The 55,300-nt window shown below is 40.6% G+C and overlaps 1 protein-coding gene across 1 annotated transcript; it reads left to right on the top strand.

Moving 5' to 3' along the window:
- The first annotated feature begins 14,927 nt into the window (after positions 1-14,927).
- On the top strand, positions 14,928-49,031 carry TUB (tubby bipartite transcription factor). Its single transcript, XM_008944762.1, has 10 exons — positions 14,928-15,042; positions 35,481-35,648; positions 38,589-38,660; positions 39,591-39,712; positions 40,456-40,647; positions 41,222-41,334; positions 42,436-42,550; positions 47,248-47,346; positions 47,728-47,899; positions 48,453-49,031. Exons 1-10 carry the CDS (start codon positions 14,928-14,930, stop codon positions 48,584-48,586), a joined length of 1,302 nt encoding a protein of 433 aa, XP_008943010.1. The 3' UTR covers positions 48,587-49,031.
- Positions 49,032-55,300: the final 6,269 nt, after the last annotated feature.

Below are 55,300 nucleotides of genomic sequence, written 5' to 3'. Positions count from 1 at the left end.
ACTCTTGCATGTCTTACACATGTTGTAGAGGAATATTTTCTGTCTTGGAAGGAGGGATTGCTGTATCAGTTGACTGCCCGATGCTGAAAGAATCCAACATTTGAGTCATATTAGTTAATGACAATAGTTTTCCAAACTGTAGTTAAAAAAAAATAGTAGTTTTCCAGATTTTTTTCTCCCCATTTTATATATATATATATATACACACACACAGAGCTATGTATATATAGTTAAATATGAGGAAATAGTGTCTTGGCTAGTTACCTGTTGAGGCCCTTTTGGTTTTCTTATTTGTTGAAATATTATTGGCATGTCCCGTGTGTGGAACATGGGGGAAAAGCTCAAGGTGTAACATGCTCTCTGGGCATTTTCGGAGTTGACAGGTATTGTTTTGCATTGTGGTTTTGTGACAGAATTTTCATGATGGAAGTAAGCAATTTAAATAGCTGAAATCTTCCTGTTGCCTGGTACAGGCTTGTTTGTACTTCCTGGTGTCATTTCCTCTAGTACACTTACTTAGGTAAAAGTTGCCTCATGATTGTCAGATGCAACAAAACTGGTCACAGAGTAGTCAAGAACTATAGATAGGACTCTGGTGATTCATAGTGAAGATTGAAATAAAAATATTCCAATAACAAATATTTGATCTGTTTAAAATTTGACTAATGTATTTTAAATAGTTCAAGCTGATATGCTAAACTAGGTGTACAAATTCAAATTGGTGAACACAGTTAATATTGATAAAAATCAAAGATGATTAAAATTTATGCAATGTACATATATATCTTATATAACAAAATATATAATATTTTATATATTTATATTTTATAATTTTATATTATAAAATATAATATCTTATATATAACAAAAAGAGGTATGTTGTGTAACAGTGCTGAGACTGTTACTTGATGTGACACTTCCAAGTACTTGTAAATGTAGTGAATGTATTTTTCTATTAAAACTTATTTTTTCTCAATTTGAAACACAAAAATGGATGCCAGCATATTTATGGTTAAATAAAATATGGTCAGGATACAGAAATATGGGTTTAATGGGACAAGTTAGGCTTTTTCCTAAAATGTGTGAAAAAGTAGTATTTGTTCCTTTTCTATATACGTCCTATGACATGAGATTCTATATAGTATTATTCCTTGTTAGGCTTTTCCCTCCACCTGTTTATTTTCTCTCTCTGATTGTATTTACCAGAGAAAGTCGGAGGCTGACACAGGCTGCGCTCTGCGTGCGGCAGTTCAGCTTCCTTGGCTGGGAACTGCCCACAGGTGTGGAGGAAATAACCTAACGTAAAATCAAGGAAAAAAACTGATTTGCCTTATAATAATGCACACTTTTCTCCTTCACCCACAGAGAAGGATTTATCACAGAGGTAATTCCACCAACTGTGTGCCAGAGCCGCTGCCCTTTGCCTGACAGGAGCCCGACTTCTGTTGCCTTCTTTCCAACACGGCCCCTGTACCTAACTCCCGGCCTCTCTGGACAGGAGATTCCCTCGGCCAGCCCGGGAATGTTTCCAGGGATGGGGCACGTCAACCTCTCTAGACAGCCCGTTTGTGTTTCACCACCCTCATTGTAAAGAACTTCCTTCTTATATCTACTCTGAATCTCCCCTCTTTCAGTTTAAAACCACCACCCCTTGTCCTATCGCTACAGGCCCTGCTATAAAGACTGTCCTCATCTTTTTTTATAGGCCCCCTTTTAAGTGCTGAAAGGCTGCAGTAAGGTCTCCTCCAAGCCTTCTCCAGGCTGAACAATCCCAACTCTCACTTTCCCCATAGCAGAGGTGCTCCAGTCTTGTGATCATCTTTGTGGCCTCCTCTGGACCCGCTCCAACAGGTCCATGTCTTTCCTGAGGACTCCAGAGCTGGAGGCAGTGCTCCAGGTGGGGCCTCACCAGAGCAGAGCAGAGGGGCAGAATTCTCTCCCCTTAACCCTCTGGCCAAGCTGCTTTGGGTGGAGCCATTTGGCTTCCTGGGCTGTGAGTGCACATTGCTAGCTTGCGTCCATCTTTTCTCAACCCCTTCATCCCTCATGTCTTGATACTGGGGCTTGCCCCAGCCCAGGTGCAGGATCTTGCACTTGGCTGTGTTGAACATCATGAGGTTCACACAGGCCCACTTCTTGAGCTTGTCCATATCCTTCTGGGTGGCATCCCCTCCCTCAGCTTGGAGTCATCTGCAGACTTGCTGAGGGTGCACTTGATCCCACTGGCTGTGTTTTCGATGAAGATATTAGACAGCACTGGTCTTAATATGGAACCCTGAGGGACACCACGTGTCACTGATCTCCATCCAGACACTGAGATGTTGACCAGTACTCTGGATGTGAGACCATCCAGCCAGTTCCTCATCCATCAAGTAGTCCATCCATCAAATTTGTGTCTCTCCAATTCAGAGAGAGTGATGTTGTGGGGTCTGTGTCAGAGGCTTAGGTCGTGTTGGTTATGTACCGGTGCCTCTTGGTAGCTGTTTGCTTCATGGCTGCAGAAAACTCTCTGACCGTGTTGTAAAGCTTTCCTGCCGCTTCCTGAGTCTTGAGAATGGATTCCACTTACCCACCTTAAGTTGCACTGAGAAGCAAAGGAAAGAAATTGGCTTAGTTCTGAAATGGGGAATAATGCTCTTCAGGTTGTTTACTCATAAGATCATCTTTTGGGAGGTTAAATTAGAAAAGATGAAATGTGTGGTTCTCTTGAAATTATCTTTGAATAGACATTACCATGTTTTAGAAAAGAGTGAATACCTCTGTGTCGTTTAAGAAAAAAAAAAAAGGAAAAAAGTCACCATCTCAACCTTGCTATTACTATGCTTTTCTCAGATTGCATTAATACCTGGAAGACTCCATCAGAAAAAGAGACTTTTTATGTGCAGGCTCTTGTGTATGCACATTGTGAAAACAATTTTCTGTCTCTGGGAGTTTATCGTTAAAGTTCCCAACCTGAATGGGTTTATGCACATGCATATTTTCGTGCCATGTGAAATTACTGGGAACATTTCCATGAGATTGAATTAACATTGTTTGGGATCAGGGCCCAAGTGTGCAGATCAGACAGCGTGGAATACCTCATCTGCATAGAGTGCTGTTAGAAATAATGACTTCGTTTTTATTGTTGGGTACAAAATCTAGGCCAAATGGTGTTTGGTTCTTTTGGCAGGCATTAACATCTTACTGGTCTTGAAATCTGTATCATGTACTCAGGCACCAGGACCTAACAAACTCATTTTCTACTGAAGATGTTGTCCAGGATTGTCAGAACTTGCTGCTTGTATAGAAGGGAGCTACAGAGAATGAACTGAAAACAAAATGAAAAATCTGCTTTCTTCAGTTCCAGCAAAGAATACTACATTGGATTGTAAAGAAAGTATGTGTGGGGGGAAAAAGTGACAAAATATTTTGTTTCAGGGTTAGTATTTAACATGAAATGACATGTCTTCTCTCAGAAACTGTATTCCATAGAAACTGCAAAACCACCTGTAAAAAGGAGCTTGGCAGTTTCACTTCACTAACATCTATCAGAGCTGTAATTCTTACTGTATTTTTCTTTGGTTTTGATTGTTAAAGAAGCTAAGAGAGACTGGATTGTGCCTTTTGCCTTCACATTTTCAATAAATTGATAGCTTAATTTTACTGTTCCTTTAAAAATCCAGTAATTACAAGTGTATCTTTTTCCTATCCTGTCCTAAACATGTGGGTGGGTGGTGGGACCTGTTAATGAGTTGCTGCATTAGTGAATGACCTCAGGTATCATCTCTTCCAGCAGCAGTGTACTCGATGTGCATATCTGTGCCTGCTGCAGGGAGAAGCCTCACTGAGCACTCGCCCCACCGCTGGGATCAGGGCTTGGTTTGTGAAACACTTTGTGATTGTACTATTCTATTAAAGGCCGGCATTGTTTTTAGGTTAGTTACTGTACCTGTAATGCTTCATTCTTGCACCGTGAAGGTGTTTCCAAGAGGAGTCAAGACTTGAAGACTTGTTTTTCTCATTTTACCGGATTGTGACAAGGTGTCTTAGAAGGTTACACTGTTTGAAGTAAAATAGGTCCAGTATGCTGCCAACTGGACAAACCCATGTTTCATAGAGCAGGTATAGGAGAGGGAGGGAAAGGAGCCAGCAGCCATCCTGTGCAGGTTTTCTCTCGCTCGCAGTGGTTCACAGTGTTTCCTAGATCAGAATCACAGGGGTCTGTTCCAGGTGACTTTCACCAGTGCAGCAGCAGTGGCATGGGAGAGGCAGTGTGGTCTTCTGGGGTCCTGTTCTGCAGTGTGTGTCTAAGTGCAGTCTCCTTGGGTAAGACAATAGATAGCTCTGAACAGACAATACTTCTCCCTAGTTTCTGCTCATTTAATTTAGTGTTTGTGGTAGTTGGATGCTTTTTACATTAGTGAGTTGGTTTTGTTTGTGCATATATTTTACTGCCTTAATGACTGAGATTGGTTGAGTCTTTGTACTGAAAGAGAAATCAGACTGACTGTCAGAGCTGGAGCTTTCCTGTGGCTGACAGCAATGTGTTCTCAATAAATGTGCTTCCTGAAAGTCATGTCATTTGTCATCTGGATCCATCTGCATTGCAGGTAGTGTATCTCCAGGTCAGGGGGTTGGGTTTTGGGTTTGTTTTTTTCCCCTTCTGAATTTGCTCCTATTCAGGCACTTCTCACTGATGTACTTTGAATGTAATTTTAGCATATCTCACATAATACCCAGAAGCTGTTGTATATGCTCCATCATTCATGTGTATTGCACTCATCTGTCTCTTTTGGGACGCAGATTTTCTTTTGAACATTGAGTTCAGAGTTTGTGTGTGCTGAGGAATGGCAAGAAATAGCCCAGCCATCCACTCTTCCCTTCGGTGTTCTTTTCATTACTTGCTTTTTACTGCTTTGTGCTATCTTATTCACCTCTGTTAACTGCAGAGAATGAATCTGTACAAATATTAGCTCAGCTGATCTTTCCAGGGCAATAGTGGCAGCCCTGTGGCTTCGGTTATTTAAAACATGCAGTGTGCTGTAGGGAATAATTCTGCTTTTCTTCTCATCAGATCTTTTCCTGGCTTCTTACCATCCTCACTGAAAGCTGTCAGCCTAGACATTTCAGATCCTAAACTGTAGTCTCTTTTTCCCAGTGTCTTCAGTTTCGTTCTCGGAAGGTGAATAGCAGTTTTCTGATTGAACTCAAAGTTGGATCTCATTAATACAAAGCATATCTACAGTATCTGTAGAGCTCCATTTGTTCCCTTCAGCACTGAGAGTCTGTTGGGCTCTTTGCTCTTGGTCAGTGTGTGGTTGTATATGTCCTGTAATACACCCATCTTCCAATTTATTTTTACCTGACTCTGATGGCTATTTTTAAAAAAAATAAAATTATTCTGAGTGAAACATTTAGAAGACTTAATATTGGTGTCATATACCCCTCGAGTCATAACAATTGGAGATCTGTTTTGATGAAGAGTGCTAATTAAAACAGAGGAAATTGTGTGATCATGCTGAGGATTTGGCTGGAGTTTAGCTTAACAATTATGTTCATGGAATTAAGAAAAAAAATTATGAATGTGTGTTCCTGTTGTTACATTTTCTTTTAGTTAATCTGCGTGTATAATCAGCCATGTCACTCAGTTGAGACACTGATGTTTTAGTTCTGTGTGACATCCAAAAGGAGGACACTATTCACAGAATCTGGAAGTGGCTTCTGGAGGCTGGAAGGGACCTCTGGAGTTCTCCAGTCCAGTGTCCTGCTCACAGCATGGTCCCCTGTGAGGTCAGACCAGATTGCTCAGGGCTTTATTCATTTGGGTCTTGAAAATGCCAAGGATGGAGACTGCACAACCTTTTTGGATTGCTTGGTATTAGAAGACTGTGATTAGGTCTCTCCAAAGCTGTCCCTTTGCCAGGCTGAACACAACTAGCTCCCTCAACCTCTCCCCACAGGACAAGTACACCAGCCCCACAGACCTTCCTGGTTACCCTCCCTTGGGCTTGGTCCAGTTGATTCATATCTTTCTTGTACCAGAGGGGTCTCAAAACTGGGTACACTCTTCTGTATGGATTCTCACATGTGCAGAGAAAAGGAAGGATGTTAAACAGTTCCCTTGATCTAGTGGCAGTGCTTGTGTCAGTACAGCCCAGGGTGCTGCTGGCCTCCCTTGCTGCCAAGACACACTGGCCATGTCCAGCTCAGTAATCAAGAATCCAGGTCCTGTTTGGCCAGACAGTCTTCATCCTGTATCATTGCAGGGGGAGTCTTCCTTCCCAGGTCCAGAGCTTTGCATTTGTCCTTGTTAAATTCAATAAGGCTCCTGTTGATCCATTCCTCCAGCCTGTCAAGGTCCCTCTGGATGGTAGCACTGCCCCGAGTATATCGACTGGTTCCCCTGCAATGTGTTATCATCTCTGCAGATGTGATAAGGGTGCACTCGGTTGTCTTCTCCAGCTTGTTGATAAAGTTATCTCTTGCCCAGGTGCAAATGCTTATCATATGATTGAGAGAAAGCAGAAAAAATATTAACAAATAATGTTCTGCAGTGACTTACTGGAAAAATACAGAGTGCTCAGAAGGTGTTGTTATTTTACAAATCCCAAAACAGAGCTCTTGGGCAGGTATGACGAGTGTCACAGATCTTCCTGTACAGTGAATGTTTAGATGAACATTACTGAAGCGAACAGGACCAACAGTTCAGGAAGGTTTAGTTCATGTACTGGTTTTTACACTAGTTTGTCAGCTAGGAGTTGAGAAGAAAATAAAGCATTGGCTTCTGGAGTTATTGGTGCAACTGCATATTCAGTCTCTGCTTCCAGCCATCTGCCCTGCAGGCATTACATGAAGTGCCATTTGGATCACTGGCACAGTGTTCAATCCTGCAAACGCATCTTCCAGCATTTTTTGTATGACTTGGTGCTGAAAATTCTGATACAAATATCTGTGTTCATATTCCTGACTTCCTCCCCCCCATCCTTTTGCTTTATCAGTTTTAGTCTTTTTAAGGGTCTTCAGAACAGCTGCCCGGGCAGGGGAATGCTCAATGCTGTGTTGCTGGACAGGCATACTTTTATTGACTGTGTGAGATTCACAGTGAAACAGGTCTTTTTTTGTTTGTTTTGTCATTATTTCTGTGAGGCTTCACATAAAGAAATGCCATCTTCATTTCTGCAGCAGTTCCTGGTGTCTGTGCTTTACCAGTGAGCTCAGTGGTAACTGAGAGGGGTACCAGTAATGGTGGACTCTTGCCCTCTCTGCCATATGAACATGGCATGGGAGAAATTCAAGGGCCTCTCCTGCTGCTGCTGTTGGCAAGCTAAGATTGAATGTCCTTGGGCTGCTCCTCAATGAGGAAGATGGCCAGGCTTCTGCTTGCTTAGGTGGCCCAGGAGAGAAGTTACTCATTTTACAACAAAGATAGTAGCTCCAGGTTTTACTCTAAATCAGGTAACTAAGGAACTGCTATGGGGTCACAAAACCTTAATGATTCCTAGCAGGAGGGGAGCACTCTCAGTCTATCAGAGTGATTTGTTTCATTTAACAGTCTTTGATGAGGGTGTGTGTCTGATACTGTGTTCTCCCAAGTGGCTTCTGGTGAGCTCAGCATATAGGGAGAGCAGACCTTATGTTGTGTGGGGACTTGCAAGTGTGGGGCTTTGCAGGCGTTGGCACTTGACAGTAGGGACCACTGGCTTCACTGGGCAGGAATTTCTTGAATGTTGAAGTTGTGTGAGGAACCTGACTGTGCCATGCCCTCTGGAGCATGACTTCAGCCTGCAGGTCCCTGACTGTTAATGGGCCTTTACAGTAGTGTTTCAGCAGTGCTGCTGGGAAGCTTGTTCCTAAAGGCTTAGCAGTAACAGATCCAGAGCAGTTGGGTTTTATGGAACTACAGAGGCTTTATGGAAGTATAGAGATTATAGAGACATGTAATTGGGTGAATATGACAGATGGTATCCTCTAAGCCAAGTGCTATCTCTTTGCAGGAATTTTATTTCATATGGTTTTTGAGGCTTTGTAGTGTTCAAATGGCACATTACACCCTTTCTTGTCCTTTTGAGGCAGCTGTGCTCTAAAAGGGCCCATAACCTGCTTCTCCTGACACAGCAGCGTACCAGCTTTCTTCCCAGCAAGAGGACATGGGAGAGATCTGAGTGATCCTGAAGACGACTCTGTTATGATGTAGATTTTTTTTCTTTCCTGTCTGGTTTAATCATCCATAGTTTTTGAATTGCAGGTGACAATATGGCAGAAGAAAATTGAGATTAAAATATCTCCTCTGACTTACCATTGCTTCTGGTTTAGTGTTGTCAATGGGAATAATATTTTCTTATCAATTCCTCATCATTTTATAATGTGAACTGTTTGTCTCAGGAATTATCCCTGACTATGTGCATTTGTTTTGCTTGTCCAAAGTTCTCTGATTTCATATAGAGTTTTTGGGTGCTACAGTTAGTAATACATTATCATGAAACAGCAGAAAGAGAAAAAGCAAGGGTGACACTTCTAAACATTGTATGACAATTTAGTGGTCATATGTCTTTGCTTGTTTGGCTTCTCACTGCAATTAGTGCTGGATTGCAAGGATGTCATAGACCTGATTTTGAAACTTTGTTCTGGGAAAAAAGTTATTGTCAGGGAAAATGTTCCCTTATGAAGCAGTGTCAGGAAGGAACAAAAACATTGCCTCATTTATCAGGCAGAAACAATAGAGCTGCTTTACTATGTCAGACTTTTTCTTTAAGAAAGTAAAATCAATGACTACATGCTTCTTGCACATTCGAATTGGAAACAATTATATTATTTTTAATTTAGGCTTTTCTGATTTTACTTAAATTGAAATCAGTCCAGGTGGAGTAACAGTAAAATATAGCAAGATGCTCATTTACTGAACCTTGTGCCTTCATTTCAGAAATGAATTGTGGAGCTTCAGGTAATCATGAAGCTTCATCCTTAAAATCTGATTGGTCTTGGGTTTCTCGCTAAGTGGTTTTTAAGAAATACAGATTATGAAGAGGCTGGAATACTAAATTTTTTTGCCTATATTTTTGTCTTCATTGTGATATGCAGCACTATAGAAAGCCTGGTTCTTTCAGTGTAAATTGAATTTAATGTTGAAACAATCTCTATAAAATAGATCTTGTCTTAAAAAGGTGATGTGAAAAGTACGACTGACAAAAAAGTGGTTGTTCATTTAATGTATTTCCGTTTAGAAAATAGGAGGTGGGGATATTTGAATCAAAGACTGTGTTTAAAATTTGAAAATAATGCTATCTAAATGTAATGCTTCAGTTTCTGTGGCCTTTGGTCCAGCCTGCTAATAAGAATATTTAGAATGTATAGCTTTACAATATATGGCTTGACCTCATCCCAACATCCAGTAAGCTCTAAGGGGTGGGTTGCTCAAGTTCTGTATAGATGGATGTGTTTTCCCGGTATAATTATCTTCAAGGAAGTATATACAAGCTCTGATTTGTTAGCTGCATTTGAACAAGACTATTACTGCAGACATGAAGCAATTTTTACAATATTATATATAGTCCTGCTTTTTAAGTCTGTCAAAGCCATAGCCAAGATGGCAGGTGAATATATGATACTTGATCAAGTAGGAGTAACAGTGAACCTTGCTGGATCTTCAGGATGCTTCAGCATGCTTGGCAGATTGCTACTATGTATGCATTCTCTTCAGTAATTCAGTGTGCATTAATTACAAAGTCATATTTCTCCATTAATACTGACTGAGCTTCATGCTGCTGCTGGGATTTTCTAGCGTCACCTCAAATATCTAGGCAGAATTGTTCTAACAGCCTTGCTCTCAATGAGGTGCTTTCCTGTAGTGGTCCTGACTTACTCCAGCCATAGTTTTTCCACTGTACTGGGCCTTTAGTCTCTGACTATCCCAGTTATTTGGACCACTGAGCAACAAATCCATGGTCACTTCTGAAACAGGGCGGGATAGGCTGTGTCCTCACCAAGCACACAACTCTTCCAGAGGAAAGAGCAATTGATTAGTGTTCTTTTCAAAGACCAGGAAGGGCAAAGGCTGTGCTTCAGCTCAGACTTTTGTTGTTTGTTTTGGTGTTTGGTTTTTTTTTCTAAAGGAAGAAAAGGGTAGGTTCTCTGCATTTCAGCCCTTGGACCCTGGAGCGTCTGTCAGAGTGCACAGACTGCCAGATGCTGGGGCAGGATCATCTACTAAATCTTTCTGCAAGGCTTCACTGAAGTGTGAGAAAAAGGGTCAGTGGTGGTTACACATTTCCCTCTGCAGATGTTTTTCAGGGCAGCAAGCACAAGAACCTGATGTAATTGCTGTTTATTTATGACTATTAAATACATCTTATTGTATGTATGTATGTATGTATTTATTAAAACTCTGATGTCCTTTAATGGCAAATCTTGGGAGTCAGCCCATCTCAGGAGAGTTCAGAGAATGTGAAATATTGGCTGCTAATCAGCAGCTCCAAGGTCCACTACTCCTGTAGAAAATATTAACAAAGTACACAGTCTCAAACTGGAGTGCTCTGTTGTTCTAGCAGGAGGATACACAGGCTAAATTACACCCTCTTTTTATTTCAACTCGCATAAGCATTATTTAGGCATCAAAAAAGGACAGAGCTGCAGCTTTTCAGTGATATTACTCAGCGTTGAGTAGCTGTTAAAATAGAGTTAGTGGTAGTCAGGCTTTTTTTACCCTGTGAAGGGTTCAGGAGTGGTGTGGCTGTGTGGTGGGAGGAAGGCATTCTGATACAGGAGGAGATTCGGATTCCTCTGGAGGAGGAGGGGACTGTTGCATTGAACCTTGGTATCAGTGAAGAAAGCTGGAGTTCAATTTTAATTTCTGACTGTTACAGCTTAAATGGTGCAAGGCTTGTAGTTAATGTGTATTTACAGAAGGATTGTGAAAGACTACCCAAAACTTTATAAAAGTTGAAGTGGGAGAATGAAGGACCTGGAAGTTGCAGACAAGCTTTCTCAGCTGTTTTTTAAAGCGTGGTGCTCTTGGGGTCAGCTTTGTTTGCATATATTTAGAGGCTATAAAAACATCATCTTGCAGTAGCAGGGCCATATGGAGAGGTGTTTTAGTGTTACAGCATCCATAGTTTTGGGATGGAATTTCATGTTTTTGGCAGTGCTCTGGTGTGTCTGATAGTTTACTTTGCATTCATGGAATGGTGAATGAACTGCAAATCTCCCCCTGCCTCTGACTGGTGTTTGCTGTGGTGTTACTTAAACTGCCATGTTTGCTGTGGCAAAGTTGGGCATAAAGAGACCTGAGGGAGCTGTGTTGGTTTGCCTCCACTTTAATTTAGCTTGTCGTGGCTTCCCAGGGAGTCACAGGTATGGTTTAGGAGCTGGCAGAGGATGATTCCCTGCACCCTTGTTCTGTGCAGTGTCTTATGCCAGGATGTGGAGTGCTGGGAAAGCAGAGGAAGGCAGAGCCATCCGCAGCACTTGGGCACCTTGTCTGTGGTAGAAAATCTAGAGTTATAGCCAATCTGGCATATTGCAGAAAAACATCATATTCATGTAAAGAGAATTACTGCACTGTTGTTTTATGGGAACGTCTGAGAAGTGTATATATAGCTCATTTAACATATGTGAGGGAGGCAGCACAGTCTGATTGATAAAGCAGAAGATGAGAGAAGAGATGAGAGTTTTCTCCTTGGCTCTGAAGTGACTGCTGGAGAGGAGCAGTAGTGGCTCTTGCCCTCTCGGGTGCTACAGCTGTATGTGCCTTGCTGCCTCTGCAGTTCTTGTGGGCTGTGTTAGCATCATTACGTGGGTTTGACTTTTTTTCAAGCATTGTCTTCAACGAGGATGATTTATGCAAGCCATTAAGCATGAAACTTTATACTCAGGCATCTTTTCCTTAGTTGTTTGGCCAAAAATATCCATCCATACACGTAGTTTTACTTTCCAGCAGTGCAGCTAATGTGCATTGCAGTTGCAGTGAAGCACTCTTGAAAAAATCCTGATATTGTATAGCATGGGGGAATGTGTGTCTTCTTTTTATAACTTGTTTCTGTACTTTACCAGACAAGAATGCTTGGTGTAAGTCAGGACATTTTTTGTGAGTCTGATGGTTTTTTGTTTGTTTGTTTGTGTGTTTTTTTTGTTTGTTTATTTGTTTAGGATATGAGCAATGCATTAACTCTACAAGAGACTCTGTAATTTCATACCTGAGGTACTTGTGCAGCATAGTTTCATTCTGTGCAGCGTAAGCCTTTTGTAACATATAACCTCAGTATGAATTGCAAAAGTTGATTCTACCAATAATGCTTAATTATAGGTCCATTTTCCAATGCTGGCATTGGAAAGTTGGCATGCTGCATGCCTTTGTTAGCTGTCCTATCTAATGCTACTGTAATGGTGCTGTCTCATAAAGAGTGGACACTTTTAAAATGAAATTTCCATTGCAATACTGTTTGATAGTATGTAGGTCAAAGTCCAGGTTTGTTTGTCCTGGATATTTTCTTTCTTTCTATTTTTTTTTTTCATTTTGAGTGTTAAGAGTGATTATAAAAAAAGGGACTAATCTTGTATAAAGAAGTGTTTAAGAAAAAATGAATTTTTGTAAGAGAATATACTTGTAAGAGGCTATTTTTTCATTCTATAGCACTGTTTTCCATGTTGACTATATATTACAGTTTAAAAGATTTAACTATGTTCAATTTTTAACCATAATCTTCTTACAACGGAGACCTTCGTTCTCCAGAAAAAAAAAGTGTGCATTCAATAGCTCTGTCAAGTACTTCACAAATACAATTTTCTGATTCCAGCACCATTAGTTTTTAACACCTAATTAATGAGAAAGATTGAGTGTGCAGGAGTTAATCTCCCACCTAGCAACAGTTAGCAGAAGGCAGTATGGCACTGTGCATTACTGTTTGTCTTGCAATAAGTGCAACTTTTCAGATACTCAGTACATTTTGGGCTTCAGCGTACAAAAGCTTAGACAATTAATTTTCTTAATGTAATTTTAAATACTGCTGAGTTGCTAAGCAGCTCTCTTACACTCCTCACTTTTTCTATACTTTGTGTGTGGTTTTTCAGCCAAACCCCGTGCTGTGTATGTTGTCATGTTGCATTAGAGGCACTGGAGAAGAAAACAAGCCGTAGACTGTGGATTTTACATTTCTTTATGAACTGGCTGAATATGTGCTTTTGTCGAAGTTTATGTGAGCTAAAATTTCCTCAGTTTTTCATGGACTGGATTTAAATTCTCTTGAGCCAACTGTTGCGGGTTAGGACAGGGAGACTTCAGTGGAACAGAGTGGGAGTTTTAAATGGAGAAATCCTGCAAGAGTTTGCTCCAGTGATTGCTGTTAGGTGTTGTTTTCAGTGATAACTCTGTTCCAATCACACACTCTTTGTCTTTGCAGTGTTCTGGATGATGAGGGGAGCAGCCTGCGTCAGCAGAAGCTTGACAGGCAGGTAAGATTTTGGAAGGGGACCTTCTTGGTCTGTAAAGTCTAGGTCTGGGAGTAATGAAACCATGGAGACACATAACTGGTAATTTATATTTAGAGAGAATGAGAAACAGCATCCTCTGATTAAGGAATGCAAAAGAGAGGTCTGTGGAGGTTACAGCTTGCTTCTGAACTTCCATTAAATTTTTTCTGCCTACTGTGGTTTGAGTGATTCTCATTTCCACTGCCTTGGACATATTTTAAGCTGACTTGCAGTGTATTTGTTGCTGCTTTAACGAAGCAGAAAGGACAAGAGGTTCTGGCAGATACGCCATCCAACAGAGATTTACCAAAAAGTTTTTGTATCTTTTACTCTTCCTTCCATGGATTTAGCCCTTGTGGCTGTAAACTAGTGGCACTATGTGCTATCCTGCCTATTTTTCTACTGTATTTCTACATGACTTATACAAGAAAGTGATACAGAATCTCTCTCATAAAAAACTCAGGGAATTTTACCATCATGTTTTAATGGGGTTTAAACTTTTCCTTTGTCCTTTGTTTTTTTCTGTGGTCCCTTTTTCACAAAACTGTTATGTTTATAGTTAAACCTTGAAAGTTTAATTTTATGTTTTTCTATACATTTCTGTTCCCATTGTTTTAGCACCCTGCATGTCTACCAGCATCTCATTTGAAAATTCCAATCTATTTAGGTCATAATCCTAGTATCCACTAGAATGGATATCCAGGCATCCAAAATCCACTAGATTCTGATTTTTTTGAAGTCATGTTGAGGTGTTCCACAGAATTTAGGAAACTGAAGGAGTTCACTCAGTTCAGTTCTTCAGTTTTGGCATATCTCCTTTCTAGAAGCAAAACATCACTGTGCAGGAGCAGAGGAACGGTGAGGCGATGGATAAGTGAAAGGAACAATGTGGTTTTCTAACGCTGTGGAGGAGGGCTCAGAGAGCGGGGCCTATGGTGCCATTGGATGCTGAAGGATTTGGTTTTCAGCAGGTCTAGTTGACAAATTCAAGTGTTTAATTAAAGTTCATCTTGTATAGTTGTTAAATTAGGCTTGTGTCCAGCATTATCATTTCATTCTAGTTTGCAGATTACCTGCTTTTAATTTACAGAAACTGAAATTGGCATCTCTGGCACATGCCCTTGCTTACCCTCCCATGGCTTCCCAGCCAGTACTCACACGCTGTTGTTTTCCCAAGGGTTGTTTCCAGGCAGGCTCTTGACAGCTGGTAGACTGCTCAGAAAGATCTGTTTTAATTATTTTCTGTTTTTCAGCAGAAGGTGTTTTAGCAGTGGGTTGGTTGTGGTTTTTTTGGAAAGATTTCCTATAACCCAGTATCCCACTTGCCAACTGCTGCCACAGGGAAGCTGGAGAAGGTGTAAAGATACCCAGTGTTTTGCACGGTAGGTTGCTGCTGTTTGGAGACCAGTAACAGCTCCTTTTCTTCGTGCCTCCCTCAGCGAGCACTGCTGGAACAGAAGCAGAGGAAGAAGCGCCAGGAGCCGCTGATGGTTCAGTCCAACGTGGACGGTCGCCCCAGGACGCGCAGAGCGAAGCATTCCGAGGAGCAGGCCCCACTGGTTGAGTCCTATCTGAACAGCAACAGCAGCACCATATATCATGGTATACAAATAGGGCCTATTGCCTGTGTGTTTGCTGCCAGACGTGGTATATGCTCTCAGTTAAATTTGTGCTGATGATAAGAAAGGTGGTTGTTTGGGATTTTTTAGTAAGTAATTCACTTGTGTTTGGAGGTAAAAGTATCAGAACTTGCAGTGCTAGCCAAGGGAGGTACCTAGCTGCCATTTCAGTGCTGTGAGGAAGAGATGGCTTCTCTACCATGAATATTTAAGGGTCTTCAGCCTTTGGTTCCTACTGAAGTAAAGGTTGTGCTGTTCCATGCTCTATATTCCTCTGTACATAATTTTGCTTAAGCGTGACAGTGTTAATGATAGATTTGAAACCTGTTAAGTAATTTCAGCTAAATTTGAATATAATAATTTCAAAGATACTATACTTCTGCAAGGTTCATTAAGGCAGATGAGTAGGTAGAGAAGAATATTTCAAGCTTGTACAATGTAGTCTACACTTCCTTATTAAAGGTTACAGAATCCAGAAGGGACAGAGGCACTTCAGGTGTCACAGCTACAGGGAAAAAATTATAATGCCATTTCTGTATTGATAGACTTCAAAGAATTTAATCATCAGAAAAAAATCCAAAGGAAACCAGCTGTTATTTAGTTCTGTGCTCATATGACTTATGGTTGTTGCCCCCCTAAAGAGGGCATCATTTTACTCAGGATATCCCAGGGGAAGCTTGGGTAACCCTGTTCAGTATTGTGTCTCTTGTAGATCTCATTCCAGATTGCTAATACCTCCAGGAGTTATAGAGAACAGAAATTTTCAAATTTTCTTGTTTTGCAGATTGTTAAGTTGAATTTGATTGATAAGGGATTCATAAGTGTTGCTAGCAAAATGCTTCCTTCCCTGAGTATGGATGGGTGCTGGCACTGGGAATGTGGTTGGCTGGTTTCATGTTGGGAGGCTGGCAGTGCTGCTCGGTGGCAAAGTAAGGGGAAATGTCTAAAACCCAAACCCCAAGATGCTTTGTGAATCTACCTCTGGAAAAATTCCAAACCAACCAGTATCCAACTCTTAAACAAACAGATGAAAACTGAATCCATCATTCAGTTCGGATCTCTACCGAGAATACTGCAGGGGCTGCACTTGTCATCTGCCCTGCCATTTCATTTTAAGTTGGGGGTCACATCTTTCAACAAGGCAGACGTTTATGCCCTAACTAATCGTGCTGTGAGAAGTGCAGGGTTCAAAGTCTCTGCCCCTGCTTCGCAACTGGAAACTGGTGGAATTTTTTTGTGTGTTTACAGCTACAGAATTTGTTATTAGAAACTGGAAATGGCATTGATTAAATGTTAAGGTTTCATTAATAATGGGCCTTTTTTATCTTGTTCCTGCAAGCAAACAGACTACCACAGATTATTTAATATGGAGAACTATTCTTTCTCTTAGTAGTATTTTGATTATGTTTTATGCATAAATATTAAAAGCATTAGTAATTTGTCTTTCTTCACTGTCTTTTTCCCAAGGTCTGAGAGGAAAACCTTTAAGATGAAACTGAATTTCTAGTCTGACATAAGAATTTGATTTAGCACAAAATTTTAGTTTGTTTTTATCAGAGAAAACAGAAGTTTTATCTTTCCTCTTTCACTCAATGGCTTATCAGAGGTACAGAACTGTTCTAAGAAATAGTATGTCATGGTACAGAGGTGTTGCCTTATACCAAACCTGTATTGTCAGCTGAACAAGGTTTTAATTTTCACAGATGAGAGAAACAAACGTTATCATCCTGTAAGTTTCCTATCTGCACTAACTGAGCTAAACCTTGCAACAATTTGCACCTCTGACTTAAGTGAGATTAACTGTGCCCTTTAAGGTAAAAGTGACCCTTCCTGTAATATTGCACCACACCATTTACTGGAATACTTACTAATTCATTCTCCTTAAACCAGTTTGTTCTAAATTTCCCTCTCAGACCCTTTCAATATTTCACAAGGTTTTAGAGAAGCAAAATAATGTAGTAATGTTTCTCATATTCAACCTGGAGTTTGCTAATCCCTGGGGACAGCTGTTCATGTAATAAACTGTGTAGTTAGCAGAAGCCAATTTAGGAGAATTTAATTACCTAGTAAAGTGTTTTATTGCCTTGTAAAATCCTTTGTTAGGAATGTTTCTTTTGAAAATATTATAGGAACTCCAGAAGTGTCCCTTTTCGGTGTGATGTTCTCTGGGAATGTATTTAGTGTCTTAGGCTACACTGTTTGCATGGTATGTAGTTGGGCTTTGATGGCCATTTTGAACTATGGTATTCAGCCTCAGGGTTGGCACTTTTTTCCCCTTCAGTGAAAACATTTGTATGTGGCAGCGTCGGATGCATGAGACAGCTGGGATGTTTCTAAAGAACTATTCTGCTCTTTTCCGTTCATTTGTTTCAGTTATGGGCATGCTGATTTTAGGTTAAGAATGGCTCTTTGATGGGAGCTGACAGTCTACTGAATGAACTACATTACTTGGATGAGCGTGTTTGTGAAATCAATTCCTGTACTGCAAATGCTGCAAAAAGAACACTTCTTTCCACCTATCATCCTCCTCTACTCGCTTTTTTTTTTTAGCTTGTACTAATTCCGTGTAGCACAAAAGTACTTGTTGATTTCAACACATAATTGGGTGTCTGTGTGGAGCTATCTCTGTGGTACTTTGAGCAAAGTAGGTCAGAGGTAGCATCTCAGCAGTTCTGAGATGTGAGCCTTTCTGTGCTGGGAAATTTCCTTTCATAGACGGCCATGGCTTGTTCTGATGCAGTTATCTGTGCTGCAACGGTTCCCTGATGGGCAACTCTGCTCAGGAATAAAAATTCATTTCATTCCAGAATAATTATCAGAGTGTGGAGTGAAAAATCAGTCGCTTCTGTTCTGGAATAGAGCATTGGCCTGGTGAGCTATCTGCAGGGAGATGCAGTGGAACAGCATATTTCACGAGTTAAGCTGATCGTAAGTTTTTCCATATAAAGGAGCCCTTGGCTGCTTTTGAGCCTCTGCAGGGAGTTGCAGGGTGATTGCTGCTAGTCCTCTGGCTACACGTGTATTTTGCTTCATCTAGTTTGGAGCTGAAGGGAAGTGCAAATAAATCTAAGATGGAATAGGATGGAGGGACATTAAATAAGGGCTGTGGCTGAGCTCAGCTGGGGCAGCCCATCAAGGGGATAATGCAGATGTGGCTTTACTACACTTGTGTTGCTCGGGATTGAAGATGCTGGGACCAGTTTAATTCAGTGTGAAACTGAGGAGGTACAGGACTCTTCTGAGTTTCTTTTTTGTTAGTTTAATAAATAACAAAATGGCTCTGCTTGTCTCCACAGAGTAAGGAGGAATACTGCTAGGATCACTGCAATTTTTTCTTACAAACATTCAAAGCAGAAAGGTGACACATTGATAGGATGAAATATTATCTCTGTTCTTTACCAAGTGTTACTAGCAATTCCTCTGGGTGCCCTGAGACTTTTAAGGAGATGGGTGCCTTTCCACTGAGGAAGTGGCTCTGCAAAACTCACCATGCACAAGTCTCCAGACAGATAATTTTTTCTCAGTTCCTACCCATATTTTACCTGTAATTAGAATTCTGTTTTCAGATCCTGTAGCTTGTAAATGACCTGCATGTGGTATATCTTTTAAAAATATCTTGGTTGTTGGCGAAATGCCTAATTAACTAATAATAACAGAAGTATTTGAGTTATCTGGGGGAACTGACATGAGTTAGGTTGAACAGGCCAGCTCGAGATAAAATGAACCCTTGACACTTGGGCCCACGAGTGCTTAGTTTGAGCTGGAGCATTAGCAGTGGTAGCACAATGCTTTCCTGGCAGCATCTGTACATCAGGTAAGACCAAGAGTGCAGGAAATTGCTTTTGTTGCTTGGAGAGGATGACAGATATTTTTCATGGGAACAGAACCTCTTGTTTTATAATCAGTGCATCTAGGAACATAGACACACTAGCAGAAGAAATAGTTTCACGACAGCATTTCTAGATAAGTCTGGGCCAAAGCTGAGTATAGGGAGGTAACAGTGTTAATGTGAAATGATGAATGCAGTGTCCATCCCCACTTCCCCACCCCAAAATGAAGATATTTTAATATAGATTTGAAACCACACTTGTAGGTTAGGCCCTAAGGTATCTGTCTGCCGTTTCAAGCAATAGGTGGTCTTCCACTGACTTCCATGATGTTTGTGTACAGTTGCTGCTATTAAAAATAACGTCTCTCTCTCTTGCAGTAACATATGCAACTTCCATCACTATTTTGTCATTATAAATAGAGAAATAGGAACGAATAACAACATTTTGTATTGATATGAAGTTTACATTGTATGTGAAAGACAACAAAGTCATTTATTCGCTGGAGTAAATTTAATTCCTCTCTGTAGGAGTGAACACTCACAAATTCTTTTGTCTTTTCTTTCTTGTATTCTTGTTTATTTTCTATTGTGTCCTTCATAAGGACACATTGCTACCTGTTATTTTAAAGTTTTTATTGAATTTCACTCCCTATTCTGTAATGCCTCACAGTCACATCAGCTGGTTTGTTTTCATGTATCTCTACAGCACTTACTTTGTAAAGTTTGCTGAAAACCTATGGAAACATTTCAGGCTGAGATGACATTGCAGAATTCTGCTCTGAGTATAGCTCTTTTCAGTCTGGATTGCAAATACATACTGAGCATTGCTGGAGCCAAGTAGCATGCAGAGATACACTAGTTACTGCACAATTTAATTACATTATTTAATTACATTTAATGCAAATGATGAAAGCCCATTTTTACAGAGAAGAGCAACTTTATTTCTGTGCGAATGGTGAATTTCCACTGGGGAATGATTTTTCTTCTCCCAGCACTAGGAAGGCAGAGTTTTGAATGAATGCCAGTTATGCTTTCATTAATATTACCATACTTTGTTGCAGCTGTGGCGCTTTTTTTTTAAGACTTGAAATTAAAAATGTTTTCAATTAGATACTCAGAGTAATTTTCACGGCAACTTCCAATTTAGAGATTTAGATTAACGATGTGTAAAAAGGCAAAATTACTTTCTTACTTTCCTCCTTTGACATTTGGCAGCACGTAATGGTTGTGTGGTGCTGAACAGACTTGATGACAAGTCATAGCTCTGGATTGCTAAATATGATGTGTCAGTCTTGTCCTTTATCATGAATGATGGGATAGTTTTCTGATGAGTATCAAGCTGTCAGCCTTATAAGATGACATCAGTTAACCTTTCTTTTAAAACCCCATATCTTTGCATGTTCATCCAAACAGTGTCTCGCCATCCCAGTTTTCCACTGACCTTGAAATGAGAAGGTATTAGTTTAATATTTGAAGATAGCAAGAAATGTTCTGTGCACAAGACTATTAATACTGAGAGATCAGGCAGCACTCCAAGTATCATGCGGGCAAAATACTTAACTTCCAATGAGCATATATTTTGAAATCTCCCTTTCAGTTGCAGTCTCTTCACCTTCATCCTTTAAAGCATCGTTTTGATTTATCAGCAGTCCTTACTGTGCTAGTACATTTCCAAAATAAACAAACTAACGCAGCATCAAGGATCAGAGAGGGGGGGGGATTGGGGGGGAGGCAGCAAGTGGTTTAGAGGTCTTTTTGTGGTTCTTGGCACTGAAAGATTTGAAAGATCTGAGAAGCAAGTTCCGAGGCAGTTGCTCAAAATTGCTTGAAAAACTCCCTTCTCTTTGATTTGACATAATGTATATTTACTTCCAGTTGCTATTGCATAACTAGATGTTATTTTCTGTCCTTGATGCTCTGGGTGCCCGGGAGCGGCGGGGGCCAGGAGGTGAGGGGGACCCCAGCACGGGCAGTGCCCTCACAGGTGGAGCTCCGTCCCCCAGGCTGCCGGCACCGCGGGCTGAGCCGCCCGCTGCCACCCACCACAAGGGACCCACTGGGCAGGCTGTGGGACAAGCCCCCAGGGAGGCTCATCAGGGCAATTAAAGCCTATTCGTGCCCTCAGGGCCCTCAGACACAAAATAATGCTGTAATTTCTTACTGTCCTTGATATTCCTGGCGTAGATTTTTCAGAGATAATTTTAGCTTGCTTTCTTAGTTGTCTGTTTTCACTAAGAGTCCAGTTCATGGCTATTAGCTCTCCATTTTGCATGCTCCCTTTTCTTTCCCCCTCCCCAGGGTCAGAAAGCAGGTATGTGGAAGTTAAGAAGAATCTTTTGTTTAATTCCTTCCTGTGTTCTTTCTGAGGAAATCTTACAGCAATGAGAATTTAATAATGTCCTTAAGCAGTACCAGGTTCCCATGTAGACTTGTTCCTCTTTTCTCAGCCCATTCACATTCAGTTTCATTTATGAGTATCTTCACCTTTGTAAAATCACCCTGGTTAAAACGTCCGTGCTAGATAAATAAAGTATGGGGAGCCATCATCACGAAGGCCAGGTGAGAAAAAATGCTTTTTGTTTTCATTCACTCATGTAAATATGTGTGGATAACTATCTTCCAATATTTTTTTTTCCAATTCTGTGTTGTCTGCATCACAGATTATTGACTGACTTACAGATTGCATCCTTTTGTTCAACGGTGCATTGTAGCTTTATCCCTGTAACGTGCAGTGCTATCCAACACAGAACTGGTTTGTGGGAGAGGCTTCTTTTTCCCCTTTCAGCAGTCAGGCCATAGGTGATGCACAGAAAAGTCAGGACACAGCCCTTCACTGCTTTGACACAAGCCCTTCTGCTCTCCCTGTGTTATAGAATCATAGAATCCTTTAGGTTGGAAGAGACCTTTAAGATCATCAAGTCAAGTCCAACCATTAAGCCAACACTACTAAGTCCTCTGCTAAAACAGATCAGAATCTGTCAGGGTTGGAAGGGACCACAAGGATCACCCAGTTCCAACCCCTCTGCCATGACCAGGGACACCTCCCACTAGATCAGGCTGCCCAGAGCCTCATCCAGCCTGGCCTTATTTGTTGTTACTGTTTTTCAGCTCAGTTTTTCAGATCCTACTGTTTTTCAGATCCTAAATTAATATTGCAATCTCTGCCCTTATATGTCTCCCCAACAGTATTTTTTTATAATACTGTATTGAGGTTAGTAGTCAGTACTCAATTTAATGAACATGGACAAGTAACACTAAAATTAAAATCATGTCATTGTTTTATTTGAAAGCTTGCCATTTATGTCAAAACTATTTCTTACAATTTATGTGTCCAAATGGGGATGAAACACCAGGAGAGTCCAGTGTTATTTGCTGTTTGGAGTTCTGTCTCACCACAACGCTTGCTTCTCCATTTTTGTCTTGTCTAAATGAAAATTCTAGTACAGACAAATAATTCCAATAGAAAAGGAAAAGATGTGTGGTTTTTTTTTTTTTTAACAGAAGATTTTAATAATTTGGGGTGGGGCACATGGAGTATTAGGCTAGATTTTCAAATGCTGTCTTCTGTTGTTTAAGATAAATATCAATAGGAATTTCTGAAGTTGTGTACGTTTCTTTTTGTACTGAAATTAATGCATTTTTGAGAGACAGTCTTTGAAACTCCATCCCTGTATAGCTTCATTTAAGGTTCTTTATCCTGTGGTTCTGCCTAGCATTGTTTTTAACTTTTTAACATCCAGCTAAGGATATAATTATATTGGCATGTCAGTGAATATTATCTAGGGAGGCCGGTTTATCTCCTTTTCCTTAGTCAGCCTTTCTTGCAGGGAGCTGTAGATTGTTTTATGGGGCTATCTAAAGCCTGTGGAGAGTGCAGGTTAAAGTTTGTCTCAAGGTTCCCATCCTGCTGAGAAGGGAAGTTCTTGTCACTGTTATTTAGTGATCCAAAGATGTAGTCAAGAGCAGAGGGAGAAGACATTTGATCCCCTGACAACATGGCTAGGGATAAACATTGCCTCTGTGAATTGCTTCATCTCCACAGAGCCAGGCTGGAAGGAGCACTGGTTCAGTAAGTTCAAAGCTCCATGTGGGAGTGACCAGCTGCAGAGTGAGTGTGGAGGGTGTTACCAATGGCTGTTCTTACAACTCTGCAGGGCAACAGAAAGCACTGGAAACAGAAAACAGAATTTTTTATTCTGCTGAATAGTTAATAGCTAAGAATAAAATGGTTTTGTGTGGAGATGGTATTTTGGGATTAGGTTTGGATTTATTTTAGATGTAATACTTTAGATGTAATGGTAAAGCTCAGAAAGCATCCTTTAGAAACAGGAAATTCTGAGCCAAGTCCTTTCACGAACCCAGCTGCAGTAGCTGCACATTTATGGTTTAAAATCTTATTTTGCAGCCTCCATCACTTATGTCTTGAGAGTCCTGTTTGCCACAGACAGCAGAGATCGTATATACCCCAAATGACTACAGGACTGAAATCTTGTTCTCTGCATTACAGACTCAAGCAAGTGAAATTTTTCCTTCCCAATACTTAGGAGCTCCATCACTGTACTTATAATCAGACCTCTTGCTGGAGATTGAGACAAAAGTAATTCAAAAAGCTTCAGGCTTTTACTTGTTAGATCAAAGGATGGCTGACAAGATAGCGAAGATAAGTCTTTAACCTTTCAATTAACAACATCAGAATGTTTCATCCTTTACTGATTAATCATTGCTTTGGACCAAGTAAATGATGCTTCATCTGAGTGAATGAATATGGCCATATTTAAAATGATTTAGAGAACTGTCTGATCATTTCATATAGGTCATTTGTAAAGTACTGAATTTAATTATAAGTGGATTATAATCTTTAAAATAATTAAAAGAGCACACCCTAGTTTTTTAAGGAGACTGAGCTACAAATACAGATTGCTGGGTTGGCAGATCACACCTTTTTAAAGCCTGTGAAGTGGGGACTCTTTGGTTCCCTGCTTAGTCCGAGGCTGCCGTGCCCATGGAAAAACTACCCAGTGTGGTGCCTTTTATGTGCCATGTTTCCTGGCATCCTGTGCACCCACTCCTTTGGTTCTGTCTTACCCGTTAGCAGTGCTCCTTTACACTCAACAAAAGGACTGCAATCTTGTGATCAGTGTATGCTGAAGACAGGAATGAGGACTTGGGCAGTGACAAGCTGTTTCTTTGGGCTTTTAGTTGCTCCTCCACTAATTTAATGCGTAGTCTCTCTACAACTTGAACTCTGCCTCTGCAGAATGGGAAAAGGAGCATGTGTTTATTGAGTGCCTCAGATGCTCATTGTGTTGTGAATGTAAAGCTATGCATAACAGATTGCTGAGCTGGGGAGGGTGGCTATGGGTTTGTAAGCTGCAGTCTACACAGACAGGGCTAAATCCATTTCATCTTACCTCCTCTGGGGATCTCCCTGGTGTTTCTATTGCTGTTCATACGCATGAGATTTGCCTCACAAACCAGAAGCCTAGGGAGAATTTCCCCCTTCAAAGCAATATTTCTGGCAGTCCACATGGCATTGAGCATTGTATGGTCTTTTGGGGGTTTATAAAGTGTGTTGGAATGTTTTTAAAGCAATTTTATGGTCAGCCAGTTCTTTCCAGTAAAATTCATTAATGGACTTCTTTTATCTTTTTAAAGAAGGCACTTTAGTTGTTTTTTTTTAAAAAAAAAGGATGGTGAGAGACCCCAGGTGCCAAGGTGCCATTACTCTGGGATAAACCACAGTCACCATGGGAGGCCAATGGGGCTTGGCAATTAACAGGGACCAGCAGCCTGCACCAGAATCTCTTAGTGCCCGCTTACGGATTGTTTTGTTTCGGGTGTGAAGTTTGATGTTTCCCTTTATGTGTTTCTCAAAGGTAATTCCTTTTATGCCTTTGTAAACTCGATATTATTTCACTAAACTCAATATTATTTCACCTCAAGGCTTGGCTTGGCCAGAAGAAAGAGTTGTGTTGCTTTTACAGATTCAAATACTGACCTCGAAGTGTGTCATGCTTTTAGAAAATTATAAAGCCTGTTTTTACTTTGAAAACAACTAGCATTGCATGAATTATGCTGACATTCAGAGTTCATGCCATGCACATTATGTTGAGACTTTCTAAGGAATTAGTTAGGTTGTTTATGTTACAAAGTAGGAGGAGTGTTGGGATTAGTTTCACCATAAAACGTGTGGCCATTCTACTCATCATAATGTATATGTGCAAGATGTGTTTTGAAAGTAACTTCACAATGTTTCCTTGTGTATGGGGCTAGGGTGTACCTTTAAGCATAAGCATTACAAAGTCTAAATAATTTTTTTCTGCCTCCATGCTGCCAATGTTGATGATCAGTCTGGCAAAGATTTACTGTGAGGAAAAGTGCTTCCTGCAGTAGCTCAGCAACACATTAATATTCTGATGTCATTTTGGCCTGAAAGTTAGGAGCTGATATATTAGTGGAAGGAGGAAAGAAGTTAGGAAATGCATCCCAGCTAAGCTAACACTTTCAGGTTTTTACTGTAGCGTTGCAAATTCTGTTTTATTTGACTCTCCTCTCTGCATGAAATGTCTGAAATACCAAACTCAGCTATGTCTGCTTACTCTTTTATGCTCTCACAGAGTTCTCAATTCATTCTCTCTTCTCTCTCTCTGTTTCTTTCTTCTCTCTGTTTTTCTTTTTGGTGGGGTACCCTGAATCCCTCAAGCAGTTCAGGAGGCCGAGCAGGAAGATGTAAAGGTGGTAGTGGATGCCCAAGCTCCGAAACCAACTAAAAAATCCAAGGGAGCAGCTGCAAGCTGCCAGACTGGCAGCACCAGAAAGGAGAAAAAAGGGAAACACAAAGGTTAGCTGCATGTGGCTGAATGTCAGATGTTGAATTGACTGCAAAATACTTTTTGTTTTTAATTTATTTGAATTTCTGAAAATTGCCTAAGTGTTATTTTAATGGAATTTTTATGAGATTGGAAAATGTGAGTGACTTAGCCCTCCCTCACTCCCAGGTTGTACGTGCCAAGACAAGACCAAATTTGTAAACTGAGTCTTTTCCAAAAGAGAGCGTTTGTTCAAATTGCAGAGGTGGAAGAAAGGTATTGGTGGAAAGATGCTGGTGTTTTCCCACGGTGTTAAAGAAGTGAGAGCTTACACCAATGTGGGGTTTTTAAGCTATCTGCATGTAATGTAATTTGGAGAAACAGCCTTAAGTTGCAGTCATTTCTGTCCAGACCCTTGCTGAGGTTTAAAGCATACAGGTTAGAGGTTAAGCGGGCATTTTGGAATCAGTTCAACAAAACCAAGACAAAATTCTCAGAGCACTTCTTCAGGTTGTTACTTCAGTGTTACTCTACCCCAGCTGGTCGACATATGGGAGGTGGTGGTATGAAAAATTTTCTGCAATGACTTTGGGTAAGATTATGTGAACAAAAAAAATACAGTGTTGATAATGGCAAAAAGGTAGGTAGAAATGACATTGCTACTATTAGATTTACTGTTTGAGCTGCATAGGCTAGGTGGAAGAAGTGACATGAGCTACTTTAGAGGTATATGTATATATATATATGCACTTAAGGAGAGAGGTTTTTATACCACAGTTTCTTTTTATTTGATGTCAAATGACTAATGAAATTAATAAATGCCTTTCTAATAATTTGCATGTCTTGGGTAAGGACACTATCACAGTATCCTGCCTGGACTGGGCTGTACTCCTGTCCTGTGTATATCCAACAGTCTCTCCATTACTGCTTAAGTAAGAAAATCATGTATATCCTTGACAAGTCTATTTAAAGACAGCAGTGAGTAATAAAGGTAATTATTGAGCTCAGAGTATTGGAGCTTATCCACAGGGATTTTGCAGGACTTGAGCCTACCTTATCAAAATCCTCCACATATCCTTTGCATATTGTGGTTTAATTCCTGAGATCTGAGTCTGCAGCGTCTCTGTGTCTGTAGTCCCCCTGGCTGCAAAGCAGGCCCTGGGTCAGGCTGGCTTAGAGCCTGGCCCTCAGGTGAAGACTGTAGTTATAGATTTGAAAAAAAGATGGTGTGCATCAATACCTAGGCTTAAAATAATAAGTGAATGTCAAAGATAAAATTAACTGAATGTAAAACTTGTTGGCAAACTAATTGAACAGCCAGATAATGGTTTCAGTTTAATGTAGAAGTGCTGCCACTCCAGCGTAGCCACACGGATGGCACACTTGAAAGTACATCTTGCTGTAGAGTAAAAATTCTCTTTAGTAGTGTAAAAGAAAACCTTGGGCTGTAACTGAGCCTTGTGCAGGTAATAGTGAAATCCTGGTTACTGCATATCCTCGGGGCTCTGTCTGAGCTCATTCAATGCCTGCTTTGCCTCTCTGGGGTGCCTGTGGCTGTCCTGCCTCCAGAGCTCAGGGTGCTGTCCCTTCATGAGAACCTTCACATGGTGATACTGCTTTATGTGTTGGAAACTAATACTGTTACTGGTATTTTAACCGTTCATCCATGTATAATTTCACCACAGGAATCACATCTAGTTTACCTTTGACAGTGCTGTAAAATAAACCTGGATTGTTTGCGGGGGATTATAGATTTCCAGTCCTGCATCCTTATCCTGAGCAAAATATTTTGTTATTAGATGAAAAAGTAAAAGTGAATGTGACTTTAACATTCCGGAGGGATTTCACTGATCAATCCACTACAGACACAGCTAATTTGTGTTACTTAGGAATGAAGAAAATGCACATGGTAGCAGAATCCTGCAGTGGAACTCGTATCGGTTTTTCAGTTACTTTCAAGATTGTGAGTCTTAAGAAAACATTTTATAGCAATATAGAGTGGATTTGTTAATAACTTAAGCTCTAACTAATGAAAATGGATGAAGGTTAAATTGTTTTATACCGTTTTGTGGCACAAGAGATTTTGTTGTGGGAAGTTCATTGGTAATTAGACCAAATCTTGGAAATTTTGGGTTCTGCTTTTAGTTTTGCAATTGCTTCAGATTTTTTCTCCACTCTGACTGTAACCTTTGTACGTCCTGTAAATGAGCAGGATGAATGCTGAGGAGTGAATGCACGTTACACACTAAAATAGCACTTTGAAGGTTTCTGTTAGTATTTAGCTACAGCGAGCATTACCATTCTGAGCATAGCCAAGCTCCTTGTGCTTTGAAGAAAAAAGATCCTTTAGACCAGATCCTATGAATAATAAGCTAATTCAGAGCAAAAATCATTGAATTATACATGAATAGCTCTTGAAGCTGTAGTGTAATGATTGTACGCTGGTGTTAGATGTATAATGCTTTTTTAAGTGGCTTGGAGAATGATGAAACTATGATCAGAACAATGTGCTAAAGACAAAAGTGAGGCAAATACTAGATTTGCTTTGCTTACTGGCTTAAAGCAAGAAAAGAAATGTGTCAAATTGCTCATGTAGAGCTGATTGTGCCTCTTACGTTAGGGGTCAGTGCTTTCTGTAATTCTGTGATGGATAGTACAACAGATAGCAATTTTTTTTCTAAATCCCTGATTATTACTGGTATTTCCTTCTTAGTGGTGGTATCCGTTATACACTGTGCCTATTTTTAAAAAGAAACATCGTTTTTGTGGGACAAAGTCTACAAAGGCAGTAAATCAAGTCTCCCAGTTTGTTAGACATAATATTCAGTATTGGAAGAAACCCCAAAATGTAACAAACCAATATGTAAAAAGGTTGTCCTTCCAGTGGAGATAGTGGATCAAATGCTGGTTTGATTTGTGATGCTAGTAAAGGGTGATTAAGGATATTCATGAACCTGATGTACAGTATTGCTAGATGATTCAAGAGAAAAATAACACAAATAAGTGAAAATAGCTACAGCAGGAACCTATGAAAAGTGTGCACCCTGCATAGTATTATAAATACAAAACAAAAGCATCTTTAGATATCAAATACCTTGATGATTCTTTAAAACTTGAGATTCCTGAAAGTACTACAGGTAGTAGTGGTGCAGGGGCTTTTTGTTTGCTTGAGTTTTTTTTTCCCCCAATATAGGTTTGTGAAGAAGTTAATAAATATACAAGATGATGAGGGTTTTTTTTGGCTATGCAAGATGATTGGGATAAAAGCAAATCAGGAAGATAAAATGGGACTTTTAAAACAAACAAACAAACAAAAACAAACCAAAGAACCCCAGAAAAGCCAAGAGTTAATTCAAAGTGAAATCTGCTATGAAAATTCAGGAATCATTGTGTGAATGGCTGTTGTTTGTCTGGGTTTGTGTTTTTTTTTTTTCCCTAGCACTTTTGCTCTTACAGCACCTAAGTCCCTTCTTGGACAGCCCAGCTCTGAGTGGCTCTGGGTCACTCACTGCCGGGGGCAATGTAAGCGAAGATTTTGTCACTGAAATCAGGAATCTGGATGTGTTCAGAATGTCCAGATAATACCTTCCCTTCAGTTTTTCTCTTGTGCTGTGGTTGAATGTGTATATGCACTGGGCATTGCCTGCTGGCTCTGTGCCAGTGGGCAGGCAGACGAGCTGCTCGGGCACACAGCCCTCTTTGTGCCAGGGTGGCTGCTCCACGTCTCCAGTGGCTTTGCTTCTGCATGTTCCTTTGCTCTCTCTCACGCCCGTCTGTCTGTTCTGAGCTGTGCATCCTGTCCCCTTTCTGTATGTAACCTGGAGCTACCTTAGCAGTGGCTGCCCAGGAGAGCAGCGGCATTAGCTGGCTGAGGGACATCAGCTCTGGCTGTAGCACTCCCTTTCTGCTGGGGGAGGGAAGCTCCTGCAGAGGAGATGGATCCTGGCTTCCCTGTGCACGGAAGAGAAAGGGTAGGAGGAACAACGAGTGAGTTTCCACCAAGAAAAATCCTGTTATTTCCAAATCTGACAAACCTCTCAGGCTGTGCTCTGGCAACACAGGAACTTGATTGTGAAAAAGTCATTTTGGCTCCTCAGGATAGAGATTTATGGAAGTACAGTTCCTGCTACAGTTTGCTGAATTTCATCAAAGTCAATGTAGAGCTTGGTGCTGAAGCACTTGCTTTTAGTGACCTGAGCTGGTGTTAGCAGTAGTCCTTCTTTTGAGGGAAGGTTGAACTAAATCAGAGGTCATTTCCTAAAAAAAAAAGATAAAAATTCTGTTTGCCCCCTTTCCTTATGAACAAATCTCCCTTTGTGACTTTGTGGTTGCTTGAACCTGCATCAGTGGATGTGCAGCCCCTATGAGAATAGGGATTTACAAAATATTGATGGCTACAACATACTTAAGGTCATTCAATCCTAAAAAATTAGGAGAGGAAAAATGGGTTTTCCCCCCTTTAAACATTCTGATTGTTCAATAAATTCCTTTTGAGGAGAGTTTCACACAACAGGGAGTGATACAGATTTATTTATTTATTTTTAAACAGTGGATTTCTAAATTTCTAGAAGTTGTAGTTTCATTATATTTCAATTTAGCCATTTTATTAGAGCTTTTTAAGCAATCACTCTGAGAAAGCATCTTTTCCACATACTGATTTGTGCAATGCTACTTTCTTGTACCACTGTTGTGGAAGTAAACTTTATTATATGCAGTGGACACATTTCTTGATAAATCCAAATTTTAAAAAAATATGTAAGTAACTGTTGTTTTGTCTTTTTAATTTAAAATGTAGATCACTTGAGACGATAACAGTAGAAGCAGGCTTTGCTTTAAGCCAAGTTCACTAAAGGACAGAAACTATTTGTTGAGTTGTCAGTCTCATAAGAAGAGGTTGCTGTGGGTGCAGGCTCCCCGTGTCTAAGGAGAGGAAGAGATGCTCTGCAGTGCTGGTGAAGTGCAGTTGCAGCGTTGCTGCTGGCTGCAGCCATGTGGGTAGGACTGCTTTGTCAGAGCAGTGGCTTGTCTGACCTGCTCTTGTGCTTTTGAAGCTACATTTAAAAAGAAAAACCAAACCCACCCAACTGAAAAAAAACAACAAAGCCACAAAAGGAAGGGCATAATTCATCCAGAACCCTCGTTGTATGTAACAGGTCAGAAAATGTGGCTTGAGATTTTCTTTCGCAGAGACTTCCTGCCTGGCCTTGGCCAGCTCGTCAGATATGATCTGCAAAGGGCTTAAGCATATTCTTAAAACTTAGTCTCTGAGCAATTTGCCTGACTTCAGAAGTTGGACTGGTGTCTTAAATGCTTTGTAAAATGAGAACAGATTTTTTTTTTTGTATCCTGCAGTTCCTGATTTGTAAAGCAGGGGCAGAAATACTTGTTTTCTCTGCTGTATTCCTTTCCTGATACATAATCTCATTTGCCATTCAGTCACTGAGCTCAATTAATTCTCTCTGATGTACAATACTTCTCTTTCCAGTTTCTTCCTTAGTTAATTATAACAGTTATTTTCAAACAACTTAGAAATCCACTTTTTCATGGTGTCCTAGGACCAGTACAAACTCTGCAAATAATCGGTTAATCTTTCTTTCCAGTACTTACAAGTTCATGTAAAAGAACCAAGAGGGAATAATGCTTGCTGAAAATCTTTTCACAGCAAAATGTTTGTATGTGTCAAGTACAAGCAGAGAGGAACATGATGTGTATAAATACTGTTAGATTCTTTTCCTGCAAGATCCGTTTACCGGGCATTCATGTAGTATGTAGTCAAATACTTAAATATATGTTTTGGAGAGCTGACTCACTGTGCTTATCCCTCTAATTTGCTGCTGAGTAGTTAGTCACATATTTAATCTGTAATTTTTTTCAAGACTCCCATTGTGCTTTATGGTCAGCAAAACCTTTCCTCATGTTTAGTCTCAGGCTTATCTATCAGTGCTCACCACATCTTATCATCTGAACTGTCCCTGGTCATACATAGCTTGGTAGTATATAGTCTCTTGCTTCTGTTCAACATTCTCCTCCCACTCCTTCACCCCCTAAAAAATTTAAAATACTTTTTCTTGAGCATCTCTTGAGCAGTGGAATAAAATTGCAGTTCTGACCTATCCTCTTTAATTTTCTTAATCTGCTCTAGTATTATAGTGACATTAGACTTTGAGATTTTTTTTTCTGATGAGATGTGTAGAAATGCTTCATTTCTGTCTAGTTTTGAGGAGACGTGTCCCTCAGACCTATTCTGTTACAGATTCTGGGTTTAGACAGGACTGTTCAACATGCTATTCTAAGCTTTGTGCTCAGCATGACTATACTCTTAGTTTCCCATTTGCAAATAGGGTTAGGAAGCTAATTTCTTTTCTGCAAAATAGTTGTGAAGGTTGTGAAGCTGAAATAAAATGCATGAGGCTCAGCTGGATACTCAGATCTGCACTTGTAATGCTCTGCTTGTGCTGTTGTGGAGGAAAAAACCCACCCCAAAACAACCTCTAGATCTGTAAGGCCAAGGAGGAGGGATATAACTCAGGGTCTATAACCTCCATCCCAGGCAGTTGGTACTTGCTTAGTTTGTCAGAAAGAAATGTGATAACTACATCTAGTAGAACTGAGATGGCTCATCTGTACTCATTTTAGCATCTCTCCATAGGATGTATCAAAATGGTTGGAAACTCTTTAGTAGAAAGCTGCTGGGGATGTAGGATAGAGAAGTGTATGCCTGGTGACCCTCCTGTAAAGAGATTTCCTTTAATTGCTAGATTGGAACAATACAACAAGGTCTTGAGGTTCATATCCTCCAAATGTATTGCCATTACTAAGTCCAGTCCAGCTGAATGGATTTCAGGTTTTTGCCCTATCCTTTAGAAGATGGAGCCTCAAACAGGCATAATGTGGTATCATAAAATGCATGAAAAGCTTTGATTTGTTTCTCATACATCATAAACACTAAACAAAATTTAGCCAGTTTATTCCTTTTCCAAAGGCTTTCAGTAACAGTTCTCTTGATTTTTCCTTTACCTTTTTCTTTCTCCCCTCATTCCACACCTAGATGTTGTGATTTTGTTTGTAGTTAGTTAACTTTTTGTGTTTAAAGCAAAAAAAAAATCTAAAAATCCTATACCTGAGATCAAAGTAAAGTGCATCTTCACCTAATGTACTTTGAATTTCTTAGAGTGTAGATTAAATCAGGTTATAAAAGATTCTACATGGTAGTTTAAATTATTAGCTTTTAAGAGCATGGCACTGCCTATTTAGAAATATTTTCTAGAAGATTTCAGGTGCTAACAGAATGCAAGCATTGATAAATAGTAGTTTACAGGATGGAAATGCTGGTGAATGCCAATTTTCTACTGCATTTTTTTTCATGATCTCTTAGTTTTAATTTCTGGTTACCTCTGGGTTTCACCTGAAATGGCCATGTCAAAGTTGCCAGAAGGCCTTTACTGAAGGGACTGGTGGTATTCTGGGTATTTTTTTAAGTCTTCCTCTTTCCTCCCTGTCCTCCTTCACAGCTGCCTCTCAAAAATTCCCTTTCCTTCTTAGCAGATATTCAAGGACATCTCTGTCAGTTTTTTTCGTACCTGATTTTTGGGAAAAGCTGTAGAAAATGCTGACAGTAGCAATAAAGACTTTCTTTCTGGCTCAACCCACTCAGCTTCTTTGCCTCTGTTGACCCTGTCCTTAAACTGGGAAACTTTTAACTGTAGACATGAATGGTTTTATTGCACAGTGAACCATCCTTCCAGAAAGTGGGTGTAGAGGAGTCAGCAAGGCAAAGAAAGTGAGAACATAGGGAGAGAGCCACCTTGGCTATCACAATTATGCAAGCTTGGAAGTATTTTCAGACATTAGGTAGGTGATGGTAAAGCTGCCTTTTGAACTATGACTTGCAAAACCTATATCTCATAATATAGAAAAAATGTGTATGTGTGCTTGTATTTAATACCATTTTACACATGTATATACAGCTCCAAGGATGTGCACACATAAATATTGAATACTTAATGCTGTATTTGCCATGAGCTATCTACAGTATTCCAGTGCAGTAGAGGTTCTTTTCTGTTTGTTTTTTTTCTTTCTTTTTTTTTTCCCCTCTCTGGTTACATCTTTCATTACCATAAATGGGGTCACCAGTGGAACCATTTATAATGCTTAATAACACACTCTACCAGTGATGCACTCTTCAGAATACCAAAATTGATTTTTCTTCTCTGAAAGCGTGACCTGCCAGTGTAGCCTTTGTCCTAACACCTGATAATGGTGATGTTCCTGACAGAACAGGATGTGAGTGCAGATGTTCTGCAAGCACTGGAAAAAAAGCAGCCTTAGTGCAATGTCTGATGCTGTCAAAGGCATTTCATTGCTGCAGATCAGCGTCTGCTTTGAGGAAGAATGACTAAGGTGTTTTGTTCCTTTTGAAACGGATTCTCAAAATTAGGTTTGTATCACCCAGAGCTTAATAAGGGGCTAGGGAGATACGCCTGAGGTATGAGCATCTTGTTAAACTTACAAATGATTAACACGAGAAATTCAGAGTATTAAGGTAAGAACCTAACTTCAGGTAGCCCCTGTAATGATAATGATTAGTATGGTTAAAGCTGTTAGGAATACCACAGTGGATCTGAGCAGCTACCTGCCTGTTCTAGGGCACCTTTGCTGTAGTGCTTATCCTGAGATACTTGCAAGAAAGATGCTGTTCTGTTCACTGCCTTATTACACATGCAACACAGGAAATAATACTGTTCCTTCTGCATCACACAGAGCTTCTGTCTGAAAATGTCTTACCAAGATGAGAGAAACTTTTCCATGGGCTTTTTTTCGTCCTTCAGGGTTGGATAGACAGATTGTTTATTTGTTGTTAGTTTTACTGTAAGTAAATCAGCCTGTACAGGGTCAGTGCAGAAGTTGCCAGATAAGGGTCTGCGTAATGCAGACAAGTCAATAAATCCTTGCGGTCTTGAACTCTGTGAGTTTAATACTTCTGCAGTGCTGGACTGCATCGTGTTAAATAGTTGCACAGCCAGTGCTGTCCTTGTTCCTGAGGCTGTGAACCACTCTCTTTCCCACTTCTGCTTTGTACTGCAGTGGCAGTGACAGCAAGTGTGGCAAAGTACAGTTAAGCATGCTGAACGTATAATCCTCTTGTCTTTTAATGCAAGTTGACAGCTACTGGCAAAGCAAGTTGAAAAGGTATTCTGGGAGGCTTCTGCTACAGATCACAGTCTGAAAAAAATCCCAGTCCCTACAGCTCCTTCTTAGAGGATTTATTCAGCTCTGTTTGCTGTGAGAAGCACCATATTCTTTTACTGAACTAGCCCTTTGTAATGCTTGCTAATTCTACACAACGTTTCTTCCTTATTAACAAAAATTTCTGACCAGCAACGCTCTACAAGCTTATGTGATTTACTGTAGCTGTACATGATAGTATTACCAGTTTTGTTGGTGCAAAAGTGAGTTTTTTATGTAGCTAATTTAGTAATATATACCAGCACTGAATAACTAAGAGCTGAAGTCCATTTGCAATCTGATATTTTAACTTGCTGTCCTGTAGAAAAAAAAATGAAGTTCATTTCTGGTAAGAACACACCCCACCCTGTATTTTCATTTTTCTGTCTTCAGAGGCAATTTACAGCCTTTGTGAGAACTAAAATGAGTCTTGCTTAAATCTAGAAATATTACTGAATGTGTCAGTGATTCTTAGAGAAGATGCTTTTTGTGAGTGAGCAATTATCTTAGTAACTTCGTAACAGAAGGCCAGCTAAGGCTTTTACTGTTGTCTGACAGGGATTGATGGCCCAGCTGCTTATCAAGATGATGTTCAGAAGATAGGAAGTCAAGTGCAGATTTTGACTGTTGGACAGTCCAGCCATGATGAAGATGATGGGGAGAAAATGGCTAGTGGCCAACAACAGCAAAGCAAACAAGACCTTAGAACAGCAATGCAGAAAAAAGGTAAGTAGCCAAAGCTGCCTTCGTGTTCTCATTGCTTGCTTTATGTGTGTTGACTCATTTTCCTGTTCTCACTCTCAACTCTAGCCTCTGCAGAGATTCTTACTCTCTGATTTTTCTCCTCAGACCCTGTTTGGCTCTATTCTGTTATCTCAAAAGAATAATAATGAAGTTCTCTCTTGTTCTAAGGAACAAGAGCTCTCCAGGCTCTCAGGGATGTGACTTTCCCATCTGCAGTGCAGTACTGTTATTAAGGTATCAGGCAGATGCTAATGCTCACATCCATCTGTTCACATTTTTATATTGTGAAATTCTGGAAATTACTTATTTCAGGGTTAAAAAAAAGAGTACAGAATAACAACACTCAAACTAGAATATTAATTTTAGTTATGTTGTCAGTTAAATATTGTTCATGTTTTCATACTGGCTGTTCACGCTTGCAGAGGTGAAAATTACAGCACTGTGTATTCTGCAGCATTTCCCATGCATGGTCCTCAAATGTTCTGGAATATTTTCTTTTCTGGAGGCATGCATGGTTTGGGAGATGGATTGTGTATGTACACATTCGTGCATCTGTCTCTTCCTTCCTGTACTGTTATTGTCTCTCCTTAGACATTAACTGTAGGAAGGAGGAAAAATCTTAAAATCCTCACAAAGCTTTTTCTGAAGGCATTTGCTTTGGAGTTGTTCTTCTTCAGTGTACAGCTTTTGAAGCAAAGATGGCTCAAGCCAAGAGTGCTCTGATGCTTTAAGAATAAACTCTTTGTGTATAAAGAGCAAAATGTAAGTGGAAACTTGACTCATCTAGAATAGACTATTCATACCTAAATGCCTGCCTCTTGTCTGCAGAGCAGTTCTCACTAGATTCATTTTTTCTGGGACGTTACTCTGCAGATGTGAGCAACTTCAACTGAAATGTTCAGATTTTCTCCAAGTGTGGTATTTCCTGGGCATTGGAGTCAGAGGGATGTTGGCATGACTAACAAATTCTGATCTGTGTGGTGATTGTGTTGCCTTAGACCGTGGCTGAGAATATTTAATCATCAGGCACACTACTTACTAGAACTGATTGACTTAAAAATTACCAACAGACTTCTCAAACTAGGTCAGAGCACTCAGGTTTTTACTCTGGGGGACGTTTCTATTTTTAATGTCTTTTCCAGGTTAAGATACATCTTTATTCTCCTCCTTTTTTTTTTTTTTTATTTAATAGAAGGAGTGGGTGTTTTTTGTTTTGCTTTGGTCTTATTTTGCTTTGTTGCTTTGTATTCTTAGATATATGATATAAGCTTTTTTTAACCCAGTCTGAGTATACTCCTGTGATGAGAACAAACTGCTAAGAATGGACCACTAGTATGCGTCCAGTTGGGTAGCAGAGGGAGGACACTTTTTTAAAACGGGAATGCTGAGGTTTAATCATTTTTAGTAACAACAGAGCTGTGCTCTGTGAGACAGAAGAAGGGTATTAAGACAAGACTGCAACCAGCAGCACCTCCATAAAATATTTTTTATTATGCTTGTATGGTTTGCTACTACATACTGTCAGAGGAGGCTTTGTAGAAAGTTTTTAGTATCCCACTGTTCCTGGGAAAGTTTTTGTTGAGCTAGGGCTTTTCATGTGGATTTCCACTGCCACTTCTCTGCTCGTGGCATGTCCTCACTGGCATGTCCCCCTTGGTCTGAAAAGCATTTAGAATTACTGTCTCACATCAGTGCTTCTCTTGTGTGGAAGAGGAGCAGGAGAGGAACACAGGTATGGATGCTGGCTGGGCTAAGGGAAGGGCTGGGTCCTGTCAGATTTGCATATCCCTGGTCCGTGCCCGTTCTGCTGTGTGACACGAGCTTTGCAGAGAGAATCCTTTCCCAGCACGTGGCTCTGCTTCCCCAGCGAGCCCAGTTCTGTTACCAGGCAAGAGGTTATAGGCTACCTGACTGCAAATGGAATATGCCACTTGCAAGAAAGTGCCAAATGTTTTATTTGACTTCTCCATCTGTTGGAAACTGCCATACTAGAATAACTTTCCTCCTGCGGGAAATATTCATCCTTTTGCTTTCGGAAGTCTTAATATGTAGAATTCCTCTCTGGCAAATGAGTCACGAGGACAGAGCCAGAATTTCGTACATTTTAACACTGAATAACTAACATTTAGTCTCCACATTTATCAGTTTCCAATATGTCTCTGTAAAGATTTAGAATGAGCAATCTGGTCTTAGTTCTTTGTCACCTGAAGTTACAACTGGTTTGAGATCAAGGGAGGGAATAAATTTTATTTCTGGGTTCAAAACCAGAACAGAACAGATCAGAACACTTCTGCTCCATCTCTGATGTTTTTATTTTTGTACGTTAGTGTGGTTCAGTCTTTGCTTGTTTTAGACCAAGGTCATATGCCAAAAGACTAAGCTAGGAATGGCAATGGAACGGAAAGTCTCTATGCATATCCCTGGAAGAACAGTTTAGATGACCTGAGAAAGATGGTTTTAGGGCATCTGAATATGAGTCTGAATACTTTTTTCAGTGTTACTGAATGAATATTTGTGTAGAATCCACATATATCACTGTATCAATCAGTTTTATATTTTTGTGTGTTAGAATTCAAAAGGAGGCCAGAACCCTTCCATGCAGGGCACATTTGTGCACAGAAGGGTGTGTGGCACAAGTGTGTAGGGTGGATGATGCTTTCTGAACCTTCAGCTTGGTGATCTGGGGCTTTTTGTCTTTAGTCAAAGGACTAAAAAAGAAGGTGACAGCAGGTATAAGCATGTAGAAGGTGAATTTGGTTCTGTGGGAAGACAGATAAAATGTCCATGAGTGAGAATTCAGGCAGCAGCATTATGGCCCCATCCAGAGCCTTTAGCCCTGAGCGGAGTCCCATTGGCAGGTTAGGCTTGTGCACTCAATTAAGGGTTTGCAGAATCAAGCCCACGGATTTTTTCCTTTCCCAGATCCCCATGCAAACACATCCTGGTCCTCCTCCACCTCCCAATCCAGTCTTGTCGCCCTGGACCATGTTCCTGGTAAGTACAGAAGGAAAAAGTTAATTATGCCCGTGCTGCTTGGCTCTGGAAACCTTTGCATTTCATTTATCCTTCTGCACTGGACTCACCAGTATTGGAAATTCTGGACCAAGTGGCTTTGTTTATTTTTAAGAAAAAAATATTTTGTAGTTAGCCCCTAATATTTGGAACATAGAGTTTGAACCTGAAGACAGGGTGGCTTCATCTGCATGATACTCCTTGAAAAAGAGTACACTGGCCTGGCCAGTGTCCCTCCATTGACGCTTGCTGCTGCTAAGTTCAGTTTGATCTTCAGAGATGTGTTTCCCTAGGAAATGTCTGAGGTTCTGAATTATTTTAAAGTCAAAATTTTAAGTGCTGTAAGGCAGTTCCTTTGGCCTGGGCTGATACTGGCTTTTTACATGAAATAAATATGCATGAGAGCATTTCCTTGATGTGAATGTTTTTTCTCAGTCTAAGATCTGCTTAAAACTCTGCTTAAAATCTGATCTGATTAAAAGTCTGCTGTAGAAGGGCTCATATTTTAATTGTTAAGGGTTTCAAATGGCTCTGATAGGCTGTCCACTGAGCTCCAGTTTCAGGTTTAAGATTTTGTGTTGTGTTTAAAGTACTTGGCTGGATGATGACGAACTGAATTTAATTTTGACTGGCTATTTCTCCTGTATCACTGATCACTGGGCAACTCAGTCCTCTCTGTGGAATGGAAACCGTGGTACTTCCTTTCTCAATTGCTGGAATGTTTTGGCTTCTCAGGGCAGGCACTGTCTCACCCACGTATTTGTACACTGCCTCACCCAGTGAACCCCCCTCACACAGCCTCTCCCACCTGTGAGCCTAAGGGTGCAACAGTATAATAAGGGATGTTTTACAGCAAGTATGGACAGCTTTAACACATTAGTATTTCTTATAAATGTGCTGCTTTCTCCTCAGGCATTTCAAGCAGCATGAATTTTGATGAGGAAGATGACGAGGAAGATGAAGACAGCTCCAGTTCTTCACAGTTAAACAGTAACACCCGGCCTGGTTCTGCCACAAGCAAGAAATCCAACAAGGTAAGGGGTGAGTGCCAGAGGAGGAGCATGCAGGCTGCTGTGTACTGTGTGATTTCACGGGGCAGTCAGCACAGGCTGGGCTTCCTGGTTTTAGTTTTAATATGCACTAGAGTGTCTCCAAGGTAATTTGCTATGATAGCTCCCATGGTTCACAGGAGGAAGCAATGAAAACAATGACTTCGAGAAAAGAATAGCAAATGTTGTCTGAACTTGACTGAAGAGAAAGGTAAACAGCAAATATTTACCTTTCTGCCTCTTGCAGGAGCTCAGAAGGATCTCTTGTTTCTATTCCCTTTTTCTGAGCATTTTCCCACTCTGTTCTCACTGCTAACATCCAAACGTAAAATAAGGCTTGGGCTTGTTTCAATATTCTAAGTCATAACCTCTTATTAAACCCATTGATGGTGCCCCACTCTTCTATATGCTGCACTGACTTCTCACCTCTGTTGGACCTCTATACAGCTTAATCTGTCTCTCCCTGTCCCATTTCTGCCTTTCATCAAAGGCCATCACTGTCCTTGGGTATGGCCCTTCTGGAAGGAAAAGAAGTGTGATGAGATGGGAAGGTGTGAGCCAGGGTTTGCTTTGTAACATCACAACATTGCAAGGAATTGGAATGGGGAAGACAATATGTCCATTGTTCTTATTTTTTTTAAGCTCAGCTCCTCTCAAATGTCATTCTTTTATACTTAGAACCTTGTAAATCAAAGTTGAGGAAGTCTGAGTTTTGCTTACTGTTTTAGGAAGCGGCCTCAGCCCCCAGTCCTTCCACAAATGAGCCTCTCATAGAAGTTGATGACCTGGAGGAGTTTGCTGCCAGACCCGCTCCACAGGGCGTCACTGTCAAATGCAGGATCACAAGAGACAAGAAGGGAATGGACCGGGGGATGTACCCCACTTATTACCTCCACTTGGAAAGGGAGCATGGTAAAAAGGTCATAAAATAACTTGAATGGCATACCAGTTGCATCTGAATATATATATATATATATCTATAAAAAATATTAAAAGTGTGAAGAAGTCTTTTAAAGAAAATATCTTGTCTTTTAAATGTATTTTCACTTTCACTGCCTTGCAGTCTTCCAAAAGCAAAACAATGGTATCACTTTGTTCTGCTGCCTTTCTTCATTTGTCTAATCTTTGGCCTTAAATAATCCATGCATGGCACCTTCACGTGACAGTCAGCAGTTGGGGCTCTCTGCGTCCTATGGCCTGGAAAGCATCTATTTTCAATTCAACTGGAAGAGCCAGAGCAACTCAGAATGAAACATTTAACAAAATAGATTGAATTGAATTATTTAAACCATAGATAATGGACTGAGTGGTTGAGGAGTCACTTTCCCTTTCCAGACTTTTATCTGGTCTTGCTAAGTCCCTGGAGACCTTCTGTTACTTCACTAATTATGCTGGAAGACAGAAATATTACCTATGGTTCCCTTGTATCAAAGCAGGAGGAGGTGTGTGCTAACCCCTTTGGCATTCTAGAATATGTTTTTTTGTACTGCTTAGGTGTTTCTGTTAGCTGGAAGGAAACGAAAGAAGAGTAAAACCTCTAATTACCTCATCTCCATAGACCCAACTGACCTGTCTCGGGGTGGAGAGAGCTTTATTGGAAAACTGAGGTAAACACTGATAGATCTAAGAATTTTCTTTATATAATATAAAGTTCATTCGAAGTTAAGAAACCTGTAAGCCACTGTGACTTCTTAATCAGAGGTTTAACCACATCATGTGATAATGGTCTTAAAGTTCACCAGTATCCAAGGCATGCTTTCAAAACATCACAAGTATTTAAAAAATCACGTTTTATTAAAAGTCAGCAGGTCTGAAGCTCTTAAATGTGCAAAATCCAGATTCTCAAGGGTGTATGAGCACAGTTTATCTTAATGAGATTTTCAGAAGTGCATGAGTAGGTTGTGTCTAGCCCCTGTTGGTATAAATACCTTGGAATGGAAGTTCTGTCTGTTACATAGCCTGGAAATCTCTTTCATTTTGCCCATTTCTTAAGATCCTAATTAGAGTTATTTAAAAGTAGTGGAATTCTTTCAGAAGCACGTGCTTCTTTTCTGTCTGTCGCCCCATTGTACATCGGTCTGTTGCTGATACCCATGTGGAGCCTCTCAATGTATGTTTAGATCATCTGTGCCTGAGGAGAGGGACTGTGCTGCTAATTCCCATTTGCCTGGGTGGATCTTGGAACTTCATGCACTATTTATTGCAGTGCAGACACAGAATGAGGATAACGTGGGTTTAGTATGTTCCAAGCTGTACTTTGTGCTCCTTGGTGTGGTGTCATTTAAATAGGAAAGGCTGAACTTTTTTATAACTTTATGAAAATCTTTCCCTGTATTCTAATAGAGTTAGTATCAGGTAAGAAAGCAGACAGTCTTGTAGTGAGTAAGCATGTTTTAAAACCCAAGCAAACAAACAAAATAACCCTACCTGAGTGTTTCCTTCTTCTCTTGAATTTAGTAGTTTGCAAGATGTCATGAGAAGTCTCCAGTGAAATGATAAGAGGCCTTTGGTAAAATCTGCTGGACTGTACCTTTCCATTTTGGTTATGACCTTTAATCCAGGAGTTGTCCTTTAGTTAGGATTAGAGTTAACAACTATTTGTACTCAATATTACCTGTCTTTCTTTTGGGGCAACAATGCAGTGAAGGATAGATGTCTGAGGCAGAGTTACTGACAAATGGTGATTGGATTTTCCATTTTTTTGATAGATCAAATCTTATGGGAACTAAGTTTACAGTTTATGACAATGGAGTAAATCCAATGAAAACAACATCCAGCCTGGAGGCGAGTGTCCTGCGTCAGGAGCTAGCTGCTATTTGTTATGTAAGTACTGCTCACAGGCAAAATATGCAAGAAAGGGCAGCTCAGTTTCTGAAATAGCACGCTGAATTTCCTTCTCACTTGTGATTATGTAAAGCAGCACTCATACTTGGATGTAGTCAAACAGCTGATCTTCACTAGAGAAACCAGGAAATTCAGTGGAAAGTAAAGGTGGAAACTGTTGTGCACAGAACCAGGTTGCCCAGTTCTCACTTTTGGTCAGGAGGTGCTGGAGGTTTTACATAACCCTCTGCAAGGGGTAGGATGCTTCACAGCCTGCAGGCACCATCCGAGGGGGTCTCCTCAACTGGAGAGAGCTGTGCCCGTGGAATTACTGCACTAAAGTGTGATCATTTGTAATGGCCTTTGGGAGGAGCCCAGTCTGGTTTAAAACAAAGGTAGCTGGACAGCTAGGTCTGCAGCAGTAGCTGAGAGACACTGATAAAAACTCTAAAACTCCTTTTTTACCAGGAAAAAAAAACCCAGTCAAACCCCAAACAAAATCCAAAATTCAATTGAATGAAAGAAAACAGCCTCTTGCAGGACAGTAAATAGCATTTGTCAGGGGAATGCAGACAATCAAGACTCAAAACACAGTGGCTGCTGTTTCATGATTACTGGCTGACTAACTGTCATGGTGAGAGTATTCTTTCTGTCCAGAAATCTCTGGGCACAGGAACCTCTTCCAGCCAAAATTGGTACGTACACTGCTACATGGAGTTTTCTGTTTTCACCAATCAACAACTTCTGGTAAAAATACTCAAGAACCACTTTTCTGAAAAGCACCTGCCCAGCTCTAATCAAGGATTCCTGGAAATCTGTCAGATCAGGGTCCAGCCATCCCAGCAACACCCAGCATCCACATGTTCCTGGAGGGGTCAGCTTCAGGTTGTGGGGAGCAGCGTGTCTGAAAGACTTCCACAGAGGAAAAAGAAGGGAGAGATCCATCCTTTCCATGCAGAGTGCTGGGAGCTCAGAAGGCTGGCAGTATTAGTTGCTAACCTGTTATTTTCCTGCTGCTTAGAATGCAGTTTTTCTGTGAATATAGTATAGTGTGTTGGTTCATGTCTGCTATTATTCCAGCACATGCCCCACAGTTGCAGACATGCACACATCCCTCCATTTGTGTTGGATTTGAAAGTCTCTGAGAATTTCAGAAAATCCAGCTAACAGGATTTGATGTCTGTTCAGAGTTTGTCTGAAGCTTCAGTAGGAACCCAGGAGGACTTGCATGTTTAATAAATGTAATTTTACTGGTTTATACAGGAAGGGATTCCCTGGAGCCAGGGCAGGCAGCAGGCTTGTAGGTGTGCTGTGGCCAGAGGACAAAAGGAAATTGGAATATTTCATTACTAGCCAGGTTTGATAAAGTAAGATTATTGTTCCTGGCTGCAGCAGAACCACAGTGCCAGAAAGAGCACTCCCCAAACACCCTTGGCCTAAGGTAACATTTAATTCCTGCCTTGAGATTTTTCCTGCAGCCACAGCTATAATAATGACCCTTTGAAAGCACACGGTGCCTCTGGCTGGCTGGCAGCTCATCCGTTCAAATACCCATCTGGAGAGCAAGCTGTACCCACTTCCACCAGCTCACTGAGCCTGGCTGCTGGGTCATCTCTGCAGGTCTGCTTGAGACAGGCAGGAGCTAGTGATGCATCTCTTGTTAACTGTGGGGTAAATGTGTTGAGAACTTGCATCGTGGAGATCACCTCAGGGCATGCTTCAAGCAACAGGAATAAAGTTAGTGCAAGGCTGGAGCTTTACCAGGTGCTGTGGAGCATTTTGACTCTCTCTGCTGATGCCAGGCTGGCATATCATTAGTGAACCTGCAGCAGCACCTAATGGCTGGTGGCAGAATCGCTTGGCAGCATCTGTCAAGGAGCAGTGAGGTGTAAGTACCTGTTGTACCAGGGCTTTCTGTGCTGGATTCCTTCATGGCCATGGTATCTCACAATTCAGTTTATGGCACATTTCTGCAGGCAGGGAGCTCAGCTGGTACTTTGAAGTGTGACTCGGGGTTTCCATAAAGCAATAAAACTGTTTCTACTCGGGCCTCAATTACTTGTGTTGTGCTCCAGCGTGGTGGGTTCTGTGGTTTGGGCTTTCTGTGGAATGCTACCTCCTACAGAAGATGCTAAGGACGAGGCGCTGCTCTGTGAGTCAAGTCCAGAATGGGAAGTGCCTGAAAGAAAGTGGTGGTAATTAAATTGTGATTCTCCTGGGAGCTGCTGGGATATAGACCTTGCTGCTTTGATCATGGCAGCTATTGCCACTGCAGCAACGTCCCTCCATGATTTTATGAGAGTGTGGGAGATTTTAGAAGCTGCCCTGGGGAGAGGCTGTGTGTTCTTTCAGTCCTGTTTGCTGTGACTTGTGCTGCAGAACAGCTTCCTGGCTGGGCCAAGGCAGAGCCTGCAGCTGCTCAGCAGCACTGGGCCAGCAAGTCCTTAGCTCATCAAATCCTTGGTGGGCTGGTTGAGCTGATGGGAATTTTCCCAGTGAACATCCCTTATTTTGAGTTCTTATGTAAACCAAAACACGAAAATGGTGTGAAATCAGAATTTAGCCTGTGTTCCCCTAATAATGCCATTTGTAGTCTTGAATTTACACTTTGTAATGAAGGAGGGAGATAGAAGTAGGGAAGGAGGGAGGAGATAAGGGGAATTAATTATCTTTGGAGGCAGGTAGATTGGAAAGGTCTGCTTTTAATTAAAGCACCTCTTTTGTCCCTGCCATTTTTCTCATACATTCTGTGATTGTAGAATTTCAGTTCTGTAACTTAATTTTAGCCAATAAAATGTTTGATAAAATTGGGGATTGATGTAATATGCAACGAAAAACCACCCCCTTGTCATTTGGCAGAAGTATTGATTTCAGTGCTTCTGAGTAAATCCAAAGAATATAGTCCTGTTTCTTCAGAGTGGTAATGCTGCCTGTTGGGAGGGAAGTGATTCAGCACTATTATTTAATTTTACCTTGAACAGTGTCTTCAACCATTTAGTCAGCATCTAAATTAAATATATATAGCATAACTGCAGCTCAGTGAGAAGAAAACCTTGTAAGGCATTGCAGAGAAGACCAGAATTGTCAGTAGTTAGTGGAAGATAAGCATGAATCTTTTGCTAGACGTTGTCCTCTGCTGTGCTGTCTCTCCTGCTTATAAAATCTGCTGGCAGTCATCTTAGCTTGAGTCTTGCCATGATGCAGAACCAAGCTCCCAGCTGAACTCGTAACTCTGGCTTACTCTGCCAAAGGCCATGACATCAAGGATGCAGACAAGAGGTAGAATCTTCCTGGGGTGGCTCAGCCTGGAGAAGAGAAGGCTCTGGGGAGACCTTATTGTGGCCTTCCAGTATCTGGAGGGGGCCTACAGGAAAGCTGGGGAGGGAGTTTTTACAAGGGCTTGTAGTGACAGGGCATGGAGTAATGGGTTCAAATTGAAAGAGGATAGATATAGATTAGGTGTGAAAAAGAAATTGTCGCTAGGAGGATGGTGAGTCACTGAAACAGGTTGTCCAGAGAAGCTCTGGATGCTCCATCACTGGATGTGTTCAAGACCAGGTTGGATGGGGCTTTGAGCAACCTGGTCGATAGGGAGCTGCCCCTCCCAGTGGCAGGGGGATTGGAACCAGATGATCTTTAAGGTCCCTTCCAACCCAAACCATTGTGAGATTCTAAGATTCCCATTCCTGTACAAAGTTATGAAGGTAGATTAATATACTTGGATTTCTTCAAGAGTATTCAATAAAATAATTCAGTGGAATTTTTCTTGCATGCATGAAAATCTTTAATGAGTTGTGTAAAATCTCCAGATGGTTTGCTGGAACAACCAAAGTTATTTCAAAGATGTTACCAGTGAGTTGAGGTGCATGGATTTTTACTTGCAAAAGTAGAGATGTTTTAAAAAGTTTAATGTTCCTCAAAATCAGGACACTTTAATTAAATGTATAAAAGCAGATAAAAATAATGCTTTAGACCTATTTAGATTTTAGTAGTTGTGTTTTGAGAGGATAGAGCGATCACTGGAGCACTTCTATGAAAGATGGTCAGGAAGGCATCAAGTCATGTTTAATGGAAGAACTTGTCTTTTCCGTGGATTTATTTTTGCTGCCCATGTTATTTCTTTACTTTCCCTGCCTTCATAGCTCAAAAATTTGCATTCATGCTAATGTGTTTGTTTTTTACCATGCTTGCCTCTAAGCATAACATGTCTGAAGATTTTGAAAACCACAGCACTGCTAACAGATGCTCTTACTGGCAGCTTCTTCTTGTTTGCTTTTGTGCTGGCTTTGGAATAAATGGAGTTGGTCCCATGTATTTAATTTTGTCTCTCATCAAAATGTGTGACTGCGTTTTATGATTTTTAAATTACAACTACTTTATTTTGGGATCTAGCAGTAGCCAAGCAATCTGCTTAGTTCATATCCTTCTTCAACAAAGGGATGTTTTTTTTAAAAAAATTGTATTAAGGTTGCTGGCAGCCAACACTCGGAGTGTTTTTGGAAACCTCTCTGTTTCCATTTTTCCTGTTGTCGGAGCTTCTAAGTCAAAGCTAGAATGTTGGGCAGTGCCAGCAAAGGTAAAAACATTTCAAGATGTTTTTTAAGTTGACTAACAACAAAGTTCCCTGGGCTGTCACTGTTGAAAGAATGAACTTTAAAAATAGAGAACATGATGAACTCTTTTCTAAACATCTGTAGGAAACAAATGTCTTGGGGTTTAAAGGACCTCGTAAAATGAGCGTGATCATACCAGGAATGAATATGGACCACGAAAGAGTTTCCATCAGGCCAAGAAATGTAAGTTATACCATCAGCAAGCAATAAAAATTACTTGAATTTTTGCAGTTATTGTTTTGCATTTCTGAAGGTTTAGAGGTGACAAAAAAGCCAGTATTTGAACAATTGCAGAACAATGGGGTGTGATTCACAAAAGCACTATAAATGTGTTTTGATAACAAAAGATACAACTAACTTTTTCCAAGCTGTGGAAAGGACATGAATGCGTATTTGCATTAAGATACTCAGACTTCTCTGTTTCACTGCATGCTGCTGTTTTGAGGGTTGAAGATGACTGTGTAATCTTTGAGCTAGGACTATGAATGTTTTTGGGGGTTTTGTGAATTCATTTTTTGTCTTGTGAGAGAGTTGAACTGAAGTGTGTATCTGTGGTGTGTTCAGGAACACGAGACACTTCTTGCAAGATGGCAGAACAAAAATACAGAGAGTGTCATTGAGCTGCATAACAAAACGCCAGTCTGGAATGATGACACCCAGTCCTATGTTTTAAATTTCCATGGTCGAGTCACACAGGCCTCAGTGAAAAACTTTCAAATCATTCATGACAACGACCGTAAGTACAGCTCTCGGTCTGTGGGGTGTGGGAGCAGCACTGCACAGGGGGCCTGACAGAGATCCTGCCCCTGCTCTCCTTATCGGGGTGGATTTCATTTCCTCACCTGGGTCTGCCTTAATGCTGCTCTGCCTTCTGCTGGGACACTGATGCACGTTTGGTGTTTGAATGTTCATGCTTGAGGCAGCTGAGCCTGCTGTGTGCTCTCTGTGTTCTCTCCCTTGGCTGCCCGGCCTGTGAACTGAGCAGCAATGTGGAGTCACTGCTTCTCTCTGTGCTTGCAAAACCCACTTTTTATCTGTGTAATGGTTTTGACAGCACCAAGTCCTGCAATCCTTGGTCACCCACTTTTCCTCATGCAAGCTCTTCTTGCTTCTCCCTCTGCTATCAGCACACCCACTTGCATGAATAAGTGTTGCAGAGTTTGATGAGTGAGCACATTTTGTTTGTATTCTGTTGAACTGGGCCAGAGGATGATGTTGAATGAATACTTATTTAGTAAGGGCTGCAAACAAAAGTAATGCTTTGTCTCCTTCTATGATCTTCCTTGCAGCTGACTATATAGTGATGCAGTTTGGCCGTGTGGCTGAGGACGTGTTCACCATGGACTACAACTACCCAATGTGTGCGCTACAAGCCTTTGCTATTGCCCTTTCAAGTTTTGACAGCAAGCTGGCTTGTGAGTAAAGGGGCGTGGGTGAGCATCCTCTCAAAGGAAGCAGTTTGCCATATGATTCCCAGTTCCTGCTGGTGTCACTTATGGGCCATACTAAACAGGTCAGGGAAAATGCAGTTGTGGAGGACCGCTCTTGCTGAAGAGAAAGTAAAAGGAATCTTCTAAAAATTCAGGACATTCAGGAAATAATTTCCTTTTTTTTTTTTTTTTTCCTGTCATGTTTTTCTGGAAGTGGCATCAAATTTGTGTACATAGACATTCTATCTCATGTCCTTAATTCTGTTATGGAGATGTGCCATGATGTACTGTCCCGTGGCTCTAGTAGCACCATTATAACGGTGTCTTTTTTAAATCCAGACAGAGCGTGCACGCTCAGAAAAAAGTTCTTTTTACATGTAAGAATTATTCTGAGGCTGAATTCGTGCCTCAGGGTTGCGCTCCTGCGTCGACTAATCAGAGCTTCACATCACCCAACGTAAAAGAAAGATCACAAAAAAGATGCACTTCTTTGAACGTGCAAGGATCTCGTGTAGTTTAAAGCCAAGTCGGAAGGTTGAAAACCTGTATGGGACTGAACTTGATGCACTTCTGTTGTGTATGTAGTAGGGCATGATGAATTTTAACTGCAGTAGGAGGAAATGGAGGAGTAGAAAGCACAAAACAATGTTGCACAAGTCACTTGAATTCTCAGCTTTTGTTATGTTTTAACATCTATGTGCTTTTTTAATTTGTTTCAAACGAAAATGTATTTGGAGTACAGAAAAGGAAAAGGGAAATGTCTAGATGCCAGGAAAGCATAACTTATGTTCAGTTTGGGATGTTGTGTGTTGGGAATTTGTATCCTTGTATTGTTGTGGTAATTCAAACGCATATTTTGTATGAAGTGATATAAACAGCTGGATAAAGGCTCTTTGCAGAGAATCTTATTTTGAACAGGCTGTGTAAAGCTGAGGAAGGTAAATGGAAATATTTTATTAAATTTGTCTGGCCTTTTGCGATTTTACAATTTGTTGATTGCATTTTTTGAACTTTCAGCAACAACTACATTTCATATTTATTTCCCATTGTAAGAACACTCGATATCAATTGAAACTCTGTATGTTCTCTAATGTAAACGTGCCAGCTACTGAGCTACATCCTTCTAGGCAAATCTAATGTATGCTGCATACAAACGAGACACTAGCAGGGCACAGAGGAGCTTAAGATAGTGTGGATTTTTTGTTTCTTTTTCTCTGATTTATCTGGAATCTATAAACAAATACCATTTCAAAACATAAGCAAAGAAGAAGCCATTCTCTTCTCAGCAGCTCAAAAGCCAAGAGCCGTAACTGAAAGCACACTGTAAAACACCTTTAGAAATAACAAATCTTTCTGCCATTGCTCGGTACAGTGATATCCTAAGTGGCACACAAAATAATAGGACATATATGCAGCTCACCAGAAAGGTATTGAAATGTGAGTGAAGGGAGGAAGTAGTAGCATTTTACACTGTGTGTATTCAGATCCTCCTTCTCACTCTTTAATGGACTTGCTGACTGCATGGCACAACCAAAGAGTGTGTAATGAGACAATGAGATCAGATCTGCTTGTCCCCTAGCTGTCAGTCCCTCTGACTACAGGGCACAGCCCCTAAGGAGAGGTTGTGGCTCACGAGCTACAGTCAGATAATCTTAGGCTTTACATGTGGATGCCTTTTCTCCTCCAGAGTTCGTGGTTTCCCACCACTTCACATCCCCATCTGTGATCTCACTTTGGATTTTAACAGAGGAGGCCTTTAAGCTTTTGGTTACCTCATTATCAGTCTTTAAAAACTAGCTTAAATGATAGCCAGAATTTTTTTGTTTTGACTACTGCAAAACAAGACAGGAATTCCCACTGCTGGTGTCTAGGTGTGATGTGGATTGGAAGAAGTCTGCAGCATGGGAACAGTTGTATCTACATGGCTTTAATTCTGTGGCTACCCAGTCATACATTTTCTTGAAAGCCTGGGAAAGTGGCGCCTGATGTAGTTCTCTGCCTCCGTGCACAACACTGTGTCAAAAGAACTAAGTGTCTCAGGGTGCAGATGTACAATCTGTTGGCTTTAGCAGCAGAGTTGGTTTAGGAAGGGTTATTTTTAATGTGGATCGTAACAATGGTCTGACTTGCATCATGGCCCCACAGGGAATTGGCATGAAAAGGAAGCTCATGTGCAGTGAACTCCAGCACAAGGGTGAGAATGAGGGGCTGGGAAAAGGCAGAGTTCAGCTTCTTGGGACAGTTTTGCTGCCAGCACATTGTGTAACTTCACTCTCACTGCATGTTCTTCCCAGCCAGGTATTTTTTTTAACCTGTAAGCATGCCAGGAAGAAAGTGGTGACTCAAATTCCCATCATCTTAACAGAATCATACAGGGACATCAGCCAGTGAGCTGCTGAGGACAAAAATTCACCACCACAAGCTGAGGTCACTAGAGGGGGATATTAACCTGGGACTAAGAGGAATGAGGAGCTCTCATTAAAGCTGGTTCAGTTATGATGGGATTCACACTTAGTGGCCTTTGCCAACACCCTAATTCCTCACTGGTGTTGAGCAAGGTACTGGGTTCTGCTGATTCACTTGGCCATCACCATCTGCTCCAGAAACAGCTGCTTTTAAATTAGCATCTATAGAATTTCTGATGGATGTGTTCTGGTGAAGTTTGCTACTGCATGTCAATACAAGGTAATACCACAAGTTTTGCAGCACATGTCCAGATTTTGTTTTCCTAACTCGGGAAAGTCACAGCAGGTTCTGTCTTAACATCCAGTCATACCTGAGATTACAGTCATCACAAAGTTAGATTTTCCTCCACACCAAGAAGAAAATCTTGGCACCAGTATGTATTTCCAGAGATATGCTCATACTAAAGTGACCAAGGAGCAGTGAGCAGCACACTTGTGCTGGCAGCAGCTCCTGCAGGGCCTGCATGTCAGTGTGTGACAGGGCATACCCTTCATTCCTGACTGTGACACGGAACAGAACAGCACCGAGCTCTGTGCTTCCTTCACAAGGTCCTCGTGAGTGTCTGGGTACAGCAGATTTAATATTATTCAAAATCCTAATATTGATGATTTTTTGCATCTGCTGTTGATTTTGGCAGAGGGTTGTAAACAAATTCCTTGCCTGAATTGCTTATAGGCAAATACTGCATGCTTTAATGAGAGTTCTTAATCTCACTTGTCACTTTGTTTACATCAAACAGTTTCTTCCTGGCCCTTTATCTAATTTTCCTCATATCTTATGTTCTGTTCCTTCTCATTCTTTTCACAATCCCTTTATCTTTTCTTCAAGGATGTGCAACTCAAAACTGTTTATTTTGACAACATTGCTCAGTGATCTCTCCACAGATGAATAACGCCCGGCGGTGCACATCCTGCGAAGCTCCTACAGTAGAAGCCTTATCAGAGGGCTGAATTTGGCCCTTTGGCTTTTTTTCAGTAGAGTAAATTAACACATTAAAAGGTGGCAGATAAAAGAGTTTGCCTAAAATATAATCAGAATTTCTCTCAGTAAACATTCAGTAACCAGTTTCCAAACCGTTGGTTGCAAATCCATGAGCAGAACTGTGCACAGGCCTGGAGGGAGGCTGTTGGACACATCCCCTTTGTATTCCCTGCCTTATTCCTCTGTTTTCAAAAGGCTGAAAGTGATTTTGTGAGCTGAAGTGTGTTGGTGCTCTAAACCAGAGTTTATCTTTTAGAAGCTAAACATCACCACACTTCTTTTGTAGGATAATACATGGCATCTAAAATAGTAATGTCTTAAGCCATTGTTACAAATTCTGATGCTAAGAAGTCTGTGGGAATGGTTTTGTAGTAATTCCTGTGCAAATCTCTCATTCCTCAAGTTGCCTTACCAGAATGCTGGCGTTCCCTGTGGGCTGCCCTCATGAGCTACTGGAACTGAAGGAGCTTTAGGGAAAAGGGCGCTGTAATAAAATCTGGTAGCTGCATGATTGAAAGACATTGTTGTGGAGTCAAATGATACCACTGAGTTTTATCATTGGTCATGGTGAACCAGTGCCATCACTCTGAACTTTCTGGTTTTTTGCTCCCTTTGGTGAAAGAAAGGAGGGACTTCCAACAAGCAGAGACATCAGTGAGATCTCTATTCAGCATTAGACCTATTTTTCTGCCTACAAAAATCTGACCCCTACCTGAGTGCTGCCCATTAAAAAAGAAGGAAATCAACCCAGTCCTTAGTAGAGAAAAACACTCCCAGTTCTTGTATCTTAGATATTTACAAATTTTATTATTCATTTATTAGTGACTTCACAGAAGGATACAACAAAGACTGGATGTCACATGGCAAGCGAGTTCTTGCCCTGAAGAGAGGACAGCTCTAGACCGGTATCAGAATATTTTGTCTTTGATTGTTTTATATAGGATAGGACAGGGGATTGCCTGATGTTTTGGACAGGGAGAGTTTCTCCTAATGTGTCGCAGGTGTCAGAGTGAAGATTTTGGGTTTGATCCTGTGGCATTCTAACTGGTCCCCCCATACTATCCCATTGCTGTCCTATAACATCATTCTCAAGATTTTTCCTGATTTAAGAGAAGCATTCGCTCACTGATTAAAATATCTTTGCTTGGCAGACAGGGATAAAGCAGCAGTCACCTTTATTAGAATTATGGACTGATGACTCAGATTTCTCAAAAAGCCCCAGTTTGATAACTAGAAGAAAGTAGTTTTATACATACAAATAAATAATATAAATAGTTTTATACACTGGAACTAACCTAACTATAGATGCCGGCTTCTCTGGTATGTGCTACTTAAGGAAAACAGGTGGCTGTTGTTCTTCACGTCTGAAACGTACCTTCTGGGGGTCTGCTCTGTAAGTGTTTGGCATTAATTAGGTAGATATTTTTCAGTTCTTTCTGTTGCTCACCAAGGAACTAAGAAAAGGCTTTTCACAACTATCTCAGTGTTCCGGTATTTTGCTATGAACTATAGCTCAGTAGCTGATACTTACAAATGCTTGTGTATTGGATGGAAATGCATTAAAACTTGTTTTATTTGTTGTATTTGATTTAACTGCCTAGAAATTGTAGTTTCCTCTTTTTCAGTATGGGTATGTTCATCCACACTTTCACTGAGAAGACTTGAATTAACTGGCTCTCTTGAAACCGTTTACTGGAACCAGTACCCTGGTTTGCTAAATTGCTTTGGGAAGAGGATGCAGTTCAGAGAAATTATGCTTACATGTTTGAGGGAAAAAAAAGCACCTTTCTATTCACTTTATGATTGATTACTCGACAACACTGAAAGCTTATCATGGGTTTATTTTAATCTACAATGGCAGTTTGAAAATTGCTCTGACAAAAGCTTGCTAGCACATGGACTAGAATGAAGTCCTACTTGAGAGTCAGAACCTAGCAAGTCCCAGTGAATACCCATACATCTGCTTGTGCTTAGATACTGCTTGTGTGCAAAAAAACCTGCTGAAAAGTCACAAATCTGTGTTAAAAATCAGCCTATTCTTTAGGCTGTCCAACAGCTGTTAGAGCACAGGCCGGGGGATCAGGTCACCTGGGTTTTAATCCCAACTGACTGTGTGACTTTGTGCAAATCTTGTAACCTCTTTGTGCCTCAGTTCCAAGGAGCTGAATGGAAATAATAATTTCCAGACCTGCCTACACCCGTCCCTGTTCTGCTGAGAGGCTTCTCAGGAGTGTTTTGAGGCTGGTGGATGGCAGGTGGTCTTGGTGTGCTAAGCGCCAAGTTTAATTCTCACTGAAGGAACTGTAGTAAAATACCAACAGTTTTCTGCCACCGACGTAGAAACTGAATAGCTAACCAATCTCTTGGGTTAAAATCTTGTCAATGATTTCAGTGAGACTTGAATTTTTTACCTTGTGTCACTTTCAATCTCTAAATGTGCATAAAAAACAGTAAGGACAAATCATCTGATACACTCTTTTTTTTCCCCACAGTGCTGTGGTGTTGGCTGTGTTTTAGTTTGCACCATTAGTTGTTTTAAAACTATTATTCCTGAACATGTTGCAGAGGTTCAGTTAATGCAGCTGCCTATTTCTGCTTTTACGTAGCAAACTGTGACACTTGGCCATTGTGCTGCAAATTGCCTTTTTGTACTTTTGTTGGTTTGGTCATTTTTTAAACTTGGATGTGACTCAGCTTCTTAAAACTGCTGTTACTGCAGACTTTGACTCTGTCACGCACATCTGATTTAAAAACAATGAGTTTCATGATTTATGGCTACCTTTATACTCACATGGGATGTTTACAATGCAATGCTTCTCACCTTCAGCTCTGTATCTGTGGCTCCTTACTGAGGTTATCCCAGTTGAAACAATGACGACAGAAGTATCAGTAAATTATAAATTGAACTCTCTCAAAGTAACAGAATGTAATTTATAAATATTTTTATAGACTTCAACATTAAAATCTGTCTGATTTTAGTGCTTACAGATTGGGTTAAATTACAAGGAAATTTTTTGTTCAAAGTTTCCTATCCTTAAGCTTGCTTGAAGTTTGAGCTCTCATTTAAGCAGTAAGCTCCTGGTGCTGCAGCTCCATCTGTGGAAGCAGAATAGTTTGTCCTATGCAGACTGCCAGACTTGGGCTGCAGGAGCCTGTCTGTGTGATCAGGACACAGTGAGTGGTGGGATTTCCAAAGCCCTAACAAGAGTGCACTTCCCAATTCTCTTATGTGCTCTTGAACATCATGTATGAAATCATGT

Source organism: Merops nubicus, unplaced genomic scaffold (assembly GCF_000691845.1).
Source record: "Merops nubicus isolate BGI_N331 unplaced genomic scaffold, ASM69184v1 scaffold12977, whole genome shotgun sequence".
Taxonomy (NCBI): domain Eukaryota; kingdom Metazoa; phylum Chordata; class Aves; order Coraciiformes; family Meropidae; genus Merops; species Merops nubicus.
Note: the sequence above shows the minus strand (reverse complement) of the source record. Positions and strands in the feature narration are given on the sequence as shown.

What these genes read in the sequence shown, in the direction of transcription:
- TUB (XM_008944762.1), top strand. Translation starts at nt 14,928, where the DNA reads ATGGTTCAGTCCAACGTGGACGGTCGCCCCAGGACGCGCAGAGCGAAG. An exon ending in CAGCAGCACCATATATCATG is followed by an intron (nt 15,043 to 35,480) that starts GTATACAAATAG and finishes GTTGTCTGACAG; the next exon opens with GGATTGATGGCCCAGCTGCT. An exon ending in AGCTAGCTGCTATTTGTTAT is followed by an intron (nt 42,551 to 47,247) that starts GTAAGTACTGCT and finishes AAACATCTGTAG; the next exon opens with GAAACAAATGTCTTGGGGTT.